Source organism: Uloborus diversus, chromosome 2 (genome assembly GCF_026930045.1).
Source record: "Uloborus diversus isolate 005 chromosome 2, Udiv.v.3.1, whole genome shotgun sequence".
NCBI classification, from domain to species: domain Eukaryota; kingdom Metazoa; phylum Arthropoda; class Arachnida; order Araneae; family Uloboridae; genus Uloborus; species Uloborus diversus.
The window spans coordinates 44,920,567-44,992,655 of NC_072732.1; the positions used below are offsets into that span (position 1 = coordinate 44,920,567).

Genomic DNA, 72,089 nt, shown 5'->3' on the forward strand with positions numbered 1-72,089 from the left:
TTCAAACTAATGCAAATTTTTCTATCATTTAAACTTTTTTCAGCATATTTCCTCAAAAAGTCAAGAAAGAAAAAATGCATTTTCAATCTGGCTCGACAGAAATTTTAATAACTGTCATCTGTATATGCAAAAAAAGAATCTGAAAAATGCGGATATTGAATTACAGATGTAAAAATGAATAAAAATGATGGGAAAATTGAATAATTTAAAAGTCAGATTTGATGCTTTCATATTCACCGGTTTTACAGCGTAGATCGCAAATCCATTTGAAAATATTACGAAAAATGAAGGAAAAATTTTTTTAAGTCTTCATTTACTCCAGCTTAAAATTTCTTGCTTCTAGTAGAAAATAGTAAAATATTTCAATTTCCATTTCATTTTAAACCATGCGGTTTTGCATTTTTTTTAAATATTTGAATCAAGTATGTAATTATCACATTTATATGTACATCTTTTTTTTGGAATAATTTGCATTTATATATCATTCTGAAGGGATGAAATGTCTAAGATTCCAAATTCTTAAAGGCATATACGATTAAGAGGTTTCGGCGAATTCTAGAAATATTGTAGCGACTTGCCTAATCTTTCCTTTATATTGTAAATTCATTATTTTATGCAACATTTACTGAATGTGTTTTTTCCTCCTCTATGAAAAACTGTCTTTATTAAATTAATGATTTAAACTTTTATATCCCTTCTTTAGATTATGATTTATTAGTAGATAACGATTAACCAATTAAAAAGACATATACAAACACATAGTACACAACTGTAAAAGATGTGTCTTTCTTTATGAATTGAGAAAGCTTTACAAAATTAACGGCAATTATGTAAATAATTTTATTACGTATTATATCTGAGAAATGAAAGATATATTGAAATAACAAATCAAATTAAGTTTCAGTTGATATAGTTAAATTTATCAACTTAACATTATCAACTTCAACATTATTAACTATGTTATTCAATAAAAGCATAATTTTTGTCGGTCAGTACCACGAGTGCATTTCTTTAAACATATCACTCTCCCGAGTGGACTTGCACCAACAATTGTTCGGTTAACAGCCGAACGTACCATCCCCTCGAATGCTTCGCTACAATTGAATTGTTAAACATTTTTCCTGAACATTGTCGAAGGTAGCAGGTAGAACGTTTTTTTTTTGGGGGGGGGGGCAATCACGATTGCTTATTGCTTTCATTTGATTGTTTTTGGCGTTCTTTGATTTTATTTTCTCACGGCCACCCTCCGCATCATCACCGTCGACCGGCTCCTCACGATGCTGCTCCTACAGCGAAAGCCGTCTCCAGGTTGCATCCATGTCCTACACACGCGCATGCATACACAACTACACATACATACAAACACATACACACTTACACTTACACATACACACACGCATACATACAGACATCTATACATACACACACAAAAAAACGTACACACATATACACACAACTACCCACACATTCATGCCAGCACAAAGACACAAACACATATGCCTACACACACATACATATACCGCCCCCCCCCCAGAGAAACACCTACACACAACTACCCACACACTTATGCCAGCACACAGACACAAACACACATGCCTACACACACATACACATACACCCTGCACACAAACACACATACCCCCCACACACAAACACACATGCCTACATGCACACACTCGTGATTGCGAAAAACATAATTTGAATTCAAGATGTCAAAATTCAATTTTTTTTTTTAATGTTCAGTTTACTCGGTTTTCCAGTTTACTCGGACCGCCTACATTCATAAGAAGCATAGCTTCAAAAACTTTTTTAAAGTTAGAGCTGGTTTTGGTACTAAACGCCTTATGTATATTATATATTTTTTTCATGTTTTATTATTTTCCTTAACCATGCTTCGGTTATTGTCAATTTATTATTACTTGAAAATCGCCCGTCAAAATATGACGGGTGGAAATTTTCTACATTAGAACGAAGAAATTGCCTGTTTGGTGATATTTTGATAGTTGACATTTTAACCTTAACTACAGTGGATTAACCCTAAACTCCAGTAGACAACATTCATTGTTGACCATCTTTTCGTCTCTTCATTCCCCTGAAATGACACAGTCTTACCAGTAAAACAGTTAAGTTACCGTATCCGGTTCAGCTTTGTCACAATAAGGCCTTTCTCTGCATGTAAAACAGTACCAAAACATATTATCAAATTATCATGCCGTGGCGCGCGTTTCATTGTTGATGACGTCTGGAGCGTTACTCAATCATTTGCTGGTATATATATATATATATATATATATATATATATATATATATATATATATATATATATATATATATATATATATAAGGATTTTAAGAAATGCTGAAGAGGCTTGCGTTTTATAACCACTGAACTTGTTCTACTAGCCTCGAAACAGCTGCTAGCTGTGGTTTGAACTCTCATTTTATTGCTTTTTTTTTTTGTGCTTTCATTCGTGTCGCCTCATACACGAACATAATTATACGACAAAGTTTGTCTACTGTAAATGCAAAATATACCTGCACCAGAGCATTTTTAAATCAATTTTTCTTAAGCTGTACATACTTCATAAATATTCTGTAATTAACCGAAACGTGTTACATTCTTAAACATTCCTTCTAAACATATCAACAACAATACAATTTTCCAAGCTTGCATTAAACATATTGTACTGTACTGAATATATTTTTACCATTTACTTTAATGCTCCTATACAACCCTATGATATTCTCCATTCGAAGGAGCAACATATAATGCACTGCTTCACAGAGACAATGAATTCCCCAGGAAATATGGGTAATGCATCATTTATTAGAGCTCGCTCCACGTTGGAAGGACAAAGGCAATGGATGATATATTTTCAAAGGACGAAATGATGTCTTTTAATCATGAATCTGTTTAAACATTTGTTTGACGTAAATATATATTATCCCTTCATTTAATGCAAGGAGTTTCATAAATATGTTCTTAATGTCACAATTTTAATGGGAATGTGTTAGTTTTATGTGTTTAAGCTACAAATTTTAAAAATTTGTCATATATACATTAAATAAACATACTTTACATGCTTGCTAGTGATAGTATATATTTTTGATAAAATAATGGTTTTAATTTTGATGAAAGCAAAACTACATTGTATTTTTTTATCAGTTACTAATTTTAAAGCGTTTACAGAACATACAGAATTTTCAAAATAAGATTACTGATAAATTTACAAGGAAAATCGCACCATACTTTTAATTACTGAAAAACTCAAAAGCCTAAGTATCTGAGACGAAGAACACGGTAAATAGCTACTTTTAGTGTAGCGGTTGAAAAGAAATACAAACTGTTGAATTAACAATACGGAATGAATTACATACATATTTTCCTGTTCAATGAACATCTTTACTAATATTATAAAGAGAGAGGGCGGATTTTTGTGTGTTTATATGTTCGAGGTAATCTCCGGAACCACTGCACCTATTTGAAAAATTCCTTCACTATATGAAAGGTGCCTTCTTACTGAGTAACATAGGCTATAATTCGAAAAAAAATCCGATAAATAGTTCTTTTTTTATTCCAATTTAGGCCCAAATTTCACGTAAATTGCCTATTATTGGCTATTAAAGGGGTGAAAAATTGCTTGCACATATTAATATTTCATATCATTAAAAAGGGTAGAATTTTCCGCGTTCTAAGCAATTTGTCTAAACGCTCTAACTTCATTACGACGAGAGCAATTTGCGTTTTTATCTCGAATTTTTTTAGGCTTAGTTGAAATTTTGGCAATACTTTCTTCATTAAATCTATCAATAAAAAGTGAAGGAATTGTCCCACAGTTTTCTTTTTGACACCATAGGAAAAAGCGACATTTTTTACTCCAGATCTCTTTCGACCTATGGTCGAAAAAATAACCTTCTATCTCCAAAGGAAAAAAAGTTACTAGCAGTTAAAAATAAAGTTTGAATAAATCTAATCTCCATTAAAATTACTGATGTTTTGTTTCGCATTGCCATGGTTACGTCTTTTAGCTTCGCCTCATTTTAATTTCTTTAAGGCCCACAAACTTGGCGCCACGGAATTATAAGCAATGGGGAAATGTTTTCCCCCATTCTGCATATTTTACGATCTACGTTATGATAATTCCCCCAGACAATGTAGAAATTGCGGGAAGAGTTTGAAAACTAGGAATCTTGGCAATTTTCCCAATTGTTGCCAAATTTGTGGAAGCCAAAGACCAAGGGCTACTGTATTTCGGCCATGGCCTTGCTGATAGTGACAGAAGCAAACAATTATAGCCCATGACGATAGCGCCAACCCCTCCCCCCCCCAGTTATCGAAATATCTTCGAAATTACTAATGAAAAGAAACCAGTGCTTCGTAAAAGCAGGGGGGGGGTGGAAGTTGTATTTGTACGCGCTTTTACATTCAATTCTAAAGAAGAACATTACTATGATTTAGCTTTCAAAACTTAATGATATCCAATAATGCAGGTAATGTGCGAGTAATGGATTTTTAAATGTTCCACTGGATGATTTTTTTTTTCGTTAGACGGATGGATTATGAGAGCGTGGTTGCTGGACGAGTTTGGCGATAAACAATAGAGTTGCGGAACTATTTTTACATTTGAAAGATATTATTTGATGTCTTTTTTGTTTGTTTGTTTGTTTGGCAAAATATTTTAAATTGCAGTAAAAACCGCTTCACTCGCTAAATAGAGTTTTAAAGCAACTGTAAATCTAATTTAATGATTTGACGAAAAGTTTTAAGTTCCAACGAAACTTTAATAGTTTTTTTTTTTTTTTTGAAAAGGTGTGTACGCATTTTATACAAAGAAAAATGATCATTTTACACCAGAGGTGGAGGGGGCGTCAAATTTTTTTTTATTCAACGGACTTCCATTAATTTTTTAGCACGGGCACCGCTGTGCGGGTACTGCTAGTAGTTGTTTAATGCTCAAAATGCTTACTTTCTTCTAAAGAAACGACATTATTTTCAAATGACGCTACATAAAGTCTCAATGACGCTACAAAAATTCTCATCCTTATGAGGCACATATGTCTGCATATACGCCACATTACTCTATTAGAAAGTTGAATCAAGTTTTGACAAAGGTGAAAAACTATATGTGACTGTAAAGGAGTTGTCAAAAAAAAAAAAAAACTTCCACGACAATACACATCAAAAACCTTTTTTTCTCATTGCTTTGCAAACCTCATTTATTTCATGAATACTATCGTCTGAATTCTGACAACCTTCCTATTTACAAAAATGGCTTTTCGACAAATCCAAACTATTGAAAGAAAGTTTTTATCGAAAAAATACTTTTGTATAAGAAATACTAAAAACTATTCAAACTAAAAGCAGATAAAACTAAGGCTTTTAATCTAATATTTAAATGACAGAGACAAAAGTATTTTTCTTGGATCGCGAATGAATGATTTCAGCAAAGTGGCAACTTTAACGAGAAGAAGGGGTCAATAACAAGTTGTATAAATGTACAGTTTTTTTTACTCGAGTTTCACATGTAATAGCTTAACAAAAACAGACGAAATTTTAGATACTCAATATAACTAGCAGAATACAGCAAAACGAAAATATATATTTCCACAAAGGTTAGTTGAGTTGATTTCTATTTTTTATAATGAAACATTATTTCTCTTTTCAGATGTAATTGGACCTATTGTTGATTGAATAAATTTAGTTAAATGGTATTAGGGGCTGTTCGTATATACATAAAAATGGTGTCACACTTTTTTGAAAAAAATTTGACCCCCCTTTCTCTTGTGTCACAAAGCGTTACACTGGCACCCCTTACCCTCTTTTACCTTTGTTACATATGTTTTTTTCATAAGAATAGTGTTGTAAAAAAATTCCTGATGTCACACTTGTTGCTTCCTCATTCCTCCTCTTTGTTCAAACAGTAACAATTTTATGAACACCCTCCTTCCTCAAAGCGTGATATCACTTGTGAACGGACCCTTAATCTCTCATGAGGATACTAATTATTATTTATTTTCAGAAATGATCATGCTAAAGGAACGAGACGGAGTATAGGAAGGATTTGCCAGGACTGGACGGAATTCGGTAGTAATAATGGCCGATTCTCAGGACAGCATTTTGGACTCAGTCCTACATGGCAATTTGACGAGCGTTCCTGAACCACCATCAAGAGCTGTCAAAATCATGGTCGTGTCCTCTAAATCAGGTAAGACATATTTATTTACTTTAATTGATTTGAACACAAAAATCGCTTGGAAGAGTTGGAGATTACGGCACATTCAGTGTTCCGCTGCCTTCACTGGCATAGATATGGTGGACGTACGCATTAACAGGAACGAAAACAACAGCAATGTTGATGAAAAATAAAATTAATGTTGTTGGAAGTTACAGTAATCTTTCTGTTTCGTAGGCAGGCAATTTTAACCAAAATGAAGCTTTCGTCGAAGTTACATACGAACAATAGAAGAGCAATAAAGTGTATTTTTGAGAAAGCAAATAGCCTGCGCTTTAGCATTTTTGAAAATAAGTGCAATCTAACAAATAAACGTATTTTTTAAAGTGTTTTGAACTTAAACTTTCACTTTTCGTCTTTTTTTTTTCTTCCAATCTTTTTTATGATTTAAAATGAATTAGTTCTGCAAAAAGTTCAAATTTAATTATTCCGTAAAACCTCATCAAACATTTTTTTAAAAAATTTATTGAAAATTTGAAGTTAAAAAAAGTCCAAAAATAAACCAACTGTCGCATAAATCATTTTGTTTCAGAACATGATAAATAAAATTAATTTAATAAATAAAAAATTAGAAAAAGCTTCAACTTTTAAAATGTAATAACCAACGGTGTAAGTATGTACTGATCACTTAAATATCTTCTTTTTAAGTCCGTGTAATTAGTGCACAGTGAAACTTTGTGAACCAAATGCAGATAAATTAAGATATGTGCTACTGATAACCTAATTGATGGTTTAAAGTTATTTCTGTAAGAATATGATAAACCACGCCTAAAATTATACACTTGTTTTACATTTAAATTTTTATCTCAAAGATATGTGCATTTAATGTGTTTCTAAAAACGAAAACTTGATTCAAATCGATTCATTAGTGTTGTGAGTTGTGAAAATCTTTCATTTCTTGTACTGTTGTGAAGTACATATGATTAATATGAGCTAAATTTCTGCACCAGAAAAGCACTAAAAAGTTTTAAAAATCAATTAAATTACCAACAAATATTTACCAGAAAAACCGTATCAATGAGCTGCTATTTCTAATAATATCTGTTCGTGAAAAATGTCTATGAATCCAAAAGTACGTTAAAGTAAACCTGGGACCTATGCTCTTTTTTGTTTTGTTTTGTTTTTTGCAGCTTTGTAAAAAAATCCATAATGCACGTAAAATAAAATAAATTACTCTGTGTATTTTAATGATAAATTAATAACGTGTATTGCGACAGAAAAATTATTAAAAAAAATTAACAATTATTTTTTAAAACATGACATTGAAGCGCGTCACCCGTATGTTCAGGCTAAGATGCCGCAATTGTGTTGGAGTTATGCCGTATCTGTTATAAGACCCGAATGAAACAATAATTACAAACATTTATGCCTGAAGTATTATTTACGTCGTTAAATACAAAAAGAAACTAAATAACTTTCAGGGTAGTGAGCTTTTTTCCGTTTTAAGCATTCATTAATGTCTGATGATCCATCGTAGGATCATTGCCTGATTGACAGTTAAATTTTTCTCTAAGCATTTTCATCATCTTTTACTATACATTTTCCTAACTTTTATAGCGGCTACGATTACTGATGTTTTCTTAGTTTCGTGATTTGCTTAGTAAATGATGATGGTTTTACACTTTTAATTTCATGCGCTAAAGATTGTATTGATTTAATTTGAGGTGTGCAGATAAAGATTACTTGATGTAGCTGCCTCATCTTGGACTGTCTTTGATACAAGAACTTCACTATCCGACAATGCCTAAAGCGAATAATCTGGAATATCGTTGTGGTTAAGATCAAAAAAAAAAAAAAAAAAAAAAAACTAATTATAACCAAACTTAGTAATTGTACTCCAGTAATATAAAGCTCAAGAAGAAAGTAAAACGAGACATTGTTAGATAAAGTCCACGTTTATATAGTAATAGCAGTATTCCGTAAAAATGAACTGCAGCATGTATACTGGAACGCTGTGCAGCCCTTTTGTTTGGTTTAGAAGACGCACACCAGAGTTGCATACCCTCGTAACAAACACACTGTACTTTATATACACCCACAACGTAGTTGTGACTTCAAAGTCATGCAAGGTTACGATATATAGAGTAAAAAACATTCAGCATAAATGGTTTTAAAACGTTCGATAGGAAAATTATGATAGAAAATAACGATTGTGTTGCTAAAAGTAATGATCAAACTGGAATTCATGTTATACAATGGTTGAAGAAATTTTCTTCTGCACTTCTGATGCTTTCTATCAAAAATTACAAGAAGTGCGGCATCTATCTCTGGTGTGGCACTCTATAGAATTTACCCTGTGACTATTTTTCTTAATGTGTTATGCTCGTTTCACACCTCATACACATTCATTCATTTAGATTTCGAAATGGAGAGGCGCTATTTGCATGAGAACGTTTGGCCTGAGCTTCAGCGTCACTGTGCCTCGTCGGGTGTGGACCTAGAGATCTTAGACGTGCAGCAGGGAATTGACCTGGATTCTACTTATGATCCTCATGCATTTGCTCAACAACTCAAAGAAATTGAAAATTGCCATCAAGAATCTTTAGGCTGCTTCATGCTGGTAAGGTCTTTCTGTTCATCAACAGGTTATCTACAGTACATGAAAGCAGTACAAAGCTGTTTACGCCATTTTGTTAGGTTTATTAATTAAAAAAACGCCTGATTTGAAAAGTGGCATAATTTATAAAAACTACAGATTTTTACGGTAACTTTTCGCCACGGAACTAAAACCGCGCAACACTTAACTGCATTTGGATTTTTTTTAAAAAATTGTAAAGCACCTAATGCTGCAGTTTGCTAGAAGAGTTGTGATATCAGTTTTTTTATTTATATTTCACACATTAAGTCGGCAAACAGCGAATTGTATCATCCAATAATTTTAAAGTCACCGTTTGGAAGCTGCTTTTTCATATTGATTTGAAGTTGTTAAAATAATACTACTAATTAAATCTAAGGTATACTATGATTTTCTTTATTAGTGCAAGACTATAAACACCCAATTGATTTAGATCTGAGTGTGGCCGTTAGAAGGGATAATTGGGTCAAAGTTACCTTGAATGATTGTACGTTTTTTAATACAGTAATGAAATAATCTCCGTCAAATTGTTATCCTGAAAATATCCAATGTGAAAATGTTTGTCTTGTCCGTCTGGAAGTGCAAGTCATGATTAGGGGAAACTAGGGACGTTCGACCCATAGAGAGACTTGACCAGTGATGATTTTTTCAATGAAAAGGATATTTAGGGGACATTTTAGTTAGTATGTTATTTGTTGACCGGTTACACAACAGAATTTTGCAGGGACAATTCATGTAAGAACTGTCAGTGGTTTTCAAGAAATTCAATGTTAAAGGATACTGCACCTTAAAGTATAAAGTTTGAAGATTTCGCAATTCTTTAGATTTTAACCTCCAATTTTGAGGGAAATTACTTTTAAAAGTATGCATGCTGACTAGTATGACTATGACATGTATGACTAGGCATGTATGATTAGGCATGTACGCCTAGTCATACTTTTCTAGTTATCCATTGATATACAGTAGTTTTATGTAACTTTAATCTATGTTGCTAAAAATTTAAGGCAAACAAAGGAAAGCTAGCTAGGGAGCTTTGATTTCAGCCAAGTGAAGAGACTTGACCTAAAGAGCAATTTCATATTTTTGTTTGGTTCGATGTTTTTTCATTGAACTTTTATTTTTGAATCGATAAAATATTGTCATTTAGGATAAATAATTTGATTTCATTCATGCAATGACTCTAATATTGTGAATATGAAGGCCTGATTTTTTAAAATGAATAACTATTATATATAGTATTTTGTTTTAAAAAATTGTTTTTTTTTTTTGACAAATAACTAAAATACTAATAATCTTTGAGCCCAATGAGTTTTACTTAGTAAAATAACTTAAATATTGCTTAAGTTTGATCTAAAATGTTTTGAATTTGACTTCTGCTCTCCTGTTGATATGGAAAGAGATTAATAATAATAAAAAAAATATGTTACACTTCACTTAAAGATGAACATTCTGTATATTCGCTTCAAGTATCGCTTATTTAAAAAAACACCATCAAACCTGCGTTTTTGATTTCAATATCTATGATTCTTCTGATATTCATGAGGGGGTTCATTCTCCCTAAGTGTTGGGTCAAATCTCTCTAGCTCTAGGTACACTTGACCCATTTGCAGACTTGATGAATATATTTCTTTTTGTACCTTTTCTACTTGAAATTTTGCTATATTTTTTGCCATAATAAAGTGCAGAAGGGCAAAGTATTTATGTATATTTTGTATTTCGTCTTACCTATTCTACAAAAAAAAAATTGGGAACTGAAAACCCAAAACTTGGGTCAAGTTTCCCTAGTTTCCCATAGGCAAGGGAAAACCCTATTTGATCTTATTAATTTGTAAATCATAATAATTTCAATCTGTCAATATTAACATGTCAATACCCTTCAATCTTGTATAAAATCTTATATCACGTGCTGTATTTTACGAGATTTTCTTTCTTTCCTTTTAGTGCATGATCGGTAACAAATACAAGCCTTGTTCCCTTCCTTGGTGCATAGAGGAAACGGATTACGACCCTATCTACGAGAAAGCTCAGGAAGCTGGTCTTAATGTAAATCTTCTTTCGCAATGGTATACAAGGAACTCCAATGTTGTACCACCTACCTATATAGTTCGATCACTGGATTCTAAAAGCAGAATCACCCTCAGGTAAAAATTTTCATTGAATATCCAGTAGCGACATGTTATAATTAAATACCCGCAACTGTGCAAGGTGGACGTGAGTCTAACTTCGATGAATACGAAGTGGCAGATAAATGCTTTACTTTTTAACTTTTTTTTGTGAGGATGAGCATTTTTAAACTTATATATCCTATCTTGTGTGTGACAATCTCCGTTCATTCAACGTCACCTTTAAGAAAACGAATAAAGTTGGAGTGGCCATATGAGGTGTCTTCTAAATGGTTGGCAAAAAAACTAATGTTCGGCGATGCTTTGCAACTACCCAAGGCTGTTTAGAGAGGTACTTGTAGAGACAAGGAAATATTTGCACAATATCTACGTAGGATGCGTTTTAGGTTTCGTCAAACCTATCTTAAAGTTTCTTCATATTTTAGAAGAAATAATACATATTTAATGACGTTTCAAAGCAAAGCGGGAAGTGTTCAATACTTAGGGGAAAAAAAAGCTGTTTTATTTAAATACAAGAAACAGTAGCAATATTTTATAATGAAACTTTTTATTTATATATTTTTTAAATTACATATCTATTTCTTTATTTATTGTTTCGACGAAAGAACGGTAATTATCAAACATGTATTACTGTCAGTATAACATTTTAAGTTCATTAAAACTCGTTTGAACGTCTTTTCAACCTAACGTCATAGCTTAAACAAATTTTTGTATAGCTTTTCGCTGCTATGTAGAATGCATGTGTTGCTTTTGCTTTCGAAGAACTTTATATTACTGTACTTCGATTTAAAATATAGCTTTAAACCAAGGTTTCGGAGGTCTAACTCTAAGCTCCATTCATTGCGAAACTGACCTGTTATAATACAGGGTGACAAAAAATAACTTGAACACACATGATACATTTTAATTTTAATGCTAATAAAAATATTACAACCTAACTTCAAAATAAATATGTATATGTTATTTCGTCTAATATATTTACAAATTTTCAAAGTGGCTACCTTTTACCTTGATACAGAGCTTTAAACGTGTCACAAAATTTTCGGCTATGAGCAGCAACTCACTTACTGGTGTTTTATCCCATTTCTTGCATAAGGATTTCTTTAAGGATGCCAAAGTTTTATGAGGTTTAGCACATACCCATGTCTCCAAGACCTTCTTGCTATGTTGAACGGTGTCAACGACTCCCACCTGTAATGGTTTGGAGTGGGGTATGTGATAATGGGAAAACAACACTGGTTTTTGTTCATCAGTGGATAGAGATTAATCAAGGAACATATGTCAAACTCATTTTGGAAGATGCTGTCTTACCTTGGTCGCGAAAGCTATTTGGAAACAAAAGATGGACTTTCCGACATGATTCCTCACCTGCACACAGATCTTAATTCACTCAAGATTAGTGCAAGACACATCTTCCGGATTTCATTCGCGCTCAAGAATGGCCACCGTATTCCCCATGTTTGAACCCAACGGAGTATTCTGTTGGGTTTGGTAACATATCTCAAACTCATTTTGGAAGATGCTGTCTTACCTTAGTCGCAAAAGCTATTTGGAAACAAAAGATGGACTTTCCAACATGATTCCTCATCTGCACACAGAGCTTAAGTCACTCAAGATTAGTGCAAGACACATCTTCCGGACTTCATATGCGCTCAAGAATGGCCACCGTATTCCCCATGTTTGTACCCAACGGATTATTCTGTTGTATCCATTTTAGAGACAAGGGTGTGTACTAAACCTCATACAACTTGGGAACCACTAAAGAAATCCTTATGCATGGAATGGGATAAAATATTGGTAAATGAGTTGCGGCCCATAGCCGAAAATTTTATAACACGTTTAAAGCTCTGTGTTCCCAATCTCTCAAATGATTTACCAGCAGTAATTTCGTTCTACCTGTACAATTCTGAAAAAAGATTCAATTAGAAAAATCGGTGCTTGTCTACTGGTAACGCATGTTTATATTAGCTGGCTCTTTTCTCCTATTTTTTACTTCCCTCTAACCCCCCCCCCCCCCGCAAAAAAGCTGGAGCAAAACCGCAAAGGTTCTTTCAGTTTTTAAAGAATAATTGCATGTATAAATTAGAATGTTTTTACACAAACTGTGCCAAATGCTACGTATTTTAATATTAATAATGTGATTTTTTGAAAATAAACTTTTGCTTAAGTGTTTATTTAGTGATCAGTCTCTCCTATATAGAGTTTAAATTGTAGATAATTCAAATTAGATAGTAAGTACAGGATACAATAACTTTCAAAAAATCTGATTACTAAAGCATATTTAAATTACACAATGTTTTTCATATTAAGGATTTTTTTTTGTTTGTAGACGTTCTTCCGATGTTAAGAAAACTGAATTCGAATCCAGAGCTCAAGAATGGATTGATGAGGAAGAACAGGTGCTGAAAATCATCCAGTACGGTGCTAGAGTGGCTTACGAAGAGGGGTTGATAAACCAAAACAAAGAAACACGTCAAAAACGATTTTTTATGTCAGGTAGATCATTATTGTTTACAAGAAAAAAGTTAAAAAGCTTAGCAGATGAACATGTTAAATGAGACCTTTGAAGAAATTAAAATTTTTAGCTTATTGAGAACATGCTGTTATCTTTTTAAAGCGAGTAATGCTTTTTTCTCCTCTTTCAAATGTAGAAACCTTCTTTAATGATGCAAGATCCTTCGAAATTGAAAAAGTTGAGTTTAACAAAACTACAGATACTTAAATAGCAGATCAAAAATTCAAAATTTTTGATAACTTTCTTATTACATTATTGATATTGTACCAAAAAAAACTTAGATTTCGAGATGAAAAAAACAGTTCGCCGAAAAATATACAGAAGTTTTTTCAGACCCATGTCTTTTTCACGTGACGTGTTCTTACGCTAAGCTATTTAATTATTTGTATTCATTTTATTATGACACAGCAAAATTATACTCGTATAGTTTGTTTTTGTTTTGACAAAATTTACGTTACACAATGAAGAAAACATATCTCTTAGTTTATTATTGAATATAAGTAATTACCATACCCGTAAATGTTTTTAAACCCGTGAAAATTCTTGAAGTACATCATAGAAAATTTTGTGGAACTGATATTAAACATACCTTTATATTACATTTATATAATTCAAAATTTTATAATGTAATAAAGTATGTTAATTTACTTTACACTCTCTCAATAAAAATAGTTGAGACAGTGACAGAAATAATGAAGAATATATTTTAGTGAGCGAAAAAAACTGTTATGAAGAAAATTGTAACGATTTTCTTTTATTATTATTATTAAATAGTAAATTTAATTGCGGGTGGATAGCAAATAATAGAAAAGTTAAGATTTATTCTGTTTTTTTTTTCTGTCTATTTATTTTTTTTTTTCAAAATGAATTTGAAAACAGCTGGAAGATACTTTTAAATGTATGATAAAATATAGTTTTCTTTCCCTTATTTTCATAATCATTAGGTTAATTTACCCCCAAGTACAACATTTAAAATTTCAGGAAATAGGGTTGCTAGTTAATTGAAATTTTAGTAATCGAAACAGTTCATTCTGTCAAAACTTCTAATCCGTGCTTTGTTTAAAGGAACATTTATATTGTTTTCGAAGAAATGAAGATTCATCAAGTTGTTGGATAACCATCAACAGTGACAACCATTTTTTAATTTAGATATTTATTAGTATCGGTCGCCGGGATGTCATTGCGCTTAAACATTTTGAGATTACATTTTGCTATTCCAGCTTTTACTTAATGCCAGTACTTAGCTAAAAATGTGAAGTATTTTTTGCAGGTTTGTGATTCTTAGCATCATATGTAACAGAATGCTGAAATTTTTATCTGGATTATTAAATGTTGGCAACCTTCCAGCTGTTTTAGCTCGCTTCTTGATTTTTTGGAAAATTTGCTGTCAAACCCTGTTTTAACCTGTTTAATTTCTTTTTTCCAGGAGTTTATAACCAATTAGATTTTGCCCTCAGACTTTCATCTGCGGCTCAGCAAAGGATCGTGTGTGTCATTCGACAAATAGAAGGTCTGTAAGTTTAGCTTTTAATTAAAACTTTTATAAGAATAAGTATGTTATGGATAATAAATTCCGAACAAAAAAATATATTACACCCTTCAATGCTTTAATAAATTAGTTATTTAATATAACATTGTTGATTCAATATTGATTGTGAAATTTACCCTGCTTAAGGAGCATTAAAATTTTAATGATTGTTTTTTAAAGAATCTTTCGAAATAGATGTTTAAATCAAGTAAACGGTAGTATCTGCAAATATGAATTTACAAAATATTTGACGAAAAGCGTTTTGAATTCGATAACAATAATAGGGAAATTAGAATTGGACTTTTTTTTTTCTTGCACTTTTTTTTCTGCTGAAACCAAATACGCAAGCCTGTATAATAGAGCTAACGTACAATAAATGACAAAAATGCAAAAAAAAAAAAAAAAGAACAATGAGAAATTGGCAGTTACTACCCTTTGCCCGTCCACGATATGATTCGTCAATGGTGTTAAAGTGTTATGAGCCTAAAAACCACATCTTCTAAAATCATTTTACTTACGTTTTTGTAAGAGCGTTTTTGTTTTTGTAATTTGCTTTACGTTTTTGTAATCAAATCCTTTGACATCAAATTCTTAATCAAATAAATTCTGTCTTAAAGCATTAATGTTATTTTGATTTCTCTTTCTTCAGGCCTTGTCAACAACGACCCCACGATATCCCAGTATGCAGATATATCATCTCAAGAAACTTGTGCACTTGACGAAGAATCCGTATCTAGTCTTCAAGAGCTCATCGATGATGTGATATTTTCAGTAAATCGAAAAAATATTCATTATTTTAAGTAAGAAAACGCAATTTAAGTAGAAAATTGTAATAATTAATGATTATCTAACATGTAGGACAAAAAAGTAAGGTATTACTGACCAACTTATACATATACTTGCGTATCAATGTTAAAGTAACGATTTTCACTCGAGATTTGAAATCTGAGTTAATTGTTATATTGATCTACTTCATAACTATTAAGTTTTCTTTTTTTTTTATTTATTTATTTATTTATTTTATTTATTTATTCATTTTTTTTTTTTTTTTTTTTTTTTTGAAAAGATGGCTAATCAGTTCTAGCAGATTTTGAAAAAATATACTTTTGTATCGTTCAAAAGTTTGAGGCCTCTGCAAAAGTTCAACACAGTTCAACCTTCAAAAAGTCGCCTTTTTTTGCATTTAATTGAGGTGGCGTTCAACCAGCGTCATACAATTTGATGGTTTAGGATACACTTTTTGTTAACTTGTAATTACAATTTTAAACTTATCCGTAAACCCGCTATTAACTTTGTGGACATTATTGAATCTTAATCTTTTACTTTTAAAAGTGATTCTATCATTCGTAACTATCCCATGCTAATACGCTTTATCCTATTTTAGCTAACCCTGTTGTTTGGCTAACTAAAATGTTTTTTTCCCCTCCTTTGCTTCTCTTTTTTCAGTGTTAAAAACATTTTAATGATGTGCGGAGAAAATACTGTCCTAAATAACTTAACAACTGCATTTGTTTTTCTTTATATAGTGTTTCATGGAAAGAAGGAGGTTTGGATTCTAAACATACAGAGCATAGGTTTTATTTAGAAAAATTTGGAAATTCCATTTTCACAAACATCAAAACTCTGGTAGAAGAAGACGTCGCTGCTAACACACCAGATTGGCAGAATCTTCCTCCACGCATCAGGAAACCTATTCAGGTTGAGTTTGTTTTTACTAGAAGAAAAAAAGTTTTGATTCGTCTAATATTTTCGAACAAGCTGAAACATGTTATGAAAAAAATTAACAGCAAATCAAAATATCAAATTGTACCATTAGTGAAAACGTTAATTTTTTTTAAAATAGTTAAAACTGAGGTAATCAGCAGCTGTGTTGGATTTACTGTGTCGCGAATGTCGCAATAGCAAAAGGTTCTCTCATGACCAGAAGGGCCCCAAAAGGGGTAAAAAACAGCACATAAAAATATTTTTCATAATTATGTAATAGACAAAGGGGCCCTCAAAAATGTATTGCGACGGGCTCGCAATAAGCCTCTACTCGGCAGATTTTTTTTTTTATCATAAAAATTGAAGAGAAATGATTTTTTTAATGAACACATTTCTGAACGTCTTTGCACCCATTACCTCGTTTCTTTTGCAATAAAAACTCAAAACACTCGTCTGCAATTCCCTGCACATTTGTGCAATTCAAAAATGTGTTATTACCTTTTATCTTTTAAATAGTTTCTTTTTTTACTCGCATTGGAACCAAGCGTTGGTTTCAATCTTTTAAGACCTGAGATACGCATAGTTAATGCACATTAATGTGTAACAAAAAATAAGAATAGAAATTATGAGTAGTTATGAATAAAATGAAGTAAACAAGTACTTACCGAAATATTTTTTTAAAAATACCTGACGTAAAAAAATTGTTTATGAGGTTTTTTCCTAAAAACAAAAGGAAAAAAGAAGAAATTAAAAAAGAGAAATAAAACTCGAACCTTCTTAGGTATTAAAAAAAAAGACAAGAATTTCTTGTGTCTTCTGAAAAGTAAAAAAGAACGTTGAAAACAAAAGTGTCGTTCTAATTTTCAAGTTAATTACTGTCTTACTTCGTCTTCAGGAAGTGGTCCGAGAGTCCCAGAGTCACCTCAGCAACAGCAGACAGCACTTAAGAGCATTGGGTGTTTCGCAATCCTTGGACAGTGATTGTGGACCTATACTTCAAATCCAGAATCTCATGCTGGGACAAGATGAATCCTTCATGAGGCATTCCCCTGTCATTGTCGTTGGACAAGATGGTTCCGGGAAATCTACGCTGCTCTCACAGGTAATCACTGGTTGAATTTCAAGAGAGATTTTATGTAAAGTATTTACAGACGTAAATTGACACATTGGAAACAATTTTCAATTACTGAATCACCGACAAATGCAACGTTTGCAAAGAAGCACCAAAATACAGTAAAATAAACACTACATTTTCTAACTAGCAAGTTGGCATCGCTTTATGGTGTAATATACCACCTTTTTTTTTCAATGTATAACTTTAAAGTTTATTACACAGCACATCAGTACTAGTATACGAATTTTATTTGCTTTAGCATCAGTAGTTATACGCAACAAGTTATAAAAACCTTTATGGCAATGCGTTTCGCATGGTCAGAAAGTTTGCGTAACGAATTCCATGAGTTTGCAGACAAATTGAAATTTTATTTTCAATTTTTAAACATATTTTTTAAATAATATTTTTTCAACAATTTAGAAGTAGTATTTAGAAAAAAATATAAGCAGATTTTTTTCATTCTATGTTAATAATATATTCATTTTTAAATTTTTGGCTTGAAATGCTTTATCAAATGCTATCTAAATTTTCAAAACACTGTTTTGTTCCAGTTTTTGTTCGATAAAGAAACACAGAAGTAGCAAGAATGCAATCGCTTAGCTAAACGAAATGCAGAAAATAATTAAGCGAAACAACTTATTAAAACTGGTAAAGTTTGACTCCAATTAAATCATCGCTTAATACTTCATTCTGTAAAGTGCGTCAAATGGCCATCCCATTAACACTTTAAGTCGCTTAAAAGTTAAACGAAAACAAGCTTCTTTATTGTGCTAACACACTCCTGTAAATATATATTTTCTTGCGAAAGTTACTTTTAATATGAAGTTAAAAATATTGCTTTGAATATTACGAGTAAAAGTGTTAATTATTTGATTAAAAAGAGTATCCTTTCAAAAGTACCAATTCAACCGCAACTTGACATCAAAATTCCTTAAGACTACCTTAAGAATGTAAACCTGCACTTACGTTTTCCTTCAATGATGAAATTTTTTCCACTTATACTGCATGTTTTTCTTTTAGGTATTTATGTATTGTCCAAAGTGGCTTGGCAACGATGTTGTGCGGATAATCCGTCATGTAGGCAGAAGCCCATGCACATCGTTTACACCAGAACTTCTTAGAAATTTGTGTTTGCACATCAGCCTGCTATTTGGGTTTGAAATAAGCCCGAGTCACTACAGTTTCGAGCTTGGGAAGCTCAGCATTTGGTTCCAGGACTTAATCAAACTTGTGGAAGCTAAGAACAATGACCTCGTGATAGTCCTTGATAATCTACATTCCTTGAGGTGTGCGCCGAACAATCAAGCTTCAATTCTTGGTTGGTTGCCTTGGAATTTACCACCAAACGTCCATATTGTGTGCTCTGTTGCGGAAGAAGAAGAAAAAGTATTAGGTTTACTAAAAACAAGAATCTCAACTAGTGATAATTTTGTGTATATTTCGAATTTGAACGATCAAGCCGCACTTAGCATGATGCAATCAAATTTGAAAGATAACAAATATGTATTAACTTCAGATCAATGGCAATACGTCAAACAGCGTCTTAGCGGCAAATCAGTGTGTCCTTTGTACATTAAATTGCTTTCTCATTTAGCAAGGCGCTGGACATCGTATACGACTGTTACTGAAAAGGATATACCAACTACAATTGAGGAAATAGTGAATATTTTTCTAATGACGTTGGAGAATAAATACGGAATCGAAACTATTACCAAAATTGCGACTTATTTAACTTGCACGAACTTCGGATTAAGAGAAGCTGAAATCGTTGAACTGCTAGCTTCATCGGAATACGAAGGCCCTCAAGTGGACAATGATTTTGAAAGCAAAAAAGTGGAATTTTCTTCTGTTAACTGGTTGGATATCAAAAAAGAACTAAGTAAGTACTTTTAGCACCTTTCCTATTCGCATGCAGTCACTATTTTTTCGTTACTCAATATCAATCTTTCCTGTATAATTTTTTTGCTTTTACTTTCTTACTGTTAAAAAAAATCCTGAAATTTTACGGTAAAAGTTACTGTTATCCATGTGATTTTACCGTAAAATTTTATGGTAGAAAAAACGAGAGTTTAAAAACGCAAAATGCAAACAGCAGGTTCGATCTCGTTATCGTCGTATTTGCAGGCGGTTTCGCTGTCCACAGTGCCAGTTGGATCACATCGAGTGCGGGGAAATGCGGTGTTATCTGCTTCGCACTGTATGTCACGTGTTGTATCAATTGGTGTTGCAATCGTTGTTTTTTTTTCGGTACAATTTACTGTGCATTTTTTCTCTGCTGTAATCATTCCTTTTTATATTAATATCTACTAAAAAAGTTTCCTGAATTTTTTCAACAGTGTACGCTTGTAGTTCGGGCATTGCGATAAATTTTTGAGCAACACAAATCACGGGACATAACTTGGCTAATCAGTGAAAGGAAGTTATTTTTATTGTTTCGTTTAACATACGTCTATTATGGCTTGCGTTATAGAATAAATCTCTTTTACTTACCTTCTAGTACCAGAGGGATTGACGTCACAGCATTATATTCAACGATTCCGTAATAATTTGCATCAATTAAGATTCTTATGAATATTTTCATTATTATTTCTTAAAAGTATATGTCTTGCATCGATATAATAAACTATGCGTCATTGAAAGAATAAAATTAAAAGTTTAAAAAATAAGATGCGTTCATACTTTTATCTAAGCCTTAAAATGTTTTGAAGAAACATTAAGATAACATTTCACTTCAATAATTATCAATAAATAAAAAAATTAACATTGAGAATCAATGAATGAATAGTCCTCTATTTAGGGTTAATAGAAATTGAGTTAAATTTCATATTTTTATGAATGAGAAATTTAGGAGTTATGAAATAAAATATGTGGCTATAATATGGAAGGGGAAGGGGAGGAGTGAGGGATAGAAACTCTTGGCGTGGGCAGAAGGTCGTGAGCTCGATTCTTACCGGTGCCCTGGGGGCTATTTCCCAGTCTTTGTTTTAATCTCCATTCTGATTTGTGCCGTCTGACCGTGCAGTCACTATCAATGTAGAACACTGTAAAATTTCAGAGCTAAAATTAAAATAACAAAAATATAAAACTGTTTTTTTTTTCTCTCATTAAACTCGATATTTATTTAATGATAAGTTTGTAAATTGTTCGCTATTTTTTACCCCCTTAGGTTAAGGGATACTGGGTATGAAACTTTGTGACGGAAGAGATAAGTATAAAAGCGTAGTGCCTGCGTGTGTTCTGATTTAATCTCATCTCTATTTTATTATTCTTCCCCATTTTTTTAAAAAAAAGGATTCTTTTTACAAATATTTTCTTCCTTCCTTACTTACTTACTTTGAACTTAGTGAAGAAAAAAACCTTTACATTGCATAAGCAGTACAATTCCTAGTGAGACGTATCTTATTTTGATTCGAGTGCATTGTAATAGTAGAGCAAATTATTTACGCGAGTAAGAAATCTGGGGCATCTTCAGTCGATTAGGCGTGAGCAAAACAGAAATGGCAGCTGAGTCCACGGCAGTATCCCAAAATTTGAATTTTAAAATGTGGAGTCTTTGCTTGGAAAGTAAAAATGCAAAATAATAGAGTATGATGTTAAATGGGAATTTACTCGAAATGGATGGGAAATGGGCGTCGTGGGGACCGATTAGATTTTGTAGTCAAGGGAAAGCAAACTTATCAGAATTATGGGGAAAGCATTTACAGGTTTTCAAAAATGTTTAAAAAAAATAGTTACATGGATTTACTAGAGCGTGTCAGATATTGATAGTTTAGATGCTCCAATGTGTCGTTGATACTAAAGGAATGCTTATCTGCCGACTCGCGTGGTAAGTGGTGGCCATCTGGAAGGGTGAAAAATGAAAAAATAAACAGTTCTCGCGAGTGCGTCTGATATTCAGAGGGGTTGTTAAGCGAACCCTAAAAATGGTCCTATTCAAAAGAACGTTTCAGAAGTGACGCAAGCTCGTCATTTTAAAAATACAGAAGAAAAGAAAATCGTCATATTGAAATACTTGAGCATTTCAGATTTTTATACAGAAGGTACGGCTTGATGTTCCAGTCATCGTAGTCAAATATCTGACAATTATTTAGTAGGGTATTGTTAATCTGAACACTAAAAAAAAAAAATATCGCCGATCATATCTACTAACCACTGAAGTATTCCGTTACAGATGTCAATTCACACGCTACAAGCTTTAACAGCACCGTTGTTTTGTGATCAGCTGGAATTGCTTACTGCGCATTGCACGCTCTAAACTTGATAAACGATTTTTATTACTTCGGCTAGTAGAACTCGGCAGATAATATTTTATTCGTAATTCTTACATTTTTTTCCTTCAAAAAAAAAAATAATAATAATAATAATAACTACTTTCGAGAATGTCAAGACAACGTTTTGCAACTTTGTAACCCTCCCACACCCTTACGTCACGCTATAATCGTCCGATTTTCTAAATGCCTACACATTTTAGCTAGTAATTAACCCACCTTATCTTAATCTGACGCGTTTCAGTATTTCTGACGATCGATTTTTTTACTAGTGTGACTGGATGTCCCAGACTCAACTATATTATCATAAATCAAGGTGGAGGTAGTCAAAAAAAATGAAAGGTATCCCCCTCCGTTCCTCTGACGCACTCGAGTAAATACCAAAAAACTCTTTGGGTTCCCTTACTACAATGAAGCCTAGGACACGGTATCAGACAACGTGTTTTGACTTCTACTGTCCCTACATTCTGGGTCGAATCGTTCAAAGTTGACTTCTGTTATAAGCCGACGCGTTTGTAGATTTATTGCATGCATGCTGGGGGCTAACAGCCGGTCAAAATGCTGCCCACATCAAGTAAGGGATATCAATAGAAGAATGTGTAAGTGGAAACGACGACAAATTTCGTTCCTTATTTTAACTGACAGTATGTGCTTTTTATCTGACGGAATCAAGTAACTTTATATGGAAAACTCAAACTGCGAGGCACTGTTATTTTCATCGAAATCGCATCAATATCAGTAATTTCACCGACATTTACAACGTTAGAAAGACATTTCAGAAACAGTAGTTCAAAAAAAAAAGGGGGGGGGGGGTATGCGGTTCGAAGTTTCTTTTGCGCATAAGATAATTATATTTTAATGGATATCTTTTAAAGACCATATTATAGTGTGGGGTTTACAATTTTCTTTATGATGAAAAAATCATGTGAATGTTTTTCTTACATTTGGAAATGCGAAATAAGTGGTGAACTTTGTGGGCCATCTGGAACAACAATTATGGTCTTAAAATAAATTTTTCCGAAAGAAAATATATTTGTTGTTGTTTTTCTCTAATGTACAAATTGCGTGTTTTTCATTTTGTACTAAAACCTCAATAAAATACACATTGCGTTTAATGCGAGCATGATTTCGTTTTAGTAGAACATTATTGCTGTCAAAAATGTTTGAAAATCTAAAATTCCTTAATCATCCCAAAAGATTCCCGAAAAACAACACTATTTTGTACTTTTTTAAAAAGCTTTTCCTTATTCTCATTTTTTAAGAGAAAAGTAAAAACAGAACGAATTTTAATGTGCTTTCCTTTCTTTTTAAAGCTTTAAAAATATATAAGAATATTCTTTACAAATAATTAATGGTTTTAGAACCAAGGCTTTATATTTATCGCAATTTTGACAATGAAAGCCTTGTTTTAGGAACTCAAAATCATTAGCGTCCAAACTTAGCAAAATAGTGTTGAATCAGTACTAAAAACGTAAGAAAGTGAGCATGATTTCAAGTTTCAAACTTTACGATTTTGACGCAATTTATGCAAAATATGCTTAGTTTGATCTATTGGAAATTGCACTTTCATTCAATGCATTTGTGATCTCTTTAGTTATGATTTTTATGTTGTATTATCTTGTTTATTTATATTTTTTCTGTGTTAGTCGTAATCTAGACTAATTTGAATGTTTTAAATTTCTCATTAAAATTCCTCGCAGTAGGAGTTCGAAAAATGGCGGTTAGCAAACTAAAAGAATAGAAGCGAAATTGTTTTTGAGCCCATGCTTGTACTCTTGCTTTGTACCAAAAACGTCGCACTTAAATTCCTTCGAGATATTAAGTGGAAAGTATCCCACCCCGGGAAGGAAAGGAACATATTACTCATAATTTGTAAAAAACGTAGTGGAAAAGGGGGCTCATGTTAACACTTTTTTCATTTCCTTATTTTTCAAAAAATATTTACAATTTCTCAGCGCAAAAGTGTATCCATGATTGAATAAACTTTTTTTTGTATCATGGAATTTTTGGGGATTTTTAAAAAAAGTATTTCTTTACTTCATGGCATTTTTTTTTAAAGTCTGCAGTTGTTCATATGTTCCTCAAGAGGGGGCCACATGTGTACAGGCATGAAGCATATATGAGCACGGGTAAAAATGCAGGAGAAGCATCATATTTTAAAGAAAAATTCTTCAATATGAAACATATACCTAAATAACAAATACATTGTAGGGTTTGTAACCTATACTGTGTCAATTTCAACTGTATAGTCATTGTTCCACAAAGGAAATATTTTTTCCCGAATATATAACTGCTTACTGTCAAATTTTAAAGTCTCGTAGCCTGTTCTGATCACTGAATATACAAGAAAAAACTTATATGAATACATAATAAAAGTATTTTTTTATTATGTAAGGGTTATTCTATATATATACTTTGCTTTTAAGCTTCATACATTGTTTGATAATGTATTTTAAAATGATTTTAAACTTCAGTTTTTAATTAAATGAAAATATTTTGCGTCTTTTTATTTCCTGTAAAAGTTATATAACACTAAACTAGTCGACCCGTGCGGAACTCCGCACTGTGCTTTGAATCGTTTCGTAAGGCATTTCGCTCTTTAAAAATTTCAAAAGAAGAACATTATGAAGAAGAACCGAAAAAAAGTAAGCGCAAAGAGAAGGCATGTAATTTAAAGACATCAGTAACAAAACCTCGTTAAATACAACGTTGTGATAATTTGATCATCGCTCACCTTTTGGTCGTACATATTTTCAATGCAAACATAAATATCATTAAAAGTGGCTGAGTAGTGACTCGTGAAAAAGCAATAATTGTGCATGTGAAAAAACAGGTTGTGGCAAATACAGTCCTACCCATGTGAGCATCTGGCAGGAAAAAAAAAGAAACAATAAAGAGATATTTATTGGCACGTATTCGAATTGGCGCCATTCTGATTAACAGCCTGACACTCCAACAAACCTAGCAATTGTGCCTTCCTTTTCGAAAGCTATTCATTGAAGGAATGCGTAGTAAAAAACAGCAAAACAGCTTTTTGCCAAAAAATAATAATAATAATAATAAGATCATGCTTCTATATTTTGTCATTAACCAGCATGATACGATTTAAAATTATTCGTAAAGCATGGAAGTTGATTAAAGAATAACGAAGATCTCACGTAGCGATTGAAATAAGCATTCTAGAGAAGTAATAATTTAGATTGAAAATAAGGGTTTTTATTTTTGAATATTGAACTATTTCACATAGAAGATTGCTTTAACCGTTACGGCTTAAATGCCCACACACGTTTCTCTTTTAATCGAACACTTAAAATTCAAAACCAAAACCAGTTGAACTGAGTTCGTTTTTTAGGTGTAATTTTTCGAACGTAGACAAAATGTTTTTTTTTCAGCAGAAAGCAGAGGAGTAGAAGATGATTTCTTGCTAATGAAGTTGATAATAATTTTAATGCTTTATATCGTATTTGTGCGAATAAAAAATTAAAGGTTTACTGGGTGAAACTCGTAGTTTTAATTTGGCGTAGTATTTTTTCATTTGTACAAAAGGTTGAACACTGCTATTAGAAACATCTACATTTCAGCATACAATGAAAATGTTTTTCTGCACAAAAAGGATTTCCTTTAGGTAAATCTAATACTTTTTTATGCTTCTATTATGCTGAGTGATCTGGATGTAGTCAGAGCTTAAAAAAAAGGAAGAACACCCTTCAATTAACAGTCAACTTATCTGAATGATAACTGTAGCCTACATAAAGGAGTCGAAACACCAAGTAGCATTCCCACTGCATTTATTTTATTACGTGTGTATGTTATGAGTACATGTAATGCATAATACTAATATAAATTTGATATTATGTCGGAGAGCCCCAGCTTACCCGAAGTTCAGATAGTTTATAGCCGAACGCTCTACCGAAAAAAAACTTATTTTAACCAAACAACTAATTCCAGTGCTTTAAAGCTTTATTAAAATATGAACACACACACACAGGCTTTTTTTTTTTTGCCGAAAGCGACGTAAAAAAATTGGAAAACTGCATTAGAACTTTGCAAAAAAAAACCAAAAAAAAAAAAAAATGCATAAGAACTACAGGCTGCATCAAGGTTTTCAAACAGCAAGGGGCGTTTTCGAAAACTTGATTTTTCGACCGTAAGTTTATTTTTCTTCATTAACCAGCCTGATAAGTTTTAAAATGAGAAGGTAATAATATATAAGATAAGATATTGAAGAGAAATGTTTTTATTTTTGAAAATTTTTACAATTCGTTACCGCAGGCTGCTTGAACCGTTATGACTTAGATGGCAGCACGTGTTCATCATTTAACAGCACGGTTAAAATACAAAATAAATTGAACTATGCTCTATTTTAAGCGTAGCTTTTCAAATGTAGTAAACATGTGATAAGCTATTTTTTTTTTTTTTTTTTTTTTTTTGCAAAAAGAAGAAAAATTATATATTTTACCCTTCAAATTGAGGTAGTAAATTTTTTATTTGTACAAAGAGTCAAAAACTCATTAGAAGAATATATATTTCAATATACGATTTATTACTTTTTTTCTGTACAAAAAACAATTCTATTGTAGTCTGAAATCTTAAACCTGTTACTTATATTTTCGCTTACATTATGCTTTAATTTTCTTACCAAAGCCAAAGCTTTAAAAAAGAAAAAAGAAAAAAAACGTACAAATCAGAAGTAATTTAGCACAAAGCCACATCAAGTTTTCATAACAGCAAGGAGCGTTTCCTTCTCATTTATTCTGTTCCCTCACATTTGTTATTCACTTAATTAAGTGTTCATGCAAAGCGCGATATTTCTCAAATTTTTTGATGCAGATTGTCCGGACGTGGGCCCGAACACTCATTCTCCTGGTTGCGAGGAGAACGCTCTGCCGATCAAGCTATTCAGCTCTGTCGGTTGTAGTGCAAGTTAAAGTTATAAGTTTAACCGAAAACCTCATTCTGATTCTTTAAAAACAGGTTTTTCGGATGAAAAAAACAATTTTTAGACCGTGGGTCTATTTTTCGTCAGTAGCCAGCACGATAAGCTTTAAAATAAGGTGTAAATCAAAGAAATCGATCAAGAATTGAGGAAAATCTGGCGTAGAAACCAAAAACAGGCTACAGAAATAATATATAAGGATTGTTGACCAACTATTTAATAACACAAAACGTTAAAAAATAAAAATAATAAACATAAATAAATAAATATTTAATAGTTTTTATTTTAACTAGCAATAAGTTTACAAACTGATTATAGGAAAATAATAATTATAAATATTTACACATTTTTTAACACTTACAATATCCTACACTAATAATAATATTACAGAGAGCGGCTATGGGAACTGTTCACTTGTGCCCCTATATGTTGGGTTCACAAGTGCCCCATTGTCTACTTTAGAGCTAACTCGCAAAAATAAAGAATTTTTAATTTAATTTAAAAATTTAAACATTGTTACAAATTTACTTGAATGTTCATTCAATGGTTTGTAATACTGAGATTTAGATTAGCAGTTAGTTTTTAAAATGTTTTTGCGTAAAAAAGACAGTGATAAAAAATTTTCGACACCTGCTAAAACAAAGAAGTTGCCTCCACAGAAATGTTAAATGGCATATTGGTCTAAATATTTGTTCAAGAGGTACAACTGGTACTGTCCTTATTTGTGAATTTTTCCAGATTTTTTGCTTGAAGTGATCTTAGTAAAATATACCATGTTCACATGTGCCCCGTGTTCACATGAGCCCCTTTTCCCCTACTAGATATTGATTGAAAAATCTAAATTTAACTAGAAAATCGCCGGTCAAGGTATGACTGCCATTTTTCTTCGGACTCCGCATCCCTGCTTAAATCATTCTGAAGCTGTTCTATGTGTACGTTTCCTGACACCTGAGCGATATCACACCTACACTTAAACTCTCACCACGCATGTTACAAAATATAAGCAGCCACAGAAAAAAACCATTGTAGTGGTCCAATTTTTTAATTCGTCAAAATTTGTAAATGAAAGGATATAAGCACGGAACATTTCACGTATCTCCACAGAAAACAAACGCGCAAAGTTAGGTCTGGTGACCAGGGGAGGGACAATCCTGAAGTGCCTAACCACCTCTCCGTTGATTGCCATTCTGACGAACTTAATAATAAATACAAAGTGGGACACACACGACGTCACGCAGAGACATCTATTGGCAGCCAATTAAAACTTTACGATTCCCTCTTTCAGTCAAGTTCCATCAGAGTGCTTTGGGTCTAATATTGGCAGCATTGGTGGTCTTCTGAAACCCTACCATTAATTTTGAATCACTTACAATTTAAACAGACAGCTAATGTTAGAAAATGGAAACTCGTATACACATACACAAAAAAAAAGGAAAGAAAAGAAGTCTTGTTTATGTGAGAAACTTTAACCAGATTTGAGTGGGCGGTATTCTAGTATGTGCTCTTAGGTACAAAAAGGTTAGGGATCGCTGATCTAGGGTAATGCTGGAGGTAATTTTCACTCAATTACTCCTGAACAGCGCGCTGGAAGACATTGCAGACATGCTCATTAACGTTCATATCTGATTATTTAAGTAGCCAACGGAAGTGTTTAAAGCCAAAATATTGATCCTAATAGCAGCTTCTGACGCGTGAGGTGGCACATTGTCCGGCTAAGAATATCGATGTCAGTTAGAATGCACACTAGTCATTAATGGTTGTAGGTGGTTTGATAGGATGTCTATGTACTTGTTACCCATTAAAATAGTATATAGACGTACCAAAGGTCCGATGTCATTCCAATTGACTCAGCCGACTATTGCGTTGCCTTCAAAAGCTTGAACAGAACTTTCTTGACATGAAAGGTTCATGGATTTAAGAAATTTTCTCCATACTCAAACGCATTCATCTGCCTGATTCTACTGGAAACAAGACACGTCAAACCAGCAACGTCTTTCCAGTCGTCAACCGTCCAATATAGGAATTGGCAACCAGGATTAAAGTTCTGTGTCCTTTAATAAACAATGATACACAAGTAGGTCTACGGTTCCGAAAGCCAAGATCCCTGATGACCTGTTGAGCAGCAGTTCTTACCCTGGCGCTTATTGATCTTCTAGCAATGAATTTTGCAGCAATTCGTGGGAGGGTTGCTCGTCTGACATGTTTAATGATTCTTGTAGGCTAGCTTTAGTCACATCGTTCTTTCACCATCTATTTGGGGCCACCGTGATTTCTCAGATTCCATGTTTTTCCGGATTACTTTTATTCGCAGTACACTTGAGGAATGGTTGTAGGAGAAAACCTAAAATGTAAAACTTTGGAGATTCTATGGCCCGTTTCTCGGGCATCAACTATAGCAATACGTTCTAACTCACTTAAATCAAGATAACTAGACATTGAAACAGAAGTACCTGGTCTAAAATCCTTGCCAGACATTCTTGTCGTCTGATATAGGAACTGCTAATCACATCAAATAATTAGTTTCTTACTTCTGTAACTTGCAGACGAATATGTATACCAGTTATTTTAGCACTTTAGTGTAAACGCAGCTAGATCTCCGTAATGCATGCAAACTTTCTTTTTTTGCTGTTTTTTTAACGTCATTGATCAAGTTTTAATACTTTATCAGAAAGGTATTTAATTATTTGGATTTCTTATGCGTTTAAAAAAAAAGAAATGAATTATTTTAATGGATTTGAATGCAGTTTGTATACAAAAAGAAGTCGCATTCAGGACAAACAGAATTGAGATGGTGTCCAAAAAAAAAAACTTACTTGGTTATAAGAAATAGAAAAGAGACTGAGAGCGACAACCTACCCTGTAAAGGGAAACTCGTTTCAACCCCGAGGAGCTGTTACGGTGTGGTCGTCCCTCTAGAGTACCCATTTGTGGCGGAAAATTTTGAGTACTTCATTTTGAGTAGTTTGAAATAGTAAACGATGCCATGATGGTGCTACTATAGGCAAAATATTTTTTTTACTTATCAGTTTCCTAAACAGTTTAAAATAACACATTGTAGCAGGAATGAATAATGTTTTCACCCTAGGTGTCTTGATGAAAATGTACTATGTGGATAAGAGGCCGTACTTGTATTGGAGTCATACAACGATTGCAAATGCAGTTCGTGCACGTTATCTATCTAACAGCAGTGACTCGCAGCTTTGTCATGCAGATTTAGCAAGTGCTTTTCATTTGGGGTTTCTAATGGAGAAGGAACAAAAGGTATTTATAAAAAAAATCATTTGATGAATGCATAATGCATCATAGTTTATAAAAATAACATGCATACAACTTTTTCCCCACATTTCTCAAGAAATTAAACGTAGTTAGGTTTTTTTTTTCTTCATTTTTTAGGCTACTAGTTTTTGAATAATTGAATTTTAAATGCAAAAATTGCACAAACTTAGCAACGGGCTGAGATATTTTAGAAGAACTAGTTGAATACGAAAATTCAATAATGAGTTTAAATTGGTGTTTTATTTACCTACTTTTAATAACAGACATTCAATATGATTATAACTATAACAGTTTGAATGGATAATGGATTGGATGTTTTCAGAAAAGCATCCAATCGATGGTTCCAAAAATTATGCGATGTATCCAACCATATATGCTCTACAGACGTCAATTAACAAATCTAAAAAGCATAGACGTACGTCGCAGCGTCGCGCTTTTTCTGATTAAAACTTTAGAGTTTATCAAAAGACAAATCTGACTAGACCATTATATACTCAACAATTTTAAAATGTTGCTTTTCTTTCATTATAGTTATGAATGATATAAAAGGACAACCGGCTGACTATCGCAAGAAAACTTGATTTCTAAAGAGATTTAAAAATATCTGATGTTCTTTTATTTAGTTGTAGTATTCTTTATTGATGTTTACTAGATGAACTCTAGCGTTGCTTGTTGCTTACATGATCATTTTGAACTTCAGGGTTCTCCATTGGATGAATCCAAATCGAAACGCAAAGATGATTGGTCCGATATGCTCAGAGAGATTGACGAGCTTTGGTACCACCTCATGCTCAGTGGTCAGTCGAATCATTAAGTGGTTTGTTGTCATGTCATTTCCTAACCTTCCTCAAATTTTGCCTGATTTTAGTATTGATTTATATGCACTATCCCATTAATTTGAGCATTTATTTATGCACTGAAGCACAAAAACGTTTTTGAAACATGTTTATTGCAAAAGATTTTCGTTGTAATAACTCATTATTTTATAACATTTTTTTCGTTTGAAACCTGTAAAAAAAAAGATAATAACGTTGTAGTAACATAATACGAAGTAAAATTACTAGTTCGAAAGTAGTTGCTTAACTTCATACATTCCACGAGTCATAAAATGATTTTTTCTGACATTTAGTTTGATTTTAAGTTATTGCAAAATATGATAGTTTTATTTTATTTTATTTATAATTTTTTTCAACGTTTTCTTTTCGAACTTCAAAAATCATTACTATGAAGTTTTTTTTTAATAATATAATTTATCTATTTGTTTTTATTTATTTTTTAACTTTAAGCAATGTTTTTTTTCTGCAAAGTATATGTTGCTTTTCAGCGAATAACACGTTATTTACACGAATAAACAAACTTCGTATTTTTTTGCAGAAAGCAAGAGACAAAGTCAGACATTCGTTATTTTTAGCAACTGCTAGTTGATACTGTATGAAATGTAATTTAAAACTCATTACTTAGGTATTTAACTTCTTTAAGAGCATGCTGTGACACTAAAGACACATCAAAAGTTACACATTAGAAATGTTCCACTGTTGTATTACTAGTCTTAAAAAATACTTGGTATGTTTCACCTCAAAAAAACGTCAATTAATACAAACCAAACGTTCAAAAGGGTATGAACGTGCTGACTACAACGGATAATGCTTAATTTCACAACATTTTAGAATTATATGTACAACGCATGAGCATTAAACTATGCAAAAGAGGCTTTGAATGATATGCATTATGTATCAAATATTTTATCGATTAAGTGAGTGATTGAGACACAAAAACGTATCAAAAATGTACGAAAGTCAGTTACATGAAATTAGAATTTATGCACTTTCCGATTCCAATTAAAAGACAATATTAGCACGTAGTAGAGAGGCTGTTATGGAGATACTAAAAGAAGGAAAGCATCGTTAGTATACTCGTAAATATGCGATTTTTCTCTTTTCAGAACGTGTTTCAAAATTTTATGATACTGACATATCAGCAAAGAAAGCAGTTTCTTTTACATAATTTAACATTACTTTTGCTTCTAAGTTTGCTTAATTAAGCATCAAAGCTATTTGACTATTTTTTTATACTTAAGAACATGAGTTAATCCCTAGATTTTAGATTTAATAGCTTAGGCATATTTTTTATGTAGAAAGATTGTTTTATTATTTGTTGTTTAATTACATATTTTAATTACATACTTGTAATCTGAAATGAAATTTCAAGTTTTTGAATATTTGGTTATGTATTAAAATGTCTACCAATTATTGCCAAAGAGAAATATAATTCTATGACTAAAGCTAGTTAAAGAAAATCTTTTTTTTTCATACAGGAGATCAAAAAAAACTGAAACAAGATGCTGCTTGCAATTTTGACTTCCTTTTAGCAGCAACGAGAGGTGCTTCAATTAGTTATACACGAAGTATATTAGAAATAGTACGATGTCAAGTAAGAATTTTTCAATAATTTTGAATTTGAATTGAAAGAGAAAAATATGTTCATATGTTTAGTTCAGAAAAAATAATTAAAATGAAATACAAAGAAATAAAAAATAAATCCAAAGTTATTTTAACTTCTTCAAATTTACTGAGTAGCATATGTTTGTTTTTAAAAATCGGTACCTCAGAAGTTTATATTCTACATTAACAGATCTTACATACCTGTAACCATACCTTCTTCATAAACAACATGACGCAGTACTCCTAAAGCGATGCTTATCCTAATTTCAATGTTTTCACTTAATTAATTGCATTAATTTAAACATTTGAGAACAACAGGATTTAACTATTTGTATCGCCCTTTAATGATCTGCACAACAACGTTGATTATTAGGATGTCTAGTAATTTAGTATGCGAAGGTTAAACTTTGATCAAACAGGTTTTAATGTAAATTTAATGGTACAGGCTAATTTATGTTTACTGTTTATGTTTCAGAACAAATTATATTTTCTTAAATATATAGAAATGTTTTCTCAACAGATGCTCGACTGGGAGATAGAACTGTTATACAGTATGACCAAGCAGTCTGTAGACGTTCTAAGTCAGGATCCACAACAATTGGCAACAGAAATTATCAACTGGTTGCGACCATTTTTGAGTAAGAAACGCTACTTGATAGCATTCGAAATTAATTATTTTAAATATACATTCAATGCATAGATATATTACAAAGTAATAGTAAGAATATTGAATAATGTGTAATGCTTCTACGCTTTATAATGAATAGTTTGAAATTTTGATAAATATGTTATTGCAGGTAGAGAAAAATCTCTGAAAGATTATAAGTCAGTTTAATGGAGAACAAAAGGTAGTCGCAGGATTGGCCGGCAGAAACAATGCTTTTTTGAATAACTAGGAGCATGCACCGGGGGGGGGGGGGTAGAAGGGACACCTGTTGACCCAGGCCCGAGCCTGAAAGGACCCAATTTTTTTTTTTAAACTAGGGGTAAAATATAGGGGTAAACATTATGTAGGGAGGCTCGGAAAGAACATTTGTGACGGGCCCCAAAATTTATGTGCACGCCCCTGTGAACAACAAAAAGCTTATAATGTTGAAGGTATATCAAAAAGAAAAATCGAAGCAAGTTTCAGTTAATAGGTACATTTAAATTTATCAGTTCAACATTATGAACTCCATTATTATAAGCTTATTTCATTCAACAAAAACATAGCTCATGTCGACCAGCCTCGTGACTGCCTTTTCTTTAATATTGAAAAAAAAAAAAAAAAAAACATACCTATCACACTTTCCCGAGTGTGTTTCAACCACCAACCTTTCGGCTATTAGCCGAACTCGCTAGCCGATAGCGTCACGGATACTTCGATACATCCAAACTGTTAAATGTGTTAATATATTAATAATTCGATTAATATAATAATTTAGAAGTTGAATTTTGTTTGTAGCATGTTTTGGTTAACGGGGCTAAAATTACTTCAAATGCACTAATCGAAAGCCAGTGGCAATGGAACTTTTGGGACCTGTCGCAGTGCCATTTGAAGGGTACTTTTGTCCATCACAGAATGATATAAAACATTCATAATGGGCACTTTTGTAACCTTTTCGTTACGTTTATGGTCGTGGACCCCCTCACAGTTGCGACATGGTAAATCTGCCACTGCAGAAAGCACATCTTGAAAAACGTCAAAGATTTGGCAGAGAACAACTTGGGAAGGTACCTTTTGATTCTAAAATCATTTGCCCCCTTAATCACAATTCCCAAAGAAGTATTTAAATGCTGAACTGTTCAGTATAATTTTGAGCAGTTTTTTTTTTCTTTCTTTTTTTATTTAGAGGGGGGTTAATTTTTTAGGAGTTGTCACTGTTTTCGAATATAACTGTTTTTAAATATTACAATTGCTTACATTTTCCAAATGCATTAGGGCTAAAAATAAAAGCAACTATTACATGCCTTCAAAACAATTAAATAGCAATTGTAGGAAAATGAAAATCCTATTCTACAAAACCAAAAAAATTATTAGTAGTACTAACGCATGACAATCTTAATAAGAAAAACAACGCCATTTCTTTCTTTCTTACGTAAGCATAATGCTCAAGTAAAATGGTGACCAAATATATTGAAGCAGACCGCTACATTCTAACAAACTATTTCAAATAGTTTACTATGTAGCAAGCTATTTTCAATCTATTCCGTTTGTATCTTTTCAGATGGAACAACGGAAATTATGGATCAACTCGTCACTCACGCTCGGGAATGGTGCAACAACAATAGCAACCCTCTCCTAGTACCACAGAATAATTGGTTAACTCTTAGCCTGCCCCCTCAAGTGACCATGATGACTTGTTCGAATCCTATTACCCACATGGTGTGCACCCCAGATAGCCAACACATTATATGTGTCACACAAGAGACGTGCATTGAAATGTATCACTTACCATCCAGAAATTTAGTGCGGACATTTCCTGGTACGCTTTTATCATATAATTTAAACTATATCAATTAATAGGTACATTAATGAAGCTGATTTTTATAATAGCTTTCTCAACCTTATTTAACCGGTGTGCCTGCAAAAGTTTTTCAAAAAATTCGCGGACCGGTGGTATTTTCGTTCCCCCCCCCCCCCTCTTTTATCTATTTGTCTTTTATATATATATATATATATATATATATATATATATATATATATATATATATATATATATATATATATATATATATATATATATATATATATATATATATATACAAAAAATGGTGTTCCCGGGCCATTATAAAACTGATTTTCTTAGAGACCGGTGAGGCCTTTACCCTTTTTTTTTCATTCTTTATTTCTTCTCTTGAAAAAAAAATGACATTCAAAACTTTTTAAAAAAGTTTTGTGAATGGCTGAGGATTTTGCCACATTTTTGCAAAGAAATAAGAATAATAAATCCATATAAATAAAACACAGAATACATGTGTGTGTATTTCTGTTCCCTATACAAATCCACAGTTTTCGCCGGATCTCGACCAAATTTGGCAGGGAAGTACTTAGGCACTCGAGAAGGAAGGAACGTAGGGGAGGTTTTCTTACGTCAAAAAAGAACCGAACGGTTCGAATTTTAATATCAGGAACCGAAAATGGCTCTTTCTACACGAAATAATTATCAGATTTCTTTAATTCAGGTCCCATTCGAAAGCCCGCGAAAAAACCCGAATATATATATATATATATATATATATATATATATATATATATATATATATATATATATATATATAATCTATTCAATTAATTCTTCCACATTCTTAGAATTTCAAAGCGAAAAGGCTGTAAAATCACCGGGAAAAAAAATTTAAAGCACTTTTAAGCCTGATGGAACTTTATTTTCATATCGGAAAACTATTGTTTGCGCGATCCCATTTTAGATTCATTTTCTTTCTTTTTTTTTTTTTTTTTTTAAGGATTTTAGTCGTATTTATAAAGGATTGCTTTATATTTATTTGGGAATTTTTTATTTGACGTTTTCTTTCTTTGAGAATGGTTATTTTGACGGGAAAATTTACAGATTTTTTTTTCCTCTAATTGAAGCCTGATTGTTCAACATGCGTCACTTGACATAACTTTTATTTTCGAGGTAGACCGTGCAAGGACGGGCAATGCAGCTAGTTCATAAAAAATAAAGATATAAATAAAACTTAAGGGAAATTTTTCAACATAAACGAGCTCTGAGGACCGGTAAAAATTTTCTGCGGATCGGTGCCAGTCCGTCGGACCACCGGTTGAGAAACGCTGTTTAAGAATATGTCAAGGTTGTTTTCTTGCTTTAAACAACAAATTGAGGCACACAATTTGTTGTCTTTATATTTCGGATTTAGAGAATATACAGCGGTGTAAAGATAAGTGTTTGCGTTTTAAGGTTTTGAACATCTAAAGGGTTATTTTCTTTTTAACTTTTTATGTATTTACTACTTTTGAAAAATTAACTTTTGAATTTTGGCACTTATTTCTCTCTTTTTCCCACTTTTAGCAAAAAATACCAATTAAACGGTAAATGTTTCATTTTAATTCGAGCTGGATAGCTAAAAGCAGAATCTAAATTTACCGAATGATTTACCGAACCCATTACTTCAGAGTTCTTTAAATATTTAAGTACTGATATTCAATAAAAACGTTTTGTTCGGTTAATTGGAGGAGTTAGCTCATGATCACAATCAGGAGCGGACTTGCCCGCCATCCCGTCGGCCTGCGGACCGGTGCTCCCTCGAACGCCCTCTGTGCCCCTTCGTTTTTTTTGGGGGGGGGGGAGGCCTCAATCCCGTGCAACTTTATTTTTTTTCTTCTTTTTCTTAAATTATTTGCGCCCTTAAATGTTTTTCCCCCCTCCCTTAAGCCCGTGTGCCTTTTTTTTTTTTTTTTTTACGCTCTCAAACCTGAGCAGCTTTTTTTCCCCTTTGTCTTCGAAGCTTTTTTTGTTTCCTTTTACCCTCGAATATTTTTTTTCTATTTTGTTTTACATTATTTGCTTCCTCAAACGTGTGCGCCTCCGTTTTTTCGTTTTTTTTTCTTTTCCACTTTAAAACCTGTGCATTGTTTGCTTCCTTTGTTGATGAACATAATTTTGCTTACAATGGCTCAATTGATGGTCTGCTTCCCAGTATGTACAAAATCCATTGAAAAGAAAAATGTAATAAGTTTTGGAACTTTCCTTATCATCCAAGTAATATATCTTATTCCTCCAGGACACAAAGCTCGTATTACCTGCCTTCATCTAACAGGCTCAGGTCGATGGCTTTTGAGCGGATCAAAAGATTGTGAAATAATCGTTTGGGAAGTAGAAACTGGAACTATCGTCCATCAGCTCAAGTATGAATTTAGTTCTTCCATCTGTTTGTTTTTAGCTATTTTCCTTTTATTTTTATTTTTATTTAATGGGGGGGGGGTTGATTGGTCAGACTGCTTTAGGTAAGACAGTCTCCTCTGTGCAGCATTACCTTTTCAGTAAATGCTTACCTTTTCAGCACATTACCTTTTCAGTACTTTTCCTCGTGATATCTTCAGCTTAATCACCCACCCTTAAAATTATTTTATGATTTATTATATATTTAAGAGGAACACACACACACACACTGACATTGTTTTTTTTGCAGTAATAGCGTGACAAACCAGCAAGAAATAAACTCAGTTAAATTTTGACACAAAAAGTTGGTATTGTGCCTAAGAAACGCGAACAAGATTATTGCTGTTACATTTATCAATGTTTATTATTACATTTTGTCAATGTTTATTACAGTTAGTTGATTGCTGTTCTTAATCTTGACAAAAGTAAAAGAAATTTTGATAAACAAAACACATTTTATGATGGATTCGAAACATTAGCTGCGGATAAATAGAAAGAATTATTTTACTTTTAAAAAGGGTTTTAAAAAATAACATATTTGAATGAACAGTTTTGTAATGTATAGAATTTATGTATAAATGTATAGGCGGTGATTGCATACATTTGCAAACCGTGCAAAAACAAAAACAGAGTGAAAATACAAATTTTTAGTATTTTTTTTTCGATACTATGTAAAAGCATTGGCTGTACTTCGTTTTCCAAAAGTAATTTTTTCAGATCATGAAGGAAGTGGGTCTATTCAATATTTCAAACCTGCATGAGTACACATTTTGTGCAATTTTGAGGTTTTTAAGTTATTAAAATATAGCTTAGGAACTCTACGTTACTAATGGAAACATTCTTAAAATATTTAAAATAAAAACAGAAATTTATCTTATTTAAATGTATGACGTATCTTGTAAAATAGTTTTTGATTTTGCTACCAATTATATTCGGATACTGTTGTACCTCAATAAGTTTGAACGATTTTTAAAAAAAAAATAATCCTTACCTTAAAATTGATAGCATTTTAAATGCCGTGTGCATTTTAATACAGAGCTGCAATGTATGCCATAACTAGCAATTTGTTTAATTTTTATTTTTTTTTCACTTTTAACTGTATGTAATTTGTTTAGAGAGATAATAGTTATGTCTGTGATACTAGTATCTCATAGCTTTATTTGGTGTGCTTATGTTGCAGTCACCATAGCTCTGGCGTACAGTGTGTAACAACTATACATTCGGAAGTGCTGGTCATCAGTGGCTCTGACTCTGGGGATGTTGCAGTCAGCAGGTTAGACAATGGCCAGCTGGTACATAAGTTAGAAAACCACCGAGGTGTAATCAGCAACGTCGCGGTTAATTCAGGAGACGACATATTTGCATCAGGTCAGTACTTGAGTATTCTTACTTTGCAAACAAAACAAAACAATTTTTTTCTTGCAACGAAATTCAGTTTCGAAAGTGCAGCATTATTTTACTTACTTTGACTATGAACTGACTATGTTTGCTATCATATGAGGCAATGAGAAGCAAATGGATGTATAAGCGGCAAGATTAAAAATTTCGTGGTAACCAGTACACACACAAATAAAACTCTCCTCTGTTTCGGGGAAAGAGATAGTACTAGTAGCCATGGTAGGTGCTGATATACAGTCGAGCCCGCTTTATGGAATAGCCAATTTTCCATGCAAAATTTCATGCAAATTCTAATAAGCGGGATATTCCATTAAACGGGATTAAAATAATAAACAACAACGGTTTAGTGCATTGGAAATGTATTACATTAAGAGGAATATTCTTTTAACCGATATTCTTATAAGCGGGCTTGACTGTACAATGGAGGCCTATCTAGAACCGGTACTTTAAACGTGTTTTACTTAAAGTTTGAAAATATCCACTTACATCCCTTTGCTTCTCACCGCCTCATATAGGGTTAACAAAGCGGTCAGCATTGCACAGTTTTATTGCAAATCAGAGTTTTTATAACTCAATAACGGAAATTGTATTAGGACAGGGTTTTTTTTCCGTCGCTTCGTTAATTTTAGAATAATTAAATTAAAGGCTCTAAATATTTTTTAGTCTATTTTGGCAGCTAAATCATTAATATTATTTCAGCACTGAACTTGTTAAACTTCAATTTAAAACTTTCAGCGTTCTATGTCGGTAATAAAAAATGAAGAATAATAGAAATTACTTTTATGTATGATGCTTTTTTATGAAATATTTTTCCTTAAGAATACTTATGTAGAAATGAATATGGTTTTATTTTTTTCTATTTGCTTTCGGGCAAAGTATCAATAGTTCTTTTCGATACTGACAAACAATTCCTTCACAGCATCTACAGATCGTTGTGTCTGCATTTGGAGCTTAGAAGATTTCACACTTTTAAACACCATCCATCTTTCTTGCCCAATCACTCACATGGACATTTCTTGGGATTCTACATTTCTTTTGCTGGCTTGCACTGACCAGTCTGTCCATGTAAGATCTCTGACAACGGGCTCGGACGTTCATTGTCTGTATGGACACACGGCAGCAGTGACGTCCGTCTGCTTTGCGAGAGACAACTGCCGCTGTGTTGTCGGCTGTAAAGACGGGAAGATTCATTTGTTCGACATTCATTCGGCGAAGTTGCTTCAGACGCTGAGTGGTCACAGTGATCCTGTAACAAGTATACAGGTCAGTTACTAAGCCTAATTGCATCGTATGTTACCAAGTTTGATCCATATAAACACCGAAAAATTAATACATAAACGAAAGACTTCTACGTCTCTAAAATAGACAATTCTTTGACATAGAAAATGTAATTAAGTTTATGATACGAGACTTACATCTACTTTAAAAGTTAAAACAATTAAGAATAACTGAAGTTAAAAAGTTCACCCAAAAAACAAGACTGCTATTTCGTTAACTCAGTATAATAACCCGTGCCCTTCATCTGCCAAAATCTAGTATATTGCGGACGAAGAGTGTGCTTTAGCGTTGAGGTACATTACTCTTGGAAAATTGACTTTATATCCATTTCGCTGAAGTCAAATTGTGTTGTAGCGCAAATACACTGTAATTTTTTTTCTAGTTGCAACACCCTATGTTTTTAATATAGGTACCTGTGTAATGTTAAGTTTCTGTGTAATTTCATTTTTAATATGTAAGAAATGAAAATGTAATGATAGAGTAGGATCTTTTTGTTAAATTTCTAAAAAAATGATACAAAGCATAGTCTGTTTCAAGTTTCTTTTTTCACATTATTAACACATTTTTTAATAAAAGACAAGGTAAGTGTGCATGACGCATGTATGTGTGTGCGTCGGCGTGTGTTTGCTGAACCTTTCTCAATTAATTTGTTTCTGCAGTTGAAATCATCACAAAAAGCCGTATTGTCATTTTATGACAAAGAAATAATACAACAATCACTCAAATACTTAATTACTTTATTCTTCATTTTTATACTTTATCTTTTTGGCAAACTGAACTTGGCACATGTAACGGTACATGCTTTCCTTGTTTTGGATGATACTAAAGTATTTCTGTTTTAGATGGTACTAAGTACAGTTTACACGCCGGAGATTACATAAATTAACTTTTCTATTTTGTAACGTCAAAAAACTCACCCGGAAAACTGATAATAAATGAGTATCAAAGTCTATAGTTTGAGTAACAAGATTGTATAAAATGTTAAGAAAAAGACAAAAATAAGAAAGAATAGATAGAAATAATGTGTGTGTGTGTATGTGTGCGTCTGTAAGCGTTCTTTGAAATATGAGTCACATGGAAAATACAGCGCAAAAGATTAAAGTGTACGAATTTTATACAGTTGTATGTAAAAGCTTAACCCTTATTTTAAAAATGAAAGTGTATTTTTCAGGTATCCGACTGCGTTCGAGGACACTTTTTTTGGAAAAAAAACTGGACATTTTTTTACATGTTATTTTTTAACTACACACGTTTCAAAATAATGAAAAAGAATGTAAAAACAAGCTTTTAAAATATTATTTTCAAAAAAACACGGACAAATTTGAAGAAAAATAGCGAAAAAACGTGTGTTACGCTAACAGTTATGGACAAAATTTGGTTCTAATCATACACAAACCCTTGTAGTAATACATTTGTATGACATTTATGTGTGTTTCGCGCTAAAAGTTTTATTATTTTTTAAAAAGTACTGAAATATAGCCGAACAAGTTTCCTACACTGGTATTTTTTCGTAAACAAACGCCTTTGTTTAAACTTATCTGCATGAAAATATTACTTAATAATGAAATTCAGCTTAACTTTTAGAGGAAAACATCAAGCATATTACCAGAGAACTATCTCAGAAAATTTCACATCAATACTCAAAAAACTTTTTGAGATATCATTGTTACAGTAGACCGCTTTCTTCAAAAATAGCCTTCTTCAGAAAACGCGTTTAAATGCTTCCGTTTTAATTCTAATGTTCTAATAACTTCCGGTCTGGAGTTTAGTGTACGACTCTGCAATAATACAGCTATAACTCCAGTTGTAACTCACGCAGAGTAAAAACTAAGACAGTTTTGGAAAGCTAATGAATCAGACTACAAAATGAAATCATAAAAACAATTACGAATATTTCATCGAAAATGACGATTTTAACGCAGTCGGATACCATTCATCTAAAAAAGTGAAGGAATTCAAAATTATCAAATCTGTTTGATCAAAACTTCTGGAAAAAAAAAGAAATTCTTTTTACAAATCTTACTCGAAATAATTTGACTTCAAAGGCTCAAGATAACGATCGTTTCCTGGTGACGTCCGGAGGAAACAAGATTGTGGTGTGGAATTTTTTCTGCAAGAGATCGGAAATGTTCGTCCCGAAAGCTCGCAGGAAGGAAGACAAACACCAGGAAGCGGTAACTTGCGTTGCGGTGTCGAGAGACGGATCGTTAGCAGTGTCTGGTGAGGATGCTTTTCTCTTCTTTGTGTGGGAATAAACGAGAGCTCTGGAAAAAATTGGATTTAAATGCGCCTTTGCCGGAACGAGCATGGGAAATCGTTTTTGTGGGCGAACAGAGATTTTGAAAGCAAATGTAAACGTGCAGGTTGGAGCATGGAATTAATGACCTTATTAGCGATTCATAAGCATTCTCGTTAAATGCTTTAAAGAAGTATAAATGAGTAAATCCAATTAAAACTGGCGAAATTAATTAAAATTACTTTTGTTGATTTTTTAAATGTTTATTGGTAAAAAATAAATGTTCTCAATCAAAGTACTGATGTCTGATGCACAAATTGTGTTATTTAAAATGAATAGTACCTGATTGTCACGATTTTGCTTCCTTTTGTAAGTTTTGAATTTTGTGAGCTTTTTCCTCAGCCCCTTCATGGCTCGTAAGAAATGTCTTTGATACATTTTAATGCTCTGATCGCTTTTATGCAGAGATCCCGATAGAGCGCGAGAATCGCGCACGTTTAAAAGAAATCTCGCTCGAAAAATATTTCGATACGGGATTTTCTCACGATTTTGTCACGTCTATTAAATTGAACATTAAGATTTTTTTTTTTTAATCTTAATTTTTAAAAATTTCACTTTAATTTAACAGAGAGGGGGAGATTTTGTCATCCACATTTTTTCTTCTAATAGGAGCCTTGCCTTTATATATTTCAATAGTGCATTTTTATTGTTTATTTTGTCCTTTAAATACTAATACGTCTACTGTAAGCCTTCTCAATAGTGAAGCAAAAAAAAAACTAGATTGATCAGCAAATATTGTATCGAGTGATCACCCTCTACTGTAAGACTTCTTAAAAGTGAAGTTTAAAAATAGATCAGTCAACAAATACTGCATCGATTGATCACTATTTAGTGAAAAATTTTGTAAAAAGGAAGTAAAAAAAAAAACTAGATTGATTAAAAAATACTGTATTGATTGATCACCGTCTACTGTAAGACTTCCCAAAAATGAAGTTAAAAAAGAAAAAAGAAAAACTAGATTCCTCAACAAATCCCATAGTCCTGAAATCTTTGCATAAAGTGATCCAAAATTTATTTTCCTCACTTTTTTCTTTAAAAGATATGGAATGAGAAATTTTTTAATGATTACCTAATTTCAAAACAGACTAAATAGAAAAAAATAACCTCTTAGATTAATTTTTTGCTATATAGCCACTAATTCTTTGAATCGCATCGCCGTGAAAGAACCGATAATCTAGTACATGTAGTTGGAAAAATAAATTTAAAATTTTCACTGAAATAGGTTTTTTTAAGAAAATTAATTTTAATTATATGATTTTCAACAAAGTTACGGCTGTTTTTTTAAATATTTTTCTTACAAGTTTCACAAGTTGAAAAAAATGTCAAACTATTTCCCTGCGTTTAGTGGATAGAATTAAAATCAATAAATTATAAAACTAATATAATTTGTATTTTAAAAAATAAACTCTTTCCCTTGACAACTTAAGCGGGCTAACAAACAGCTTCATTTTTAGGCTTCATTATTACGTTAGTAGTGTTGAGAAACTAAAAATTGGTTTTTTATCTGCAAATTTCAAAAATTGGGCTACGTGAATTTAGAAAATCGAAAACTCAATGTAAGTTCGCGTTCCTTCTACTAAACCACTACTACAAATATTCTAGTATCTTTAATTAATATATTTTTTCTTTAAATTTTATCTAGCGTTCATATTCCTGTTGCACATTCAGTATTTGCCAAATAATGATGCATTTCATAGCGAATAATGTTATATGTTGTCGGTTTGTTATATATTTTTAAACTACTTAAAGGGAGTCAATACTTTGTATATGCGTAATGAGAAATTTCTGACCGTGATGTACCTTTTTCTCAAAACATTTTAAAGATAGAAACTTATAACTTTCACAGTATTTGCAAAAGATATCCAAGTATCTTTAAGAGAATTTTAAGACAATATTGTTTTTTTTCTTAATTTAATGAATTGTAACCATTTGTCATTTTTGAAATTAAAAAAAAAACGTTTTTGAGCATAAAAACAGCTGTTAAGGAAAAGCATAAGTCCCAAAGTGAGAGAAAACTTCCTTTCAGTATAATTAGGAACACACAAATTAAACGCGGTGAAAAATTCTAACCAATATGCAAAGTAGTTTTCTAGAAAAAGGAACATAATTTTTTTGAATTGACGTTTTGAGAAAATCACGTCCCCATTACTATTGAAATTGAGTTACTTTTAAACATAAATTTTCCGTCGCTTAAAAACTCTTAATTTGAATATTTTGAAAATATAAAAACTGAAAAATCAATATGTTTCAGATTTTATGGTACGGACTCCCATTAAAGGTAAATGATTAATCACATGCTTAACTAAAAACATTATTAAACCTAAAGATACCTTCCTGTAAAGAACAAATGTGAAATTCAGCAAACGCTCTCCATTAAATTTGCTTAATGGACAGCGCTTGCTGCCGCGTTTTCCGTTTAATTGATTCTCCGCCCTTGCATGCCGACGGCAGGTTCCAGGGACAGAGTTGTGAAGGTCTGGCAATTGAATTCTGGAGAGCTGCACGCAAGCCTCAAGGGCCACACTGCGAGCATCACGTGCGTGGCCTTCTCTCCTAATGGCCTGTTCGCCGTTTCCGGATCCGATGATGCCACTCTCAAGGTGTGGGGGCTCACACTATCCCTTATTGTGTCTACGTTTCAGGTACGATTGGTTCTTGATTTCTCTGGTGTTTATGAAACGAATGAATTTCTTTCTTCTTTTGTGACAAGAATGTTAGATTTAATGCTATACAGGCGTCCCTCGTATAACACGGAACTTCTACAGGGTGTCCAGCAAAGGACTCCCTGGTTTCAAAATTAAGTATCTCGGAAACAAAGGACGATATTGGAATAAAATAAACGGCATGATTACTGTGAAACCCATAAAAATCATATACAGGAACTTGGAAATTAGTTTTAAAAACTGCCAACAGGTAGCGCTGCACAATGTGATTGCAAGAGGAGTCTCTATAATTAGTGCTGCGAAGAGGTTAGTTGTTTCAGCAGTTGTTTAGTCTCCCAGATATGCTTACATATACGCTAGAAATTATCGTCCAGCCTCTTCGCAGCTCTATTTATGGCGATTTTTATTGCAATTACAGCGTGCAGCGCCACCTGTTGGAACTTTTTAAAACTAATTTACAAGTTCCTGTATATGATTTTTATGGGTTTCACAATAAATATACCGTTTATTTTACTCCAATATCGTCCTTTGTTTTCGAGATATTTAATTTTGAAATCAGGGAGTCGTTTGCTGGACACCCTGTACAACACGGTTTCGATATTACACGGTTCGAAACTTGAATTAAATACTACATGGTTTTGATAAAACACGAAAGTTATATTCAAAAAGAATGGAATTTAATTTTTGTTTAATACATCCTGTTAATGTTCAATAACTCTTATAAGTTTTTACTTTGTTTTTATGAAACTTGGTTTCGAAATAACACGGTACACATTCCTTGATTTACATTATTTCTAAGTCACGTACAACACGGTTAAGATATAACACGGAACGTAGTTTAGATATAACACGAAACATGTTGACATTGTTTATGGTATGTACATGAATAATTGGCTTAAAAAATTAGTAAAAAAAACTATTTTAAAAAATGTCTCGTATAACACGGTTTCGATACTGCACGAAACGAATTAACCGTGTTACACGAGTGATACCTGTATATCATACTTGCAAAGTTTAAATATTTCCTACTAAAATATATGGTCAAAAATGAATGTCCTACTGATATGCCCTACTGAAATAAATAAATGACAAAAACTCAAAAAAAAAAATATGAAAAAGTTGAGATACTGCGCTTTACCTTTTTACGGCAGCTTTAGTGCAACAGTAACACACACTGCTTGTGATTGCAAGGACATAGACTCAAAACTCTCAGTGATGCAACGAATTTTGTGATACACATCTGAAGTAATTTTTGTTTTCGTTTTCAGAACGTTTTGCATAAAATGGACTCTTAAGGTATCTTTAGAAATTAGGTTCCCTTTCAGGTTCTCTTCTTACGTTCTGTTGAGAGAAGTTATAGCAAGACTTGGATCAATATTTTTCTGATGCACTAAAATAATACCTTGAGCAGTTATAACTCTAATAAGGAATGTCAAAACCATTGAGAAGAGATAACATGAAGTAAAGACTTTCATTCATAAATCAAAGATCTCAAGTCCCGTGATCATTTTTAAAGCGAAGCATTGGAAGAAATCAAGTTTATTTTGCTAGTTTCACGCAAAACGTGTCAACTATTCGTCGTTGTTGAGTCACGTGACTTGAGGTCTTTGCCTCAGTTTTTGCTAAGCCAATGATCGGACTTGCTCCCTCCATTTACTAATTCCTACTCTAAGGGTAAAACAGGGGAAATTATTTAGTCGCATAGTAAGTTTCATAAGTAGTCACATTTTTAAAGTAGCCTTTTTTTTTAATTTTTTTTTTATTCAAGGTGTTAAATGATTTTTTTTTAATTAGTTGAAATTAATAGTACTGAATGCGTGAATTAGTGTCAGAAATATATTTTTGATAAATTATTTAATACAGGCAGCTTCTTTGTTTTGGGATAAAATATTTACCAATGACCTGTTTTTATTTTTTATTTTATTTATTTATTTATTTATTTATTTTATTTTATTTACTTATTTATTTATTTATTTATTTGCGTTCTTAGATATTTGTAAAAAAAATATTGGATCGGTGAAAATTTTCGGATTTTTGACGAACCTACCCCTGTTAATGAGGGCTGAATCCATTTTAATCATTTTAAAAAATGTCTCCTTGTCTGTCTCTCTGTGTATCTGTATGCGTGTGATCTGTTTTATAAGGTCGCTCTGGTGCAAAAACTACGGCATTCGAACGAAATTTGGTACACATATGAACCCGCATATGAATTGGTGCCGATTCTTCAAGAGATGGAGCAGTCGGCGTTTTGTTCTGTATGCGTGAAAGAACGAGCGACAGAAGTAACGAGTAGATTTAGACAAAAATGTATTTGTAGATAGACCTGAAAGGGTACAAGTACTGATTCGATTTTGGTGACAATAGCTCAAAGGGGGTCGATCACTCGAACATTTTTTCTCATAACTTGTGCTATATCACAAGAAATAAAGCAGAAATTCAGACAAATACTTGACCGTACATTGACCTCAGAGAGTACAAAAATTGATTCGATTATCATCCCAATATTTCTAAGAGGGTTAGTGCAATCGAACGTTATTTAAAGTTAATTGTGACTGCGATATTTCAAGAATTAATGCTATGATTTAGATCAGGGATAGCCAAACCATGGCACGCGTGCCACAGAGTGGCACGACGAAAGATAAAAGTGGCACACGAAATTTTTTGATCAACTTAAACAAATCAGAAAATAGTATCGTTTACAAAACAAATTTCAAATCCTACTTATATTCAAAGAAAACTTTTAAAATCTTACTTGTAATTAGTTTATGTTTAATTGTAAATATAGTGTTATATTTAATGATGTCAGAATAGGGTCAGTATAATAACTTTATCGAGGAACTTTGTTATGCGACAGATAATAGACATGAGCAAAGAGGTTAGCACAAAAAATTGTCTGAACTACAATATTACAAGTTATTTGCTTTTAGGGATTTCAATACCGGTATACCGAATACCGGTATTTCGAGCAATTTTTTCAATTTCGAAATACCGGTATTTGCTGAGTTAAAATAGCGGTATTTTCGGTATATATAATGAAAATAATAAATAGTTTCAGTTAAAGAGTTTTCAATTTAACTTATTAGATATCTACTTTTATTTTAAGCTTATATTTCTTTTCCAATGATACAGTACCAAAATCGATAGATTGATGTAAGCATTCGGCTTCAAAAGAACGAACTATTAGAATATCATTAAACAAAAGTAGCGGAAAGATTGTAAAATGATATCGTCATTACTAGATGGTGAAATGAATCGCATTTTTGTGCGATTTTGTGCACCATGTATTTATTTTTCCATTTCACTGATCACTCATTTTCCCTTTTGCTTAATTTCGAGTGTAATTTTGAATGCATTTGTCCTATTCACCTATGAAGAATTTATTCCAACCCTCAATTGCAGTAATACTTTATGACTTTTTTAATTATTTGTCTCAACTGTGCTAAATTTTGACAAAAACTTTTTCTTGTTAGCCTAACAAATGGTAATGTGTTGTCACCAGTATTGGTTTGTTGTACTGTCTGGATCTTTAGTTTTATACTTGGCAAAATAATAAATAGAAATTATACGGTGCCTTTAAAATTTGCATAGAGGTAAAGCATAATCAATTAAAACGTATTTTCAGATATTTATATAATTATAATTGTGAAGAAATTTAAAAAGAGAACGAAAATGAGTAAAAGAATGTAACAAGATCAAATTAGTTTATTGTAAATTTCAAAAAAAAAAAAAAAAAAAAACGAGTAAAAAGCAAACACAAACCTCTTCTGCTCAAGAGAAAATGATAAAATGATGTTAATATTGTTTTATGTGATTTGCATATCAGCTATAACTGCAACTTGATGGTTGTGTGTAATCTATAAATAGTATCTCCTATGGTTTAACTGCAGACTCTTGCTCAGGCTTGTAACTGTTTATGTTTTGCTTTTAATGAACGTTCATAAAACCCAACATGGCGCAGTCGTACTCGAACTTACTTGCATAGAACAAATTGTTTAAATTGAAGCAATGGAGTCGTCCATAAAACCACCAAGAAGCTTAAACTGAAGTGGAAATTTGGCCGAAGAATTGCACAGATTTCGGTAAAACTTGGAAATTTTTCTGAAAGCCGCAGGCTATACCGGGAAAAAAAGTGACGGTGTTAAAATCGCGATATTGATGAATTGCGTTGGTGAAGAAACAGTGAAATTGTTCAATATATTTCAACTTACTGACGTCCAACAAAGTAAGTATGAAGATGTTTTAGCTGCCTTCGAGAATTATACAAACCCCAGACGCGCGCGCGTGAAACATTGTAGTGGAAAGATACATATTCAATTGTCGTAAACATGAACGTGATGTGGAATGTGATGAACTTATAACAGATTTACGAAAATTAATCAAACATTGTGAATATGGACCTTTAGCGGGCAGTATATTACGCGACCGCATTGTTTTGGGAATAACTGATAGAAGCATTCAGGAAAGGTTGCTACGAGAAACTGATTTATTCCTGCAAAAAGCCATAAAGATATGCAGAGCTGCAGAACTGAGCAAACAGTAGTCTGATATTATACAAAGGAAAGAAGAAATTAATCTCCTAACGAGAAAAGACTGTACAGAAAAAGAAGGAAGAAATACGAAATTTCAATCCTCACACACACACAGTACTTCGCGAAATAAACGAATCGGCAAAATCTGACTTGTTGCGTAAAAAGAGTGACTTTAGTTATTTGTGCAAGAAATGTGGCAGGCAACATTCAAAAGGACAATGCTTCCGACAAAATGTGGCTTTTGTGGCAAAATGTGGCTTTTGTCGGATGTCTTTTCATCCATAAGCTCACTACGTTTTGCATTGAAAAAGACGTTCCCTGAAACGCCGAAACATATGTATGTAGTAATCTGCGAATTTGTGCTTTTTTTTCACGTTGTTACTTTACGTCAATTTACTATTCAGCACAAAGGTATTTATTTATCTTATCAGGATTTGTTTGATCTCAGATTCGTATTTGACTACATGCTTCTATTGTTTGCAATTATTATTTAATTCTTCAGTTTTTTTCCACCGAAACATTATGCTGCTGCCTAATTATATAAATGGTCCAGAAGATACATCATTTTACGAAAATACTTCATTAAATTTGCATTAAAATAAGTTTTTGTTCCGCATAACATCGCATTTAATAGCACTTATTTTCACCTTTTATTAAGGGTTATCTTACGACTTATAACCGAAAATTACGCAATGGTTGTCTTCCAAATCAATATTTCAGAAAAAAGGTGGAAAAATATTCTAATTTTAGTAACTAAAACAATAATCATTAGCTATACATCATCAAATTATTAATTACAAATTTTAAATCACTATTATTCACAAAACTAAAATCATTTTAGTATAGCGCTTTCATTTATGTCGAGCTATCAAATGGAAGTAAACGTCTTTTCCAACCTGCCAAGTGACTTTTTTGGACAAATGGTTAAAGAAAGTAGTTTCTTTTAAGTTGTAAGCTCAAGCTCCTCTTAAGTTATAAGCTCAAATTCCCTTTAACTTATAAGCTGAAGTTCCTTTTAAGTTTTAATTCAAATTCCTTTCAAGAATACTTCCTTTCAATTTCCAACCAAGATGCTTCAGACTTTAAGCATCAGTCAGCAAGAAAGTTTTGATGATAATTGCTGCTTAGCGTCAGAATTTCTTCCTGCATTGATCATGTTTTAAGATGTGTATGAAATTCTTCAAGATTGCTTCAGATGTGGTGTGGATTTAATTATTTTATTTATTTACGTACGAACAGATTCTGAAGTGAAGCAAAATTTGTTATCAATATATTCTTATTGCTTTCCAAAAAATAACTGAAAAATGTGAGTGTGGTACCATTGGTTTTGAAAAATAAGTATTTAAATATTTTTAAGAACCGAATATTTGATTATAATACATGTTACAGAAAATTGCTTCTTGTAAACTATATTTATTCATTTATTTATTTAACGCCTGAAAATATTTACGCAATTTTTCCTCAATTTATATCTCCAGCATATTATTTCCACTGATATTACTTTAGCTTAGATTTTAAAAATACTTCAAAGAACAATTTCGCAGAGAACTCTTTTCTTGAAGTTTATCGAAAAAAGCCACTGCATTTATAGAACTAATTTTTGTCCATGTATTCCGAAGGAAAAGGAGATAGAACGTAAGATTTTTCCCTTTAAAATTTCTGCCTTAGCATCTACATAATATACTGCCGTGTGCAGGTAAACGGCAGTATCTGCAGAAATGAGTTTTCGAGATATTTGAAGAAACGCGTTTTGGATTCAATACTAACAATAGGGAAATGTTGGAATTAGGTGTCTTTTTCGCGTCTTTTTTTTCAGCGGAAACCAAATAAGCGAGCTTGTACAGTTAAGATAACGTACAATAGATGACAAAAATGAAAAAAAAAATGAAAAATGAAAAATTTGCAGTTACTGCCCTTTACATGCACACGGCAGTATATTACTACTTAGTTCTCTGCTGAATGCATACTTAGCCCTTATTTGTAATGTTTTATATTTAAATAACTTCAGAATTTGTTTACTTTCAAATACATTGTCTAATTATTATTACATTTGAATTTAGGAGCATCAGAGTAAAATTACCGCCGTAGCTGTAACCTCAGACAGTCGTCGAGTTTTATCGGTGGATTCCCTCAGTCAACACCGACTGTGGCAAGCAGACAACGGTACTCAACTCATAGTCTGCACCAAACCATCAAATAATGTTGCCGTATACGCAAATATGGTGTTTGCTGTTGGCGGAAAAAATGACTGCAGGTACGCCATTAAAATAAGTGAAACTGTTGTGAAGTGCTTGAAGAAAACATGAATTTAATGGTGCAATTGAATAGTTGGGCTTTGTATGACTTTTTATTGAAAAAATTTGAAATATGTCGAATTACGCAAGCACGGATTGAGTTTAAATAAGGATTATCGGTATGCAACAATAATTAGATAGCTTAAATAGTTTTTAAGCTAAATTTGCTTTAGAATCTGCGAAGACAGTTGCTATTAACTTACCAGAAATAATCTAAAAACATAAATTGGTTGCTGCTATATAAACATGTATGAGAGGCTATTCAATTCTCACGTTTCATGTCCCTCTGATTTTTCTGTCTTAGGAAGAGAAAGTTTTTATGTTCATCGAAAAATGAGTCTTGTTTTTTTTTTTAGAATCCGATATAAATATCTAATTTTCTTTTTTTGGATGTTACACATTCTGTTTTTCTTTCCTCCCCCTTTTCTTTCATGCTATATTTGATGCTGGTATTGACAATGCCAAATTCTTTTTGAAAATGCATTTTTATTTTCGTTTTTTTAAACATATTTGTTCTTCTATCACATGCTTCAATGGCCATTGGTAAAGAAACTTTTAAAACTAATTTTTATGTCACTTTTTTGCTCCTGGGCTTCATTGCTGCAGTATATCCTAATATACTCATGTGGTGGTCGTACTTTTACTCCCGTGTTAAAAAATATTTAAATATTGTTTGTCTAGATATCTTTTCTTGGTATGTTGAGACATACTTATGCAAATATAGAATTAGTCTCTGTAAAAATTATTTGCTTAAAAAAATAATAATTAAATGTCTGTTTTTTTAGCTTGAAATTTTGGCCGGTCATGGACATGGAATCAGAAAAATCTGTTAGCCACAGCGACGCAATTACTTGCTACACTGTCACGTATGACTGTCAGACAATAGTCACTGGATCTAATGATATGTCACTAAAAGTATGGGAAGTAGGATCGGGAAAACTTACTCAGGTTAGTACAAGTAGATTAGCTAAACTTGTTTACAATATTTTTGAATGATATATAATGTTTTACATAAGATATAGGGTCTTAAATAAGACATAGGGGAACGGCACCAGTAATAGACAAGGGTCAAGTAACAAACAGTTATAAGTTTTGATTGAAATAATAAACCTTTTAGGCTGGAAAAACTGATGTTGCTACTGCCCGTGAATACGACAACCATCTAGTGTTATCAGAGTGAGTTATATGAGCCAGTTGGTATTAACGAGGCAGTGGTGGAAGGTTATGAACCGCTACCACGAGGTCAGCTAGTGTTTCATGTTCATTTAAGTTCAATAAGGCTTTAGTTCTAAAAATAAAGAACTTTTGCACATTTTGAAGAGAGAAAGAGAATTTTGTTCATTACTCATCCTTTCTTCATTCTATTTGTTACTGTGTATCACCAGATTTTTTGGTGTATGTTATTGGGGATCCGACTTTTTTCAAAATTGAGCGAATGAAAATTGAATTAACCAATTAAGCGGATCCAGAAGCAACCAAACGTTAGATGAAATGTAGTTTCATAAGAGAAAAAAAGTTGAAAAATTCTAAGTACATTAAAAGGCTCATAAAATTGAGTTAACCTGAGTGCGATGTCTTAAGCATGCCTGTTACTGGTGCCGTTACTCAAAATACTCATTAAAAACATCCAGTCTTACCAGCACGCTGTTGCGTAGGGATACTTTCGCGATTGTTTTAACTGGTGCCACGAAACTAAACTTTCTCTCGATATCATTAATACCTCTGTCAAAGAGGTTGTATCTGTTCTAGACCTTTGTGTCTGTAAATCCTACGCATTGATTTAATATTTTTGCCTTTTTTTAGCAATAAGAAGTAATAAGCAGAGATGAACTTTCATCAAAGTCTTATTTATTACTATCACAGAGAGTTTGATAGCAATATTTGTAGTAATTTCTTAAATTTTAGGATACATTCTGTGGCGCAATATCTTTCAAACCCAGACATAGCGCAGCGTGTAATGAAATATTTGTAAAACATCACGAACTAATTTTTTCATACAGGCTTTGTAAATGTACAAAAATGCAGATCAAATGGACGCTTTTTGCGACTTCTTGTGCAGTCGTTACCCCTGTTTACAAAAGATTTTTTTCCACCCATTGTCACATTTAATTCATGCATTATTTTTTACCCTCTTATTCCCGTTAGCCTTAGATTAAAATGGTGAATGAATTATCGTTTATGTTAATTTTTGCCACCGTCACACAGTGGGGCCGAATGGCCGAAAAGTGGAAAAAATTCAATATTTCGAGAACGGGTTAACATAGAAAGCTGGGGCCGGTCTCATTCAAAAAAGAACAAAAAATACATCAAGTTCAACTGTTTTTATTGCCATTTCGAAGTTAATTAAATAACTAATTAGGAAATGAAAGGCTATTGGAAATGTAATTTTTTTCTTTTAAATTTCCGAAACATGTTGTACTTATAAAAAAAAGTTGCAACAAGTATTTTGAGCATATATTTAAATTAAATATTGCTTAAAATGATTCCCTCAAGGAAGCTTAAAGACCTGGAGAGTTTTAAAAATAATAAAGCTTGAGATTCTTAGTCAATAGTTGCTTAAATTGAAAGAATACATACCAATTCAAATTCAAGGAAATTAGATTAACAGTTCCTTAGCTGCCTCACTGATTTCCAGATGCTTTTCCTTTGGTTCGGGTCTCATGTTCGTGATAAAAGGTTCCGAAGTAGCTTGTGGAACACGCCTTCGTTGGTGGATATACGAGACATTTTCCGCGAGTTGGTGATCCTGAATGCCTTGTAATCTTTATTCCTACTTTCTTGTGCCTCTTCCGACAATATTCCGACTGGGAAAATTGACTTCTCTACTATTTCAGCACCGTGTAACAAAATTTTATGTACTGTGGATGGCATGTAGTACCATGAATACTTCTCAATGGCAAGCTCTGCTGTTTCTTTTGAGAATAGTCGGAATTTCACTGGGTCAATCATTGCATTGCTGTTTATGACTTCCAGAATGGTAGCGATCCGATGGATTTGAATTTCGTCGACTCCCGTTATTGCACTTGTGACCTTGCACTCATTGAAAAAACGTCTGGCTGTGTTGCCATTATTTGAAGATCCGCAACCCTGCTTAACGAAGTCCACTTTGATGCCGACTTTCTCAAGAAACTCTTGTTGAATACGTTTCTTTTCGTTTTCGTACATGTCTCTTGTGTCTTTTGTAGGCGTGTAATGGAGAGATACCGAATTCGAGAGCATTCACATTAAGAGGTTTCTGTTGGATTTTTGCTAGGTCGTTCATTTCCGAAGGTAAAACATTGCATATGTAGCAGGCACTTGCAGACTTTGTATTTGTGATGGCTTGAGCTACTTCGCCGTCCAACATTGTCATCACCAACGTGTGTCGAGTACGGATGACATTAATGCCGATCACAACTTGGGTAATTTCCAACTTCTCTATTTCTTCTTCAAACCTTTTTTTTCATCTCGTGCCAAATCAAGTGTCTTTTTCTGGAAGCTGTACTCAAGGGCCTGCAATGTCTTGTTGAAGAAGGTCGGCCGTTTTCCCAAATCGGTCCATTTTGATCAACATCCATTGGAATTGTGAGCTTCACAGGAACTATGGACGTCATGAATAAATTCGAGTCACTTATTTCGTTATTGCTGATTGAATATTTTGGGCAAATTCACTTTGTCCTGAGGCATCGTCGAATCCCCATTTCGTCGTCAATTTTAATTCATGTTCATTTAATTTTTCTAGTTCTTCTAGGGGTTTTGTTTCCGGAATTCGTTTAGCTGTATGGTCAAGCAAATTCTATAAAGGGACAGCTGCAGATGTTTCATTAATTAACATATTATCAGGGTAGCATTATTTCTTTGAGATGATTAATTTTTTATAACTTGGAGATACATGGCATCCAAGGTCTTTTAGTGTTTGTCGAATCACCTCGTACTGATATTTTGTCAGATTGGCCTGGAGAAATATTGCTAATGTTTGATCGGCTGACAAAGCTTTGGTTTTATCGTGCTTTTCATGTGTCGCAGCCGTGTTAATCAAACTTTGTTGATATGATGCTTGAAGTTTACGTATTTTATTTTTTTTTGCTTCATTCACCAGAATCATCAGTCTTTACTTGGTCTCCCAACACATCCTGTAGATTCCTGCTCCGGTATGTTGAAAACGTATTCATTTTCCATCCACTCGCTGAAAATTTTTTTGAACCTCTCCCAGTTTCGATTTACTTTATCTTTTTTTTTTAAATTAAAATGAGGCAAGAAACTCTTGCTAAGAGCTGTCAACATTAAACAAATGTTTCCTTCGTCAAGTTCAGGGTGATTTTGTCGAAGGAATACGTCGAAATTTGTACCATTCCACAAGCACTCACACAAATCACGGTATTTAACTATGATAGAGCTCATGGCTAGACAACGTTAGCAACTAGACTGAACTCAAATAAAAAAGGTTTTGACGTGGGGAAATGTTTTGTCTGAGACAATTCTATTAACAAAATAGTCAACAAACAGATACGTACTCTAACCCTTTCCTTTCTTTTCTGTGTTATGATCGGATAGGCAGATAAAGGCAGGTGATTTGTGTTCTAATGTTTACTTAAGCACCCCTAGTTTGATAAATAACCTTCCCCATCGCGGAGGAAGCCGGAGCTTTTTTTGTTACCTTAGCTGTTCTCAATGCTGATTTAAAATTTGTAACTTATAACGTTGTAAAGCGCTCTAATATGTTTTTGCACTGTTTGACTGATGAGTGGTTTAATTGACCATCGTAGAACAGGGGAAAAAATTGATTATTTTTTTCTCACTTTTTTATCACCCATCTTGAGTAGAGTGGAATTTGGTCAAACTTACATAATTCTGACTTTGAGCCTATATTAATGGGAATACCCTCGATACAGCGGAAAAAATCATGCCGTTCCTATATCCTGTATCTTATATAGTGTGAGAATCATACACCAGATAATCGAAATAAGCGCTTTCGAAAATCGAATTTTTTCCACTCTGGCACCACTGTGCGTCATAGTAACGTCGTCATTGGATAGCCGTTGAATGGTGCTATTACAAGGACCTTTTGACTACACTTTTTGAGGCGAATGAGGTTGGGTATTCATTTTGTATTACGGGGCAGAGCTTTAACATGCTATTTTACTTTTAGTTTTGTTGTAAAATTCAGTTTTCCACTACTTTGCAGGTATTGGTAGGACACGAAGGTCCTGTGACATGCGCAGCTTGTGCTCCTTTAAGTCCATCCCTTGCTGTTTCTGGATCAGCTGACTGTAACATCATAGTCTGGGATTTGACGACAGGCAATGACAACTTTACACTGCGTGGACATACAGAGACTGTGACATGTGTGAAACTTACTTTAGATGGCAGTTTAGCAATATCTGGTAAGCAACATCAATATGGTTTGGTAATTGAAAAATGGTATGAAGGAAAAGGTGAGTGGTTTCAATGACACAAATGAACGTATTTTAAAATTCGCACCTGAGCAATCTTTTACAGAGTAATGTAGCAAGTATACTATTCAGAAGCATCAAATATTGGACATTTTCGAATTGTTTGCTTTCTCAACAGTTAAATTAAGGAACTTTTCAATGAATTTATCGGTATAATCTTTAGTTTTACAGCTATGTAAGATTTTTTTTTTAACTTCTTTCATATTGGAGTTAAACAATCTGTATATTGATGGCCCATCTTTGGACAATGCTTACTGATAAAATTTACATTTTTGAAATACAGTTGGTTCTCTGTTTAACGACTTTCAAGGGACCACAAAAAATCGTTCTTAAATAGAAATCGTCCTTAAATAGAATACTTTTAAAACTATAGTCTACCATCTGGGACCGTGAAAAGCCGTCTTTAAATAGAGAAAGTCGTTAAATAGAGCGTCGTTAAAAAGCGAGCCAACTGTATGCTTATTTATGGTATTTTTTTGCTTCATGCGTAGTAATGATCTTTGAACTATGCTTGTTGATGGTACGAATTGCACTGAACTATGACTCTCAATAGTACATCCTTTGAACCACATTATTTTATTTTTATGTATACACTGTTAAAAATTTTCCGGAAAATTTACGGTAATTGTTACTGGCATCCATGTTGCCAGTAACTATTACCGTAAAAATCAAATGTTACTGTAAAATTTTACGGTTTCCTCGGTAGGCCACAGCAACCAGTTGGCGCTGGGATCGCTTATTTCTCCGGTATAAATTACCGTAAAAATCAGCGATGCGTCGGCGATGCAATTTTACAGTAACAATTACCAGAAAATCTTCCTGAATTTTTAACAGTGTACATAGATAACGTGCTATTTGCAGTTGCATGCATAATAGTGTATTCCTTCCAGCTTCTGACGACAACTGTGTTAGTATTTGGAGTATGAGCAACGGTATTCGTCTGGGTATTCTTGGCATCCATCAACCCATCGTGAACATGGCAGGAGCTCTGAATCTTTCACAAGTGGTTTTGCAACTTGCCAATCAGAATGTTGTTCCCTTGCTCAAACTTCATAACAATCCAACGAAGGGTATGGTTTTGGACTTGCCGCCTGGTACCCCAGTTTCAGAAGAGGCTAAAACACCTGGTAAGAAATTTGCTTTTAATAAAATAAACCTTAGCAATAAGAGGGCATCTTTTGTTTCTAAGTTGATCAAAGATGTTCGAAACATGATGTTTCAGGATCAGCGTTTTAACATTAACTCTTTTTCAATGTTTAGTTAAAACATCATCAAAAACTTTGTAAATCCAGGCTAAGAAACTATATAGTGATTCCACCGCAGCGGGATCTAAAGCTACGAATGGTACCGACGTTTCAAAGACAGACAAGAATCTTTCTTAGAAGATGAGCACTCAGGTCAAACAGCGCGAATGAATGCGTTGCAAAACTCTACGCAGGTTAATATCCGCCTTCCAATATCTCAGGCAGCTAGCCATCGTTAATAAGCCTTAGCGCTGATTTGAAGTATTCGACCACAATCTTTTCGAAGGTGGTGTTTTGTGTTGCCTTTCAGGTACCAATTTAACATTTTCTTTAGACAGTGAAGCCGCAGGTCGCTCAGAGAACTCATCTTCAGTAAAGGATTCTTGTCCTCTTTAAAAAGGACAGTTCTTTTTGTACATCTTCAATCTCTTTATCTTGGAACCACTATACGCCTTTTATCTAAACGCTAACAAATTTTAATATTACAACAAAAGTGGATTGAAAAGTCATTTATTTAATGCAAAAGAGTTAAATATATGGGTTATAACAGTTTGCAGGGAAACAATGAACACCTTAATAATTTAAAATCCGAATAGAGGTGAGAATATATTGATTATGTTTATACGCTGTTTTAGAGGTAACACTTTATTATTTTCAGGACATTCTTGGAGAGGTGTCGTTCCTCAGCGTGTTCTTCTTCGAGGCAACCTCAAGCGAGAACAATCATTCGATTCCTTCTACTGGGATCTGCGGTCGTCATCTCCAAAGCACGACCTAGGTTTGAGTTTAGAAGACTTTCGTCGAGTTCCATCCCCTTTTGGATCCAGAGAACATTTACATTTAGCTGGCACAGTGTGGGATGGAAGATTAGGTGGCAGAGGAGGCGGACACCTTTCCGATCTACAACCCAAAGCAAAGTTGCCAAAACACAAAATGTTGAAGAAACAACAAAGCATGTTTGCTTGCTTTCCAGAATTCATGACGCAGCAAGCATCCCCTCAACAATTGCTCTCTCCACAGGGACTTATTAAAGAACTAGAGCAGCAAAGGAAATTGACAGACTTTGGTAGACTTACACCCAAGCTTACGTCACAGAAATCATTAAGTCGAGCAGCTAGCCTCGAGGAACCTGGTGCAAACTCCAACGGTAACCAAGAAGGTGCCAACATAGCAATGGTCAAGCATTCGGCCGTATGCGCAATATCCTAAGACATTTTATGTACATATGATTGTTACGTGGACTGAGGGTTACTCCTTGAAACGATATTCTGTCAGCACTGAGCCAGCAGAGCACAAATACTCTGTTTGACGTTTCGGAAGAAAGATTTAATTCCCAATTATCAGTGGCTTCCACTAATGAAACCTCCTCTTCCAGAATCCTTAGTTTTAAGGCTTGTTTTATATCCTAGTAAATTATTTTATATGCTTATATGTACGAACTGCTTCGAGACTCATTTCCCGGAATCCTTGGCTTTAAGCCATATTACCAAGCCTAGTTTGATAAAAGGAATGATAGTTTATAATAACAAATTAAGTTTTTTTAAAAGTAATTTTGTTACAAGAACAGATAATTCTGTCAAAAATACAAGCTACTAAGAATAAGAGCTAAGATATTAAAGCAGACTCAAAATGAGTAGGTATCTAAATCTATTAATAGGTTATATTATTTTAAGTTATTCCTTTTGAAAACTAATATTCGTACGTAGTAATAGTAATTTGAAAATAGTGCAAATGTTTAAAAATTATAAACAAACTTGCTGTGATAGATAAAGCAATATCATTGCAAAACGTGGAAGAAGATCGTTGATATTCATAACTAAACACTTTGAAAAAAATACCTGCCATAGAATTATCACGCAAACGTTGTTTTTAATTTCGCTTTAAAATAAACCGTTAATTTCTTAGCTAATGTACATTTTTTTATGAAAGTTACTAAAGAAATGATTTTCTCCTTCATTGGGGATGCATGAGTCATTTTGTAGTTCCTTTAACGCAAGGCCTGATTAAGACACGGTCCTTGGCACTATAATGTTAGGGGCATCAAATATACAGTAAATTTCTTCCTTTTTTCCATTTTGGAAAAAACTACTTTAAAGATGTACGGGTTGTCTTGTGAGAGGGGTACCAAATTTCACTAAAACATGGCCATCACTATGTCTTGATCGGGAATTACTTAAATTCATAAAATATTGTACTTTAATCGTTACAAAATCACTTTAAAAAATAATACTTATAAATAATAAAAACAATACCGCAATTATACTTTCTGTGACGAAGCCAAAAATTCTTAGTTTTTATAAAAAGCCTTCACAGTGCTTTCTGTTAAGAGTTAAACTTCGTAAATTGAAAACTATGCATTTGCACTGTGAAAGGCCTGTTTCGTGTACGCCATGGTGTTATTGAGTAAAACAGCAAGTTTGCGAAAAATAAGACACACCCAATGACATTGCTCCGAAGACAATTAAAAGCCTATTTCTAGTTTTGTTATTCTAAACTAAAATTTCCCCTTTTTAATTTTATCCACATTTTTATAGCTACCTATATCAATCCTTAACTTCCTTATCAACGATGTGAACAGTAAAGTTCGTTTTTAAATCAACGTACTATATCCCCATTTGATCACATCTTCTGATTACAACTATTTTTTTCCCGACGATTATATTTGCACATTTCATTAACAAACCAATCTGAAATAACCTAAAGAGTGTGTCTTCTTTTTATGAATCAATTGCAACTCCACCTTTACTGAATTTTTATACTAATGCGTTTTCTAATTTAAAAAACCATTTTTATTCGAAAGTTTGTTTTATTTTTTATCACCATATGTGGACTAGCATTCCCGTACCCAGTATTGCTCGGGTAATGGAATTAGCAGGGGTTAACAGTGCTTGGTTCCCCTAGTTTCGAAAATCCCCTATAATAATTACTTATTACCCATAACTTTTTCTAATTTTTGGGGAGGATCCCGGGGACCCTGGACTCCTTATATATATATATATATATATATATATATATATATATATATATATATATATATATATATATATATATATATATATCCCCTTGTCCTTAACCGATCTTTAACTGTTATTAACGATCCTTTTAAAGTATTGATTATCTTTGCAAACACAGGTCATCCACATTTTATTGTTATACCTATGTTTCAGCTAGAACTTCTTTGTATACAACATTTTTAGTTTTTTTTTCTGGTGCTAAAATTATTAAACTGCTTGATGAACTGGCTTTGGAGCAAGCTACATAACATTGGTCGTGTGAAAAAAAGTCTTCTCTTAAATCGATCCCTGCTACTTTTAATGTCTGTCCTTGTGACTTATTAATGGTTATTGCAAAGCAAACTTTAACAGGAAACTGCACTCTTCTAAATTCAAAAGGATAGTCCGCCTGTGATGATGATCTTAAAAACTTCGTTTCTAGTTTTGAAAAAATAAAAGCAAAAGACAGAAACATTATGATTTGACTTGAGAAAGCCTCGAAGAATCACGTGAGAAACAAAAACAATATCAAATTTATAGTTCGCTATCGACCAAAAGTTGAGATGAAGTACTGAATAATGATTTGAATGGAGGAAAGCCTTCGAAAATAAGGGATTTGAATTTCAATGACAGGTTTTTAATTTCGCAGAAATTAAGGGGTTTTAATTAATTTCTCCCGAACTAATTGAGATTTCGAAAAATCCTTTCTCAGTGGTTACTTTTGTAATCATGCGGACATGCCTGCCAAATTTCAAGTCTGAAGCTTCAGCGGTTTCGGCTGTGCGTTGATATATATATATATATATATATATATATATATATATATATATATATATATATATATATATATATATATATATATATATATATATATATATATATATATATATATATATATATATATATATATGTTATCTTAGGACATTGATTTTTATATATTAAGATTAAAACTTACATTTTTCACATCATAAAAATCAAGACACTATCTCGTATGACTTGTCACGTCCCCTCGTCACCTTGTTCCCTAATCTCACTTCACTCAGCGTGAATCAGTGCCTTATTCACTTGGTAACCTTAGTAACAAAAAAAACGTTATCTCCGTTTACTTAAGAAAGTTTGATAGAAATATCAGCCAGTGATTTCGTTCTTTCACAGGCCTTTGAAGTTAACCAAAATTACCAATTTTGTTTCCAAGTGAACAAGGCACCGATTCACGCGGAGTGAAGTGAGTGGGACTGAGTAAAGCGAGATTAGAGGGCTTTTTAGACTGCAGTAAACTCAGGGTTATCCGCGTAATTAGGTGGCACATGTGCCGCTGATTTAAAAAAAAATTGCGGATAATCCGCAAAAAAGGTGAAATGAGTTGCAAACAAGTTAAATATTGCCCTCCCTCAAAAATTTAGCTGTATTGATGCATAATACTTTCTACAAACAGTGGAAGTATATACAGTACAGTAAAAATGTTTTGCATTTTTGGTCAACGTAACTTAACATCATTAAAGAACCAGTATGTACGATGAAGAAAGCACAAAAAATAAATAAATAAACAAAACAAAAACAAGTAAGTTTAACTAAAAAAAATTTTTACAAAAAAAAAGCTATTGGTAGCCTTTTTACTGCGAAAATACATATTCCAGATTATCGATTGACTTGCGGATAATTGGGAATTTACTGTATTCGCAACTCCAGAACTTGAATACGCTACCTTGTGGTGATTAACAGTACTAAAGAAAAAGATAAAACATTCCATTCCACGTGTTTTCTTTTGGGTAAATTACAGGCTTCAGACAGTTTGTGGTGTAATGTAATTTCAGATGAATAGAAAAGAAAGCTTCCCACAAACACGATGAAAATTAACTGTCATTCACTAAGAGTCAAAACAAGTTAATAGTTACGGCATTTGTTAGTTTTATCTTTTTCATCCGCCATTAGACAGTGGCTTCAGCGCCTCTTATAGTTTATTGGAGTTGCGAATTAAATTTGAAATATCCGTCATCTTTGGGTGAAGAGTGAAATTTTGTCTCAGTTGTGCTAGAACTGGTGAACCTTTTACGGAGTATTTGTGCTCTGTCACACATCCCTAGTGATATATTGTTCGTTCACATTGACTTTGTGTGACTGTGCAGCAATGTAAATATAAAAGTGAAATCTTTATCACACATAAAGATAAAGAATTTTAAATCACATGCTTTAAATGTCCAATGTCAAAATATATTTCAATTCTACAAAAAGATGTGCATCGTGCAAATTACTTGAAAAAGCGACATTCTGTGAATTTTTTGTGACACAATACATAAACACACGCATGCATTTTTGGCAAATTTGTTTAATAAAGTATTTTTTTTCTTTTCCGTGGCAACTACTAAACTATCCAAAGTAAAATGATTTCCAACTTCATAAAAAGACAACCATCGACAAAATTCATTTCGTAAAAAATGCAGGTTTTGCAGTTGCGGGGCGAGGAAATAAGAGTAATTAGTGGAGAAAATAAATGCTTTTTTTTTTAACTTTCAATGTAAATAAAAACTCCATATTTAATTTCAGAATGATCTGTTGAAAACAATTAAAACAAACCTTTCGCTGGGGCCTTGGATTATTTTTGCTACAAGGAAGAGTTAAAAAATTGCTCGAGTGAAAACAAATTCTTAAATGCTTCCATACGCGACATCTTTTAGGAATTTTTCTTTCTTTATTAGATGTATTCAATTCTTTGATAAAAGGTTACTTAGCCACAATATCAGTGATTGAAAAGCAAAACTTCATTTACTGAGCTCTGTTTGTTGCTGAATCATGAAAGTCGGTTAGGCTTTAGCAAAAAAGACAATTGTAACCATAATTTAATAATATATAATCGTAATAAATATAATTTTGAGGTGTTCTTCTATGGAACAAAACACAAAGCTTTACTTAAATCCGAGTGTGAAACTTAAGCTCTTAAATAAAACGTCCAACTGAAGATGTTTTTAAAGCATCAATCGGGGGTCACGGCAGTGCCCCCGCCAATTCGAGCGCGAAGCAAACACTGCCGTACCATCCTTTACTGGAACCATTTCTCCGCATTTTCAGGCCCCTATTTGAGAACCTTCTGATGAGACCAGAACGTAGAAATTTTCGTCATCCAGTAAGCTATAATCATATACTTAAAATCCGAAATTTCAAGTCTGTAAGTCATTTAGTTCCGAAGTTAAGCGAAAGCAAAGTTTCGCATTTATGACACTCACTCACTCACTCATGATCATCAAAATAGAACTAGTACTTCCCATAAACTCAGAGAGGTGAAATTTGGTACAGAGTTAGGGTTTAATGTCCACATAAAGGGAAAACTATAAAAACTAGGCTAATCGAAGATCTGGAGTGACCCTGATTAGAAAACACAAGAGCCCAACCAAACTATTAGAGATCGACATACCGCCTTTACAAAAAATATTCAACTTGGTGAGCCGCTTCATTTGGTGTCGAAAATCGAAAGTCTGAAGTATCTAATGAAGAACCCTCAGCTGGTCTCACTCTGAGGCCAGCTGAGGGTATTAGGGTATTAGAGATATGGTCATGCCCCCTTCGACTATTGGTACATAAAAAAATCGACTGTCATTGCAAAAGTCCAGCTTACTTGGACACATCTTCTAATTTAATCTAGTCTAACTTTAGTCTACTCGAACATTACACAAATTAAATGTTTCTACAAAAAGAAGTGAAATCCCACCCAAAACATTCTGTAAAAAACTAGCCAAGTCTCGTTGGAGCTGCTTGTTTATCTCTAAAAAGTAATGAAATCTAGACGAAGTCATGACAAGTCTAACGTTCCTTACTGCGATTTCTTTATTATTATAGTTAATGTTGTGTGACTTGGCCGTTAAAGGGTACACAAGGGTACAAAACCTGGTGCTCCATGATACCATTGCACCAGACTGTCGCCAGAACCGCTACTCATTGACGATGGAAAATTGCCACTTGGAAAACGTGTCAACAAAATTGACTTGTACCCATTAACGTATAAAGAATGTTTAACGGCCAAATCACACAACATTAACTATAATAATAAAGAAATCGCAGTAAGGAATCTTAGATTTGTCATGACTTCGTCTAGATTTTATTACTTTTTAGAGATAAACAAGCAGCTCCATCGAGACTTGGCTAGTTTTTTACAGAATGTTTTTGGTGGGATCTTAATTTACATCATCTAACTAATGTTATAAATAAATGCCTAAACAATAGCATATATGGACAATTGTTATCTGCCTTGCAAGCTATTATAATATTGTAATTAGAAACAATGAACAACAAACACTAATAAAATTATTCACGAAACTTGAGTATTCTACATAGCTCTAAATATACTTTATAAATTTTAATTTGAAATTATATTTAGCTTTAATTACAATATGCAGTTCAAGTTTTAATGCGTATTTGGCGTTATAGTCAGTAATCCCGAACATATATAAATCATTTCATACAGATGTTCAGTGATGTTCCCATCAATTTTTCTGAGGATATACTCCCAGTAATTAGGTATGCACAATATGTGTATGCGATCATATACATAAAATGTTCTAATATGAAAATTTTTGAATCTCGAGGGTATACGCTATTTGTCTAAGAGATGTTTGAGAATATACGGCGTATATGTAGTGTACCCTATGGGAATGCCAGTGCATGCTTAAAAAACACACGCACACACACAGCATTCGCTTCTTTCAATGAATTAGCACAAAGATGCACGTATGCAACTATATTGTGCGTTGTTGATGTTTGTACTGTTTTAACACATTAAGACAACATAAATGTGCCAGTGGCTATGCAAATCTGTGAGAAAACGCTCACTTTTCTTATTAACTCTGTATGTAAACACAAATATATTTATATTTTTCCCTTCAGTAGGCAGCTAAGCTAATTGTTCATGACTGCAACTTGCACATGTGTAATAACACACGCATTTTAACGCTTAATCATGGCGGACATGAAGTTATTCATCAATATGTTGTATAAAGCAATTATTCGTTATTTCATAGTCAGTAGTTGCAGTGCAGTTTAATGCCCGATATGTTAAACATTTTATTAATTGCATTCCAATCCAAAATGATGACTTATACTGAAAATAAAATATTCATATTATATATGCTTAAACAAAGATAAACCCATGATGCGAAAGTTTAGTTTCTGGTATTTCTATACGTTTATGAAAAAAATACGTTAAAAATTATAAATTTCTTATAATAAGAATTGCAAAGATGGAATTTGTGATTGGCAAGTAAATTATAATCCCAATGGGTTGTTTCCATCAGTCAAAGGTACCACTTTATGTCGATTAAGCTGGTAGAATAAGCAATAAAAAAATTAATAAAATAAATAAATAAAATGGAGCGAAAAAACTTTTATTTTCAAAACGTTTAATTTTTAATTAATATTTTTAAATGTCCGATTTTTCAAATAAGACGTGGTCTTTATGACGTCATTAGTGATGACCTTTAGCGCGCTAAATGCTTACGCATGATGTCTATCGCGTTTCTAGATTATTATAGGAAAGAAGCAAATTAAATATTGAACTCTGCGCTAATGGCATCAGTGAATGGCATTTCATCACTTGTGATGTCATGTGCAGAAGCATAAAAAAAGTTGAATCTGCTCACCGATTAAAATTAATGTTAAAAAATATTAAACTTTGTCAAATTATTTTTAAATGGCCAAATCATATATTTTAAGCATACTCTTTCGGAAAAAAAATGCTTTTAAAATTTCGGCAATGACCCCATTGGGCAGAACTAACAAAAGATATTTTCAATGATAAAATATGAAAACCAGCATACAAATAGGAATCAAGTTCTTTGCCAAAGCACCTAATTGAAAGCTAGCACGAGATGTATTAATTTGTTATTTTTTCCACATGCCAGTTACTGAAAAACTTTTTTTTTCTATAATTATAATCAAAATTGGAAACTTACAATTTTTTTCAAGGACAAGCTAGGTAATTCACTTCTGGTTTGTATAAAGTACAAAGACGAAAAAAGTATTTAAAAAAAAACCTCCTTAAGGTACTCCTTTAACAGCAAAAAAATAAAATAAACAAATGAGGAAAACTTGATCCAAAACGGTGAGAAGAAAAATAGGCTTAGCAGAGAAAAACCACCAAGAACTTTCTTAACTCTAAAATTTAGTTTTAGCTATTCTAATTGGCTTAAAAAAATAGAAGAAGGATCATCTTGCAGTTTTTTAAGACCTTTTACTTGATATGAAAGTTAAGAGCATGCAGGGATTTTCTTTCCTTAGGAAATTTATGTAAAACTAATACAAAAAAAAATTTCGAAAAATCTTTTCTCTTTCTTTTGGTGCACATAAAGGGGGCAATTCACTTCAAATAATGCAATTTCCAATCCTCTTATCTTGAATTTAGTACTACAAATAAAGAGGAACAACTTTTAATGGTCATTCTAAATACGCTTGCAAAGGAAATGATTTCTGACACTTCCAATCAAACAGGTTTAGAATCGTAGCCAAGTGCGCAATAACCTCACCTCTATTAAGCAAATGGAGTGCTTTCATCCCTTACGCAATAACGGCGCGCGTGCGTTTGAAGTCACATATACCAAAACACACACTTTAAGCATTAAGGAATATAATATTACGATGCCATCGTAACGATAGGGCACAGGACAATTTCTTAAAATCCCGTTAAATGGTCATGCACGCGATTTTATAGCCTTTCACATGATGTCACGTCACAAAATCAAGAACGTGAACGCTACAAAATCAAGAACGAACGCGTTATTTCATGCACTCATATTTATTTCTCATTTAAAATTCATATCAAAGAATATAAATGAACATTTTATGGCCTGAAAGTTATTCATATTATTAAACTCTAAATGGGTTCTAGCACTGTTAGCTATATGTTCTTGAATCTGATCCTGTGGATACACAAACTGCCATGTAAATTGTTTACTATTAAATCTGATTCAAATAATGTATAATATTTTTATCAATGCAGTGAACTTTCATTTTATAACTTAATAATAAGGGAACGATAAATTTTAAACTTCAATCTCGTAGCTGTCCTGCGTGACATCACCCTATCGTCGTTTTTTTTTTTTTTTAAATAAAACAAAGATGCACAAACTAACGAAAAAGAACTAGTTTTCTTAATTTTCAACAATTGTCCAACATATGTGTAACGTCATTCTACTGAAAGTGAAAGGTGATTTTACTCTAGAAAGTGATTTTACGAGTTTTTTTTACATACGTGTAAATCCACCCAAAATTTAACCAAAATCAATACGTTCCTCTAACCAGGAAACAATACGAATAGTGCAAAAATGAAAAAAAAATTGAAAGAAGTAGCAATCAAAAGAGCATATTAAGACATTTTTTTTTTCTTTTTTGACGCAAAATTCATTTGCCCTCGTTCCCCATTACCGAGACATAAGATCTTAAAATTCGCCAAAAATCATGAAAAGCGCCAAATTTAAAGACAGAGCGAGAGATTGAGAGTACTCCGTGCTTTCACCGTCAGCGTGTAGCAGATCATCTATCTATAAAGCGTGTGAAAGATGGCTTCCATTACTCAGCAAAATTCAAGAAATTTGGCACTTTTCTAAAAATTTCGGCGGATTTTAAGATCTCGTACATCGATAACGGGAATACGAGGACAAATAAAGAAATATGTTTTGCTACGCTCTTTCAAATGTTACTACATTGGATTTTGTTCCCGGTATTATAGCAGAGGAAAGTAATCTATGGCGAAATAATGACGGGAGTTCAGAAAGTTAACTTATTAAACTAATGTGTGTACATAGTTTTATTAATTTCTTGTGGTTATAATTCTATACCTTTGCATGACTCATTTTAAATTTAAGAAAAGTGCCAATTTTAACACTTTATATTCTTATGGTTTACGAAACTTCTGAATCTTCTAACTTTCAGATAACCATTCGCATAAAAACAAAACCAAAAACAAAACAAAAAAATCAATCGCTAAAAAATATTTCCTATGCAATCAACGCTCAAGTAAAGCAAGGATGGTTTGTGTTGTTATAGTTGAAACTGTGTATTTATTAATAGCTGTTGACGTTTAAAACATTTTCATCACTAAGTACAATCAAACAGAGCTGAGAGCTGTTAATAATTCACCACTCACGTTTTCTGCATTATATGTGTGTTTCAATATTTGTACACGTTGTATGGAAAGCTATATATTGTTCATAATAAAATTCATTTATGCTTGTTTTCTGAAGTGCTCTTTACCAACGCTGTCAATTTCACAACATCAAGTAATGCGTTTTGAAAGTATTAACTTTACAACAAAAATTGCACTAGAAAAACAATTATTTGTAAGTGTTTCGGATATGACTGCAATGTAATTGAATCATTAATTTTTAAATAAGGAAAACGTTAAGATAAATAAATATCTTTGCGCTAAAAAGTAAAGTAAGAATTAACAACGTCAACAAGCACAAATGGCAGATTACTGCAGACACGTGTTTTGGCGTTACAAGGAACGCCTTTTTCTATGTAAAAATTAATTAGCTTATGGATCTCGTACTTTAAAGAAAACGCTGCTGATAGTTTATATTCTGATACATAATGGCTCTCTATATTCGACTACACAGGGCGGGGCACGGGAACTTCCTCTTTTGCAAATGAAATAAAAAACATTACATACCTAAAAAAATATTATTATTTTCTTTTTCCTGTCACACATAATGGAAGATTATGCTTTACGCAGTTTTGATAACAACATCTTATAAGTGTTGTCCTCCATTGTCAATAAAACACTGATTCCGTCAGAATCGGAATTTTTGGTCAACTCTTTTGAGCATGTCTATCGGTATATTGGCAGTTTCGGCTGGGATGTGATTCTTCAGGTCCTCTAGGGTTCGTGGACGATTGTTATAAACCCGCGACTTTAGATAGCCCCACAGGAAATAGTCACGGGGGCTAAATCAGGCAAGCATGCAAGCCAGTTTAAGTCCCCATTCCGATCGATCGGCTGTTAGAAAAATACACCTCTAGTAAAAGCGCAATGCTGTCTCAACCAAAACATAATGGCAACTGAAAGCATGATGTAACGAAACTTCCCATTCAGATCTTTCCGTTGAGCCCCTTCCTACCACTATGTGATGTTCCGCATTTTTTTGCGCGCCAAATTCTAAACAGAAAGCTCCCGCGCTCCATCCAGTCTGTGCAGGGTGTCCGAAAAGTCTTTGACACATTGCAAAATCTATTGACAAGCAACAAATTAGCTGTTTGCTCCATATTTCTTCACAGGTTCAAGATTGTTTTACGCAGCGTAAAAAAATTGAAAAGAAGGGAAAGGGATCTAATTATAGGTAATATCTGTATCGTCACAGTAAGAAAAACAAACTTCAAGTGAGGTGTTTAATTATTTTAATAAAAAAAGGCAATACAATACCTTTCGTTACCAGAGTTTAAGTGCAATATATGTTTCACGAACCACATCTAAACGGTACTTAAGTTCATCCCATGTCCACAAATGGTACACATATTAAAATCTGGTAATGAAAGGTATTGCTTTCTGTTCAATAAGATGATTAAACACCTCACATGATGTCTCTTTCCCTTCCTGTAATGCAGCCCCAATGTAAATTAATCACAATGGGGTTGGTTCCTTCAGTCAAAAGTAATACTTTTAGTCACTGATATTGACAGAATGAGTAAGAAAAAAATAACATGCACCCAGAAAATACTTTCATTTTCCCAACAGTTATTTTTTAATAAATTTTTAAAATGTCCGATTTTGAAAACAAGGCGTGGTTTTTATGACGTCACAAATGATGCAATTAGGCGCATCTTTCTACCACGTTTCCACGTTATGATAATCAAGAAGCGAATTAAATAGTGCGATCTACGCTTGCTATCAACCATATCGTTGTCAATACCGTGAGTAAAGATGCGAATTAAATATTTTTCTCCGTGAATGGCAACACTGAATGGCATTTCATCATTTGTGATGTCACACGACAAAAACGTAAACAATGAAAGCGCACCGATTTAAGTAATTTTTTTAAATATTAAACTTGAACAAATTATTTAAAAAATGGTCAGATCCTATATTTTTAAGCATGCTCTTTCAGAAAAAAAATAATTTTAAAATTTTGGAAACGACCCCATTACACTTTTTTTCTTTTTCTCTTTTGTTCTTTTTTACGGTGTCATAACAAGTTCTTGAACCTGTGAAATTATCTGGTGCAAATCGCATATTCATACGACAATTTTGCTTTTTTTTTACGAATTTTTAAAACGTGTTTAGGATTTTTCGGACACCCTGTATAATGATTAAAAGTCAAAGTTTAAATTTAATAGAGAATAAAGAGCAAATGGATTTGTAAAAGTGTCACACTCGTGCTAATCTATCCTT

The 72,089-nt window shown here is 32.9% G+C and overlaps 1 protein-coding gene across 1 annotated transcript; it reads left to right on the forward strand.

Moving 5' to 3' along the window:
- The first annotated feature begins 6,094 nt into the window (after nucleotides 1-6,094).
- Nucleotides 6,095-59,936, forward strand: LOC129216286 (protein qui-1-like). Its single transcript, XM_054850496.1, has 24 exons — nucleotides 6,095-6,206; nucleotides 8,591-8,793; nucleotides 10,750-10,933; nucleotides 13,242-13,427; nucleotides 14,873-14,956; nucleotides 15,624-15,774; nucleotides 16,501-16,672; nucleotides 17,574-17,780; nucleotides 18,813-19,671; nucleotides 30,082-30,257; nucleotides 30,973-31,069; nucleotides 32,587-32,702; nucleotides 33,234-33,351; nucleotides 34,921-35,178; nucleotides 37,436-37,559; nucleotides 38,774-38,961; nucleotides 39,911-40,254; nucleotides 42,315-42,489; nucleotides 45,017-45,207; nucleotides 51,818-52,011; nucleotides 52,837-52,999; nucleotides 57,216-57,414; nucleotides 58,374-58,610; nucleotides 59,386-59,936. Exons 1-24 carry the CDS (start codon nucleotides 6,095-6,097, stop codon nucleotides 59,934-59,936), a joined length of 5,289 nt encoding a protein of 1,762 aa, XP_054706471.1.
- Nucleotides 59,937-72,089: the final 12,153 nt, after the last annotated feature.

Excerpts from the sequence above, each read along its gene's own strand:
- LOC129216286 (XM_054850496.1), top strand. The coding sequence starts at position 6,095 with ATGGCCGATTCTCAGGACAGCATTTTGGACTCAGTCCTACATGGCAAT. Across the intron at positions 10,934-13,241 it reads TCGATCACTGGATTCTAAAA|GATTTTTTTTTGTTTGTAGA; the intron begins GCAGAATCACCC and ends TTTCATATTAAG. Across the intron at positions 52,012-52,836 it reads GGCGGAAAAAATGACTGCAG|CTTGAAATTTTGGCCGGTCA; the intron begins GTACGCCATTAA and ends CTGTTTTTTTAG.